Source organism: Miscanthus floridulus, chromosome 9, assembly GCF_019320115.1.
Source record: "Miscanthus floridulus cultivar M001 chromosome 9, ASM1932011v1, whole genome shotgun sequence".
Classification (NCBI taxonomy): domain Eukaryota; kingdom Viridiplantae; phylum Streptophyta; class Magnoliopsida; order Poales; family Poaceae; genus Miscanthus; species Miscanthus floridulus.
Genome location: NC_089588.1, coordinates 28,542,283 through 28,614,371, shown reverse-complemented (window position 1 = coordinate 28,614,371; position 72,089 = coordinate 28,542,283). Strand labels below are relative to the sequence as shown.

Below are 72,089 nucleotides of genomic sequence, written 5' to 3'. Positions count from 1 at the left end.
GGTAGGGGGCTGATAGCTTCGGCTTTTTCTGCAAAGCGAATCCCCCAATCGATGCGTTTCTGGGTGGCTTCCCCTTGAATAGGGCTCGCCCACTGAAGATCCGCTAGAAAAAGTCCACATGTGGCTCCATCCCGAGGAAGGCCTCACAGATGATGACGAAGTCAGCAATGTGCAGCACCCCAGTTGGGTTGAGGTGCTGCAACTCTAGACCCCACTTGTTGAGGAGCCCACGTAGGAACCAGTGCGTGGGATACCCAAGCTCACGCTCATGGAAAGCGAGGAAGGTTACAACCTCGTCAGCACAGGGTTGATGAACAACCTCCCTCAGCGCAGGAGCCCTCCAATGCGCCACCTCCTTCGATGGGAGCAGCCCCTTCTCGGTGAAGGCAGCCAGCACCTCTTCATCCACGTTGGAAGGCCTCCAGTTCGACATCGCACCTCGGATTTATGGACGAATCTGTGAGTTTTTTCTCTCCCTTGCTTTACCCTCCTCTCTCCAAGAAACCGTCACGACACACGAATAGGCTTGGCGAAAAGGAGGAAGGAGAAGAGGCAGCAGTTCAATAAAGGAAAAAATGGGAGGAAAACCCTCTCCCTTCCACCTATTTAATGAGGGAAGGTGTGCGGCGGGACGTGGCCCCCGACTGATGGGACGCGCCCTGCCCGACAAAACATCGCCTGGTTAATGGGACGTGTCCTAGGTAGGACCCACCACTACCACAACCTAGGCACTTGAAATAAGGCACAACCGCACACAAATGACTCTCTGCCTTTCCAGGCAGGGTTTGGAAGGGCCCACCAATGGAATCTCCATCGAGGAGGGGCCAATGGGTCACCTGAGTCAATCAGATAGCTCGGGCAGTTGCTGAGAGATAGGTAAGGAGCAGTGGGATGCCCTATGTGGGCTATGCCGACTCCATCACGAACGATGGGCCTGAATTCTGTTCGGACATATCCGATAAGAGCTCCCCAAACCTGTCACTCAAGCCATCGAGGTAACTTTACCAAAACCCCCTTTTGTTTTCTAGTGCATGATCATTCATTCATCCATTCTCATGCATACATTCATCCCATACATCCAAGCATCACATATGCAATTGTTTTATCACAACGCTTCGCGTTACGTCACGAAGTGGTAGTCGCCTCATTCGATATGAGCGACGACCGATCGGGGTTCTAAGGCTGGCCCACGAAGGGCTTGAGGCCACCTCACGTCAAATAGAGCCAGGGGAAAAAATGCAGATGAGCCCCAGCAGTTCTCACCCGATTCGCTCCAAAGCAGATAGGGTCATCTCGACCTTCTTGTTCGATCCTGACCTTGAGCCATCCCACAAAATGTCCATCGAGGGGAGGCTAGCGAGCCACCTAAGTCGATCTCTAGAATGGGTCGGGCATCTGCTAGGAGGTGGGTTAAGGAACAGTGAAATGCCACATGAGGGCTATGCTGACCCCATTACGAATGATAGACCCGGATTCCACTTGAACGTACCCGTTATTAAGCTCACCGAGCACGTCACTCGAGCCATCGAGGCAAGCGACATTAGCTCAACCCCTCCGATTGTGGAACCCGCAGATAGGGTAATGCGCAAAACTAGACCGACCCCTTGGCCATGCCTGATGCTTGGGTTGGCGCTCTGCCTCGCCCGACCCCTCGACCGCGCCCGACGCTAGGGTTGGTGCCCCGACACCTTGGGTAGGCGCTCTGCCTCGCCTGACCCCTCGGCCACGCCAGACGCTTGGGTTGGCGCTATGACACCTTGGGTAGGCGCTTTGCCTTGCCCGACACCTCGAGTAGGCGCCCCGCCTCTCCTAACCCCTTGGCTGTACCCGATGCTTGGGTCAGTGCCCCGACACATCGGGTAGGCGCTCTGCCTTGCCTGACCCCTCAGCCACGCCCAATGCCTCAGGTAGGCACTCTGCCTCGCTTGATCCCTTGGCCACGCACTGACACCTCGGGTAGGCACTCTACCTCGCCCGACCCCTCGGCCGCACCCGATGCTTGGGTTGGCATCCCAACACCTCAGGTAGGCACTCCGCCTCGCCCGACCCCTCAGCCGCACCCGACGCTTGGGTTGGCGCCCTAACACTTGGGTTGGCGCTCCGCCTTGATCGACCCCTTGGCCGCTCCCGACGCTTGGGTTGGCGCTCTACCTCGGCCGCGCCTGACGCTTGGGTTGGCGCTCCATCTCGTTCGACAGCAACCCATGATCTTACACCCTCTGGGCGTGCTCATGAAACGAGTATAAATAGCCCCTTTATGACTTCACAGAAGTCCCAAAAGGGCTCGGGGGCTCCTGTCAGGTTCATAAACCTAGGGTCCCCAATGGACCCATTTCTCTACAAAAAAAACTTAGCCCAGTAGACGGTATTGCGACAACACGTGCCTCCTAGGCCGGCCTAGATACATAATGATAGGCTAGGACAATGATTCAGTCCCCGACCGAAAGGCCTAACCAAGGTGGGGACACAGTCTGACTCCAACCTCCTTTTTCGACCAGGAATACGCCAAACCTCTGCTCATGATTCTTCCCTAACTGACACGGTCGGGGCCAACTGAGAACGACCGACCAGGGACGGCCACATGGTGAGCGCCTAGGGATTAGGCAAAGCAAATAAGGTAGGGCGCTTAAGTCAACCGCAATACCGAGGACCACACCCTACCATGCCCTACGCACCTTTAGGACGGTGCTACCAGGCCATGCCAGACGGGCACTATGCAACCTTCTAGGTGTGTCAGAGTATAAACAGTATTGTAGGCGCCGACATTTGCTGTACCAGGCGAACACGGTAGAGCCAGCCACATGCATTTGACATAAACAGTATTGTGGGCGTCGATGACCGTCTCGTATCCAACAGCGTGAGCAACAAGACTAGGTAGCACACGTATCTATTCTCTCTTTCTCTGACTTGTAAGGCCATCCCCTTCAATTATAAAAGGGGATGTGCTCTCTCCTCTCTGGGGGACGTTCTCTCGGCTCTCGAAAGAAAAGAGGCTAGACGTTCTCTTTGGCTCTAGGCAACCTGAGCACTCGAATAGCTCAACGATTCTAGAACCCCACAGCTACGCAGAACATACGCTCCAATACTTAGCGCATGTTAGAGCACCCGTCATTCTCGCCCATTCGGTTCAGAGTCCGACCAGGCCTCTAACACCCCCTTCTTATTCCTACTCTTTTGTAACCCCACAGCAAACTTTGAGCACCTGGGCTCAAGAATAAAGTCACCAACCAACTAAAACTGAATGTAGGGCACGCTGCCTGAACCAGTATAAATCCTATGTCATTGAGTGCTAGGCCACATCTGATCACAACGTACGGCAAAACTACAAATATTTGCTTGTTGGACACTTTTCCCACTGACAACTAGAGACGAAGAAGTTCTTGTCCTCAAATTTTGATATGAAAGATCTCGATGAAGCTTCATTTGTTTTGGGAATAGAGATTCACCAAGATAGAAAAAAGGGGGGTTTACGATTATCACAAAAGGCATAGTAGAAAAGGTTATAAAGAAATACAGTATGCATGCGTGTAAGACTTCACTTGCTCCTATAGTCAAGGGCGATAGGTTTGGAGAATTCCAATGTCCCATGAACCAATATGAGATCGATCGAATGAAAGCGGTTCCAAATGCTTTGGCTGTAGGAAGCTTGTAGTATGCTCAAGTATGTACACGCCCTGAGTTAGCTTTTGTTACTGGGATACTTGGCAGATATCAGAGTAATCTAGGAATAGAACACTGGAGAATGGTAAAGAAAGCTTTGCGTTATTTGCAAGGCACAAAAAGTCTCATGCTAACGTACAAAAGATCTGATTCCCTACATATAGAAGGGTATTCAGATTCAGATTTTGCAGGAGATATAGATGATAGAAAATCCACATCAGGTTATGTATTTACTTTCGCAGGGGAAGCTATATCGTGGAAAAGCTCCAAGCAAACCGTCACTGCATCGTCCACGATGTATGCCGAGTTTGTAGAATGTTATGAGGCCACGTGGCAGGTGAACTGGCTAAAGAAATTTATGCCCAGGTTGAAAGTGGTCGATGACATTCATAGACCACTCAAGTTGTACTACGATAATGAGCCAGCAGTATATTATGCTCACAACAATAAGTCAAGTGGTGCTGTCAAATACATTGACATAAAGTTTTATGTTGTGAAAGACAAAGTCCGGGATCATTCAATTAGTCTTGAGCATATAAGTACAAAGAAAATGCTTGCAGATCCACTTACAAAAGGCTTACCGCCCAATGTGTTCAGAGAACACTTAGCCGGCATGGGTTTACAAGGAAGCCTATGTTCCCTGAATAATAAGGGCCTAGTTAAGAATCTGTTTCAAAACAGAGAGGTGTATTGTAGTTGTTAATTCAATGGTACTAACTGTTGTGATGAGGCACACTCTATGCACTAATCTGTGATGGAATGGAAAAAAAATAAAGTATTTTAAGTTCAAGTTGAAAAGTGAGATCAAGGAGGAGAATGTTAGGTTGATCTCCTCCTGACTCGGCCCAACGACCGAGTTGGGGCCTTGATCCGCGCTCTGATCGGGGGCGCCCAACCGAGCCATGGTTGGTGGCCTCCCATCGCACAATGCCATATAAAAGGAGGTGGGGGGCCGGGGCACTCAATACAAGGTTCACTGCGCTGTTAGCAACCCCACCCACAGCCCTAACCGATCCAGGGAGGCACTGCCAGCGACGAGAAGCCCTACCGCCTCGTCGCCGCCGGGACGCCACCGCCCTGCACTGCGCTCAACCGTCTTCACCGACACCATCACCATGGCAAGCTCCTCCGCCAAGCCCACCGATGGTAAGCCACTTCAATCATCTCTCTCTAGTTAGTGGTCTAGGTTATCTCCTACTGATCCTAAGAATCTAACACACAGCACACTCATTTAGATACATGGGCAAGATGACCAAGGTCTTAAGTGAGATTGAACATGTGATGTTTGGTTTGTTAGGCAGGAAGATAAGATTGCTTTTATTTTCAAACAAAAAAACCAGCATATTCGCCACCAGTTACAATTCACTGGATATCGTACGACGCGATGTGGGTGACAAGATCTTAGATGATGTGCACCAAGGTTTAGCGACCACGATCCTGACCATTTAACAAACGTTGGGCGGGCCAGGGTGATCCGAAACCGTGTAACTTAACTGAAAAGGTTGCATATTGGAGTTCCACTAAAGTTAGTATAATCGATAGGGTGTTGGATTTTTGTTGCCTCGGGCTAATTAAGACTACGAAATGGCCGGCTGATATCACTTTCAACTTTTCCTGGACTGTTGCAGCTGGTCCTTTCTTCTGGAAAAAAATTAGGTGACCCGCAATATCAGCTGCCTTTTCGCATCCATTGCCGCCCGGCTAGTAGATCACTGATAGAGATACTAGCTTGCAAACAGATGCTGCATCCACTGACCACTCTGAGGAAGTCAGTGATTTGGGGGTGGGATGTTGGGGTCACCTCACTTGGGCCTGCTTCTAGAATCTGAGCCCCAGCAACAACAGAGAGCGCTTTCTCCCAAATTAATACCATAAAAATACTCGCTGAGCCATTGGAAAATGATGCTTGAAAAGGATGGTTGATGTCGGAGATGAGATGGGAGCAATTGGCAACTGAGGGTTGCACGCAGAAGCACAGGCCCGGGGATTCGGCTGTGGCTGCTGGTGGTGATGTCATGTGGCCCACCAACTACCAACAACCAATTACCCCCGCCCGCCCCAAGTTTCCCCTTGCCTTAACCTTAGCGCTTAGGGTCTGTTTGGTAGAATTCTGGCTCATCTAAAAATGATTCTGGCTCTGGCTTCTAGGAAGAAGCAGCTCCTCTGGAGAGTTGAAACCGTTTTTGAAAACGTTTAGCAAAACGGCTCCTTCGCACTAGACGACGTAAACCCACAGCAAGGAGTCGCGCGAAGCTCGTTTTTTAAGCTTCTCCTGCATAGGCAAAGGCTCTGTTCGCGTGCCCTTAAACTCGGCTTGATCCGCTTCTTTTTTTATTCGAAACAGTGTTTTCCTCTCATAAATTCCTCCAGATTCATCCAGATTCCTCTAAATTCCTCCGGAATTCCTCCAAACGAACGGGGCCAAAAAAAAAAAAAGACTCTGGCTCTTGACCGACTCCTCATGCGGAGCCCTTTCCAAAACAGACATTTGGCACAGCTCCTGCAGGAGCCGAAGCTGAAGCCCCTGCAGGAGCCCTGCCAAAGAGGCTTACTCCTACCCTCTCCCTGTCCATCCATTGCTACAGTCGTCCCAACCAAGTTGGCCTCATGCTGGTGGTATTCGCGCACCGGCCAGTAAGATTCGGAATTCTTTTTCTTCTTTCTTTTGCAAGTGAGTTGAATACTATGATCATTTTGAGTGGTCGACAAGGCAGATCGATGCAAATTCAGAAGGAACGACCATAGACGCGTCTGCGATCATCGGATCATCTGATCTGGAATGATTCAAGTGCCATGCTGCATGCTCATAGGCGTAGGACATTGTGGTTTAAATTCGCGCCTATCCGGGAGGAACATAGTGAATCATCATCCGCTAAGAATATGGGTGGATGAATGGACGGATCATGGAGGGAGGTCCACACTTGGTTGAGCCACTGTGACTGTGGGTCAGAACAAAGGGGGAAAAGAGGGAATAATGCTCCATACATGGGTGCAATTGTTTTGTCATTCGTGTCCTTTTTTTGGTGATTGTTGAGGGGGCTAAGAATATATTTGCGCCACGGCCACCGTGCACTGATCAGGTGGTCAAATGGGAAGGAACTTCTGCAGTCACAGAGATTCCTTGCCACTTTTTCTCTTCTTTTCTTTTCTCTTTTCTCATTTGCATTTTGATCCTCCGTGGTCACTGCTCGTTTAGAAAGTTTTGCAGCATAGGGTCCTGCCGGCCAACCTGTAAAATATTTCATCTTGTCAGTAGATCACAGGTCATTGTACACTTACAGTGAGTCAGCAATCTTATGCATGAATGAGGAGGCATTGGGTGGAAGGTTCATGTCACTAGCATGATTATTTCCTGCCAGGAAACTTTCTTTTCCAAGAATTGGACAACTTTTAACCCCAAGCCAAGATAATTATTGGATCGCTCAAAGTCCTCCCCGGTTCAAATTGTGGAAATCTTTTAGCAGCTGTCAGTTCAAAAGATATATAAATTTTCAGACATGTCTTGAGAATTCTGTAGATATCTTACTGACTGCCATATGTTGCTACTGGACTCGCTCTCTGTTGGTTACATCAAGGGCATGCGATCTGACTAGACAAGATGAGCCGGTTCCTTTTCCCCACAGGAGTGTTTTTTGTGTGTGATGAAGTCAGGGCTGTTTAGATGCAAAATTTTTTAGGTTTTGGGTACTGTAGCACTTTCGTTTGTATTTGGCAATTAGTGTCTAATTATGGACTAATTAGGTTTGAAAGTTTCGTCTCGCGATTTCTCGCCCAACTGTGCAATTTGTTTTTTTTTCGTCTACATTTAGTACTCCATGTATGTGTCGTAAGATTCGATGTGACGGGTACTGCACAAATTTTTTTGGGAACTAAACAAGCCCTCAATGTTTAGCTTTGGCATTGCTCAAATGAACAGGCTTTTCTTGTAGCAACAACAACTACTCGACTGGGTGTCCCAATTTTAAATTGCTCCCATTTAGACATATATATTACTATATTAGGGAGATCCAGTATCATGTACGTATGTGCATGTGCCTTCAATCAAGTGATATAACCTGTGTATACACAAAAACCATTGAGATCTCAGGAGGGAATAGTTTTCGCAAGGACAAACCACGGGAGAGTCCTTCAATACACAGGTGTCACGTGCATTCCTACGCGGCGCAGATGTGATGAGATCTGTCATCTGTGTACTTATGATACTGACTGCTGCATAATTTATTCTGCTCTGGGTGAAGACTAATAACTTCGGCTACACCTGGAGGAAAATGAGGTATGTATCTCACAGTCAATGGACACGTTGATTTGCAGACTTTATACATATATGTGACTATCTCATTCATCCGATCTCTCCAGTGATTTGATTTGTTACTAATATTAATAACCCAATTGGGATGCATCAACTTGAATGCTACGTTTTCACATAAAAAACAGAGCACTGCATAGTATACTACCAGATTAGTAGTTTCCTAGCGAAGAATTCTCCGACCTGCTCGTATTTTTAGCCTGTTAGCTTGCTCGTATACGATCGTATAAGCTGGAATAGTATTTTTTTCTCACACCAAACCAGCCAACAGTAAATAATCCACGATCGTTTACGACGAAACGAACAGGCTGTTTGTCACCAAGGGATCCAGATATTGCGAATCTTGAAAAATATGCGTAGAGTGACATTTGGCAGCTGAGGAAGAATTAACACCATTTTTTTTAACTGATGTGCCTTGCTTATATTACAAGATAAGTAGAGAATCATGCTGCGTCATATAAGGAAAAACAAGTGGCATAGAATTTTACCTTTGCTGCGGCACTTGTAACAATCCACTAGCAGGTCTCGCCTTTGGTTCGACCCGAGACATGAGAGGCCACAGAATTGAGAATATAATCTTTGGCTTCAGTTATTAGCATGATTGAGTAGAACAGTGGCATCCAATTTCTTTTAATTACTTTGTTCAAGAAAGTATTACACCACAAAGAAAAGGAGATGAAATGCTTAATACATGCCTTCTCCAAAGAGGAGCTGGCCAGGCCTGCAGCATCCATTGGCAATGCTAACTGTAGTGGCTACAGGAGTCATGCATGCACCGCTCATTTCTGGAAGATCCTCCTGACTTCCTGAGGAAAGAGGTTTCGTTAGAACAACACCCAGAGAATAGAGAGTTTACCCCAGAAGACCACCGCTAGCTGCTGCTGTGCTTAAACTGAGGAAGATCGCCATTGCCGCCCCCCACTCTGCTGCTCCAAAAGCCTGAAAGCTTGCTTGGATCTTGTCCTGATACTACCTGCCATCCTGACCCATGATTAAACAAGCAATGAGACCACCAACCACCACCACTATCCACCGTCCCCATGCTCGATTGCTCCCATGCTCTGCTCCGACCAGTTAGGTCATTAACAAAGAAACTAAGCAAACAAAAGCGGCCCCTCCCCCCAACCCCCACCCACAACCAAAATCCATGCCGCTCCTCCGTGGCACTGTACGGGAGTGTTTGGCTGTCATTATAAATCGGTTTATAAATTATAGTATAATTAACGCAAACGGCTTTACGAGGAGCCTATCTCCCTTGCATTCACATCCCTTCCGCCCCTTGTACCTACCTACCTACCTAACCATCCAGAGGGAGGAAGGGCATCTCATCTCACTCCTCACATGCTCCCAACTGGCCTGGCCAGTGGCCATGGCCAGCGCGCGCGCGCTCTCTCTCTACAAGACAAGCTTTTTTGAAGCCAAAAACCGGCACCGAGCTTTTCTGATTCTGAGCACCATCCGTCCAAGTGGTCATGTGGCTGCAGACATTCAGGAACCTGGCTTTGTCCATAACCACCACCAGCGCACAAAGCGCCATTCACTACTTCCAGCATCTGCATCTTCTCAGGAAGGCAGCCATGCATGACTACTGATGCGTTTTGCACTACTCTTTCTTGTCCCAGATGGCATGGATATGGCTGGACTCAGGCACATCTACTCCAGGTGATGAAAGATCATGAAACTACACACCTGGAGTATTTGAGGTTATTTTAAATGAAAGATGGGAACCTACTGCATGACCAGTTAAAAGGGGTTGGTACTTTGGTAGGTAGAGGAGCATAACTGCAAGTCCATGAGCTGAGATGCATGCCACCAACTACTCTATGCATGTCGCCAAGATGATTTGTTGAGGAGGCAAGGCGTGGCAAGATCACTTTGTCCGAGGCCGGCCAGAACCAGAAACGACAAGACAAGAGCACATAAGTCATAATAATCCATGATGCATGTTACAAAAGAGCTGCTAAAGCCTAAACATGTGTCCTGCCCTGTTCCTCCCTCAGTAATAACCCTCCCACTTATGTCACTGTCTCACTGATCACTCTGTCTTCACACTATTGGCTCTGTAGCAGGGCGCCGCCGCCGCCTGTAAAAAACTCCGAGCCCATTGCTGGGAGGAGCCGCCGCCGCCGCTGCCGCAGACGCACTCGACGCCCGGCCGGTACCCGAGGCTGTTGAGGCACAGGCACACCGCCGCCGCATTGGTGCCGCCCGCCGCCGCCCCCGCCCCCGCCACTTCGTCCTGCTTCATCAGTGGCTTGATGATGCTGGTTTCCTCCGGCGGCTGGTACGCCGCGAGGCTGATGGACAGGTTGAGGTCGATGTCGAGGTGGCGCCTTGGCGGCGGCGGCGGTGTCGGCGTCGGCGTCGGCGTGGCGGACGGCGGCTCGTCGTCGCTGCTACGGCTGCAGGAGGCCTCCGGCGAGTTGGAGATGACGCCCTGCTGCGGAACCTGGTGGTGGTGCGGATGGCCCGGGCCAACGCCGCCGCCGCCGCCGGCCGCCCGCTTCTGTGCCTCCAGCTGGTAATGCTGCTGCCCCGCGGGCGCGCTGGCGACGGCGGCGAGCGGGCGGTGGGTCTGCGGGTCCATGCCGCGGGCCAGGAGCTTCCGCTTGATGTGCGTGTTCCAGTAGTTCTTGATCTCGTTGTCCGTCCTGCCCGGCAGCCTCCCGGCGATGAGCGACCACCTGCATCCGCATACACGATCGATCAGGCACAGTTGTTTGAAATGCTCAGTTTTTTTAATCTTTGTTTATTGATTGGCATGGAAATACGCGTCCTGCAGGCAGCCACGCAACTTACTTGTTGCCGAAGAGCTCGTGGAACTTGATGATGAGCTCGTCCTCCTCCTCCGTGAAGTTGCCGCGCTTGAGGTCCGGGCGCAGGTAGTTGATCCACCGCAGCCGGCAGCTCTTCCCGCACCGCAGCAGCCCTGCACAGCACAGCACAGCCGTCCGTCCGCCGCCGTAAGTGCTCCGAGTTTCCCTTCCCTCACATATACATCTAAACAAACAAATCATCATATCTTGATCCGCGTCCTACGCACCTGCGGCTTTTGGGAGCGATCTCCAGCAGCCCTCGCCGTGGGCCTTGATGTAGGCGGTGAGGCGCTGGTCCTCCTCCTTGGTCCACGCGCCCTTGTTGGTGTGCGCCTGCTCGCAGCACGGGGACCTCCCCATGCCGCCCGCCCCGGCAGAGATCGACGCGCGACAGCCACGCACAGATTCGCTCCGCCGCCGCCGCCGCCGAGTGGGAGTCGGAGGAGCAAGGGATGTGCTGGTGCTGCCGCTGCCGGTGGTGGACTGGTGGCGGCGATGGCGTTGTGTGTGCGCGTGCTGCAGCGAGCGAGCGGCCGGCGCGAGGCTTTCGTGAACGAACAACAGAAGGCAGGGGAGGAGCCGGGGCCGGGGGTGGTGGTGGGTTTTATACGAGGGGTGAGGCCCCCATTGACCCGGATCCCCGTGAGCCTCCATGCATTTGACCGAGTAGGTGTGGTGTGAAGTGTGATGGGGATGGGGGTGGGAGGTGGGCCCCGGGCGAGTGGTTGGTTGGCTGGCTGCAAAGCAGGGAGGAGCGCTGCCTGGATCTGGTAGGTAAGTAGGTGCGCTTCACTTGAGTGCCCTTTGTCCTATTCCCTTTCTAGTTTCCCTTTATTTATTTTTATTTTTATTTTTTTGCCCATTTGATGATCGCTTTCTTTTCTCTCCTCCTCCCATGCTGCTTTTCGTTTTTTTTTTTCAGTTTGTTTTGGGGAGGGGAGCTTGCTAGCTGTCCTCCGCGACTGTGCCCACTACCCAGGCTGCTAGTAGACGCAGACTGCCTTCTCTCCTGGGCTCGTTTAGGGCGTGTTTAGTTTCGAAAATTTTTGGTTTTTGGCTACTGTAGCACTTTTGTTTGTATTTGGTAAAAATTGTTTAATTATGGACTATTTAGGCTTAAAAGATTCGTCTCACGATTTCTCGACTAACTGTGTAATTAGTTTTTTTTTCGTCTACATTTAGTACTCCATGCATGTGCCGCAAGATTCGATGTGACGGTTACTATGCAAAAATTTTTGGTTTTTGGGTGGAACTAAATGGGGCCTTAGGCCCTGTCTAGATTCCACCCAAAAATAAAAAATTTTCAAGATTCTTTGTCAAATCAAATCTTGCGGCACATGTATAGAGTATTAAATGTAGATAAAAAGAATAACTAATTGCACAGTTTGCCTGTAATTGGCGAGACGAATCTTTTAAGCCTAAATAGTCCATAATTGAATAATTTTTGCCAAATACAAACGAAAGTGCTACAGTAGCCAAAAGTTAAAAATTTTCGGAACTAAACACGGCCTAAGTTGTCAAATTTTGGATGTGCAAAGCTGGCAAAATGACTGTAGCGTTACTGTAGCATTTCGTTTGTATTTGGTAATAATTGTCCAACCGTTGACTAATTAGGCTCAAAATGTTCGTCTCGTAAAGTACAACCAAACTATGCAATTAGTTTTTAATTTCGTCTACTTTTAGTATTCCATATATGTACCGTAAATTTGATGTGACGGGGAATCTTCTTTTTGCATAGTGTTAAAATTGAGAGTTTGGGAGGAACTAAACAAGGGCTTGGTTTATTTGGGTTGGGTCATAAGTAGGGATGAAAACGGTATGGATATTTTTCGACCGTATTCGAAACCGAATCCATTTAGAGGGGTTGAGATCTGTCTGTATCCAAGTCCGGATATCAACATCTGATACCGTATCCGTATCAAAATACTCAAATCGCATATTTATGATGTCGATATCCAATCATATCTTATCCGACATAGTTGACACTATTTGTATTCAAATCCAAATCCAAATAGAAATATAAAAATAAATATAATATCAGTGATATCTGTCCGTATCCGATCCGTTTTCATCCCGGTCATAGGTGCGTTTGGCTTCCCGCAGCCGGCCAAACCAGGCTCGCCCGATGCAAGCAGCGCTAGTTTGGTTGCCTGTTTCATCGAGACCAGCCAGGCTACGGACATGCAAAACATCCCTCGCGGTCAGGCTTGGAGGAAACGTGACAATCGCCGGGGCTAGCTCGCCTGGTGGGAGCGAGCGATGGAGCAGCGTATGGCGCGTGAGATGGAGAGACGTGGATGCGGTCATATACAGCTAACCAAACGGCAGCTCCGTGTAGCCAGGCTGAAATTTACTCAGTGAACCAAATAACAACTCACCTAGTGGGAGCGAGCGACGGTCAGGCTTCAGGGAAACTTGACAATCGGGCGTTTCTGCCGGCCCTAGCTCACCTGGTGGGAGCGAGCGATGGAGCAGTCCATGTCGCGTGAGATAGAGAGACGTGGATGCGGTCAGATGGGGGGTGGGGGGGTGGGGGGGGGGGGGGGGGGGAGCTTGCTACCTGTACTCTGTGACTCTACCTAGCTAGTAGATGCGGAGCCCTGGAGCGTCTCTGAAGCCCCATGAATTTTTAGACAAAGTTCTATTATGTAGATGGAATTGAGATTTAAGATCAAACAGCAGTAAGAGGTATATTGCTGTCGCAATTTTGTTCGGGCCCTCTAATTTTTTTTTGAATCCACCGCTACCCTCGTCGACTGGACGGTCCGTGAACTGAAAAGTGCCTACCTGCTCCTAGGAAAAAGATGGCTGCTGGGTACTGTAAAACCATATGGGTCATGTTCGTTTATCTTATAATCCGTTTTTTAGTTGGAATAGTATTTTCTCTCACAACAAATCAGCCGAAACAGTGTTTCAACTTATTTTTTCAGCGAAGCGAACGGGGCCATGGCGTCCAAATTGACGACGTACATATGTAACTACTGCAGGTGTATGTATGGTATCTGTTCATTTTCTACCACATTGGTGATCGGATGTCCATAATTAGCAGATCGACGCAGAAAACACCGGTCGCTAACCACCTGTGTCTCACCAGTTTTTTTTTTTCCTTTTTGAATCGGTCTCTCCCACTAGTTACCAGTAGTAGTAGGAGCAGATGAAGTTTGGGTCAAATTTTTAAGAAGGTGATTGATCCATGATGCTAGGCAGAGAAGCCGGTGGGACGAGAGACAATCAGCCTGTTCGCTTGGTCGTATTTAGCTTATAAACCATAGCTTATTAGTCAACGAACGATATTTTTCTCTTACACCAAACCGGCCAACATTACTTTTAGTCATGGCTTATAAACCAAATAAGCCCAAACGAACAGGGCGATTAAGCTAGTAGGTGCCTAGGTGACGGCGACTGGGCTCTCTCGGCCTCTTGCCGCCATTGGCTGGCAGACGCTGAACGAACAAGAGACAGCAAGACATGGCAAGTAGAGTAGCTCGGCATCGATTGGCTCGGAGTGTACTGGCTACGTTCGTTTTCCCTGTCCGAGGGCCTGCAGCCTGTTCGTTTCGACTGGATTAGCTTATAAGCCATGACTGAAAGTACTGCTGACTGATTTAGTGTGAGAGAAAAATATTGTTCATTAACTGATAAGCTAAAGCTTATAAGCCAGATATAGGCTGCCGAACATGCTGCTGGGCTGGAAACGGACGCTGACGGCGTACGAGACGAGAGTGGCCGGGCGGGGCATGCAGCAGGGACCGGTGCTGCGGCGAGATCGCCCGGCAGGTCAGGTGACCTTGAATGCCGGCCGTGCCACGGCGTCACCTACCATGCATGCATCAGAGGTTGAAGTTAGTGCGTGTTTGCTGCGGGGTTGGATCGATTGTTTCTTTTTGGGAGCAAAAACCTAACGCTCTCACGTCAAATACGTTCACTCGTTTGAATAGCAAACAGTGCAGTCGATGTACGAAACCTTAACAAATAAAAATAAAGATTGTCCCCTCTTTCCACCAACCATAAATTTGAAATAGGTGCTGCAGATAGTTTGAAATCAACGATTTCACTTTAGGACTTGTTCGCGTGCCAAACTCCCAAATAATGCAAGCTGCTTTCGGGAGGAAATCCAGGTAGTATACTCCCTTCGTCTCAAATAAGTGTTTCTAATATCCATATCGGTCAAACTTTTAAAGTTTGACTAGATTTATGAAAAAAATATTAGCAATATTTGTATATCTGAATAAATTTATTATGAAAATAGATTCAATGATCTATCTAATAATGATACTAATATTGTACTATAAATATTAATATTTTCTTGTATATATTTGGTTAAAGATAAAAGTGTTTGACTCCTCAAAAACCAAGAACGACACTTATTTTGTGACGAAGAAAGTACCTGAATAAATCAACTACGAGAATTGTCTTGTAGCACTTGTGTGTACATATGCTTCTAAAACACTCGAATCCGTAGTAGATAGACAACCTAAAAAAAATACGATTACTTAGAACTAATATTAATAGTAATATCCCTACCAATTACCAACAACTGCCTCTTATAGTCTTATTCCATGACAAAAACTAAAGATGATACTAGCTACTAGTAGCTACTAAATCCATGAAAAGAACAGTGCTTGCAATATGTCGCGCTTGGAGTATCATCAACATCCATGAAAAGCCAATGACAAGAGACAAAGAAAAGAACAGCACACGGACAATGACAGTGTGATTGATTATCTAAAAAGAGACGAAGATTGTTGTAAAAGAGAGAGAGAGAGAGACGAAGATAACGACACTACACTCTCTGTAGCTAGTCCCTAGCAAGAAACCACCGTAGTTAAAACAAGTGACTGACTAATGACAAGCTCCGCACCAAACACGGAGAGAAAACATGGCCGGTGGCGTCTGTTGCTTCCGGCGACCCGTTCGACCGCTGGGGTTCGATTTGATCTTCCAGCAGCCTGCTGCGCGGGAAGAAGCGTCAATGAATGCGTGTGCGTCCGTACTGCTTTTTTCTTGATCACTCGCTGCGACAATGACGACGACCGGCCGTACGTACGCTCTTCGTCTCATCGTCGTCTTCTTCTTCGATCGTCAGCTCAGTTTTCAGAGCTTCTGTTTGACAAAAGCGGCCATGGACGGATCGGGGTAGCAGACGGAGACGGCGACGTGCCGTACAACCTGTCCCAATGGGATCGAATGCTTAGCATGCGTGGTCACCGTACCTTGAGGGAGGGATCGGAGGAAGCATCGTCATCCGTCCAAGCGCCGGCGACGCACCGGCGACTATAGCTCTGTTCGACCGAACTTATTACTATTGTTAAAATAAGATTAATTCTGACTTATAAACTCAAACAAGCATATCCTATAGTGTCGTTGTCGCCGTCGCCATCGCCGTCACATCAACCATCAGGACACACATGCATGCATTGTATTGTGTGGTAGAACCTGGAAGAAGCATATGTATGCATGTTTGAGTATGTTTAGTTAATTTGCTGCCGTTGCCGTCACATCTACAAATAATCTCCTTAATTGAAAGAGTATATATACAAGGAAAAGTCCATTTAGATTATAAAATGATGTACTAGTACGTACGTTTCTAAAACTTTTGTAATAAGCTTTAGCTATCAATATCTAGTTTTTCACCCTAGCTACTAGCTAGCTAGCTTGACAAAGCAAAGATCGATTTTACTAGATCTGTTACGGAAAGGTATAATCATATGCATGATATACAACACTTATTTTGTGCCCGATCCAGGGTAATATAATTAATTTTCCATTGATTTTGTTTGTCAAAGTTTCATATTGGAGATGGTATCGGTATCCTCATGCATGAACCAGGCAACCAACGTGCTTTCGTCATCAGAAGAAGAGTACATAATGGATGCAAACTACTTGTGGATGACGAATCCACTTATTATACCATTATTTTCAGCTAACATATCTCAATGCACGTGTGCTCTTGGCTTACAACACAGACTAAAATCATGGGAATAGTTGTAGAATATACACTATAAAACATGGGAATAATATACATTATATATATATATATATATATATATATATATATATATATAGGGAGAGGCTATTCAATAGCCGTCTACAAAATAAGTTATTCTGTAGCCACCTCCATTTACTATAATTTTATATACTAATTTACCATAATGTCAATACATATTTACGATACTTGGGTTACTATAACACATGGGGATATTTACCATAACATTATATTAAACCACTTAGTAAGGAGTTACTATAATCTCATAAAATAACATAGTAATTATCATAACTCAAAGTGGCTATAGAATAAGTTATTCTGTAGCCAGCTATAGGATAGTAGTTCTATATATATATATATATATATATATATATATATATATATATATATATATATATATATATATATATATATATATATATATATATATATATATATATATACGTGCTCATATATATAGTCATATGCACTCTAACATGGCCGGCCATTTCACATACACTTGAAATCAAGCAGTTTGTTGATATAATAATATATACTATATATATAGCTAGTGCCGTTTGAATGAAACGGGATATATATCTGAATGCACGTGCTGTTAGCGCAGAGATGAGGGAGGAAGAGGTAGTAGGCTAGCAGCAGCAAGTAGTACTTAGCTTGTCGTCAGTATGTACTTTTAGACATGTTTGTTTGAACTTATCAGATAATTTATCAACTAAAATAGGGACAGATCCAATAGGGAAGGAGGTTTGAGTCCCCTATCTATATAGGAGTAGTGAAACCTCATATGAGCTCCTATAAATTTTTAGACAAAGTTCTATAGTGTAGGTGAGGCTAAGACTTAAGATCCAGCAGCAGTCGGTTCAGCCCCTCTAAAACTATTCCTGAATCCGCCGCTGAGCTAGAATCTATAGTATTTTTCTCTCACAACAAAACAACTTCAGCCAGCTTATTAGCCAACTTTAATACCAGCCTAACAGACTGCTACGACGCCGTCATTGTTTTTTTAACAATACGACGTCATCGTTGTAGCCATGGTCAAGACGAAGAAATTTGGCACGTACGACGGTACGTAGTACGTAGGAGTACAGCTACAGTAGCCGGCCTTGTCGTCGCTGGCCGCAGGGAGAAGAAAAGCACGGCCTTGTCGTCGCTGGCCGCTGGGAGAAGAAAAGCACGCAGCAACTGTTGGATATAATATGGGCTTGGCTCATATAATATTTAATAATTAAGTAAAATTCTACGGTACGTAACATCAAGTGTTGTATGGTTTAATACCATATGAGATTTTGACTGAACGCTGATTCAACTTATATGGTTGAAAATTATTTATCTAAATTGAGAAGCTGAGAAAAGGGTAAAGGCGTGCCACACGCGCGCGCGCCGCCGTCGCCGCCGTGGCAGGCGGACGGGCGGATGTGACCAGTCTTTTACCACTTAAATCCACATTATCACGGGAGTTTCGCTTCTTGATGGTGGAGGCGAATTGACTGCGTATGTTACCATCTCTTCCGCTTCCCGTCTCCTGGGATTCTCCGCTGCATCTTTGGCTTCTCCGTCGCACCCATATATCTGACTCCTCCATCAGTCCAAATCAAGTCCTTCAGAGTCCTTCTGGCAACCACTCCCGAGAAAACCACAGATCAACAGCTTCCTGGCTTCTCCGTCCCGTAACTCTGCGCGCACGGAGTAGCGGGAGAGCAGGTGTAACACCCCGGTGTTATGCCAGCATTTAGGCACTGCAAATCATGCATATCATGCATCATAAAGCATCCTAATCATACATGCCTAATCATGTAAATAACAACTGAAACACTGCTTCGAAACATATGAAACATGTTCGTGAAACGTCAAGGTTGCATACACCTGTTTAAGAGTTATTTTGCCCTGATTATGTTTGCTAGGCTAGTAAAACATGTTTGGCTATCATGGTAAATCATCTAGAACTGTTTAGCAATTTTTGGAGCAAGATTTGTATTTGAATTATTGCCAAATTTTGCTTTTAAAAATAATTCTCCAAAATTAGGGTTTTGAGTTAAAATTGACTTTAATTTTAGAATTCAAAATCTATCAAGAATTTGACTTTCGTCATAAAAGCAAAGTTGTAGAGAATTACATTCTAATCAATTTTCATTTTTGGTACATTTTTAAAAGATGTCATTTTCTTGCTCAAAATGATATTTGAAAGCTGGCATTTAAAAATTTCTTGAAAATATAAATTGAAAAAGGCTTCCCTCACTTCGCGGGCCGCCGCCTCGTTTTCGGCCCACGGCCGAAGCCGGCCCGGCCTGCAGCAGCAAGCCTCCCGCGCCAGCGCCGCGCGCCTCGCCTTGGCCCAGCCCAGCCCAGCACCGCGCCTAGCCTGCCTCCGTGCTCGCCCGCTCGCTGACGCGCCGCGCCGTGTCCCGACCACGGCAGAACACGCCCACCGCGTGGCGGCCATGCGCCGTCGACGTCGCCGCGCGTCGCAGCCGGCCTGCGCCCGCTCCCACGCGCCTGCCTACTTCTGCTGAAGCCGCTGCGCTCGCCTTCGCTCTCCTGCGCTGCCTTTCTTCTCCGCCCGCGACGAGCTCGCTCACTCTCCCCCTCGCCGCGCCACCGCACCCGCCGGTCAAATTCGCCGCCTCTCCTCCACCTCGGCCAGCAATCGTGCGCCAGCAGCTCCGCCTCGCTCTCCGGCATGTGGTGCTCACGCTTGTGCCAACTATTGAGCCTAGGTAGCGCCTTCTCGCGCCTCGCCACCGTCGGCCATGGCGCTGCTGTGCTCGGCCGCCGTGGAAGGCACCCTTCCTTCTCTTCTCCACCCTGCCTAGCTACCTGCCCGCATTCGCCAGCTTCTCGCGAACCGCATGCACTTGCTCGCTTGCTCTGGCACGACCGGTAATGGCCGCCGGCCCCGTTGGCTGAGCCGTGCTGCCGCGACGTCACGGCGCCGGCGTGGCCTTCGCCTCGGCCGAGCTGGGCCGAGAGGCCATGGGCCGAAGCCCCTGCCAGGCCGCCTCCCCTTCCCTTCTCTCGGGCCGCGCAGGCCAAGTGTGGCAGTGGGCCGGCTGATTCCCGCGGGCCGGCCCAGTAGCAATAGGAGGATTCGTTTTCAATTTTTCTTTATTATTTGAAAATAGAAATGGTTTGGAAAATGTTTGGATACTCAAATTTGCTCCAAATCTATTGAAATAAATTTTGCTAGGTTCCTTATCACTAGATCTACTTGGGAAAATTATTGCATGTCATTTTTGGGATACTTTTCTGTAGAACTTTATTTAATCATGTATATTGCTGATAACTTGAAAAATGTGTTGAAAAATCTATAGCTTCAGAAAAATATGATTTCTAAGATTTTTAACCTTCTTATGTAATGTACTTCCTAGGAAAAATATGTGTCATGCTTGTGCTGTAGAAAAATTTTGAGGTGTAGTTCAAGTACCTTTAATGGCAGATTTTTGTTATTTTTGCTAGAGAGCAAACTTTGTATAAAACATGCATGTGATAATTTTTGTACAGTGATTGTATGCTATGAAGACCATAGGAAAAATGCTAACTCTGTTGTTTGACACTTTTCGCAGTACAAAGTATTTTTCATGTTTATAATCATGCCATAGCTTGTTATTTTTGTGTAGGCTAATCCACTCATTCAAATACCATAAAAATCTGATAGTAGACTATTTAGGGTAGTACTGTGCTGTAGTAATTTTCTAAGATTTTTCTAAGCAATAAAAATAGATGTTGCTATTCAAACCTATTATTAATTAAGGTTTAATCAAGTGTTGCTTTATGTGTGATTAAGAAATTAGTGAAGCTTTGGTGTATCTTTGAAGCATTTAATAAGATGTGTTGATTTAGCATAGTAGTAGTAGAAGAGAATGCAGTAGATGACATGTGCTTGTAGTATATGTTCTTGGATAATGTTGACTACCTTGCATTCAAATATACATTCATTGTATTCATCTCATTCGATGCACCGATTGCATACGCGCTTATGCACATTGCATCATACAGGATCACAAATCAAGAACCCAGTCATCATACCCAAGGAGCCCGAGGAGCAGCTCGAGGTGCAGCCACAGGAAGTGCCCGAAGCCGATGAGGAGGACGTTGAGGAACTTCCAGAGTGCCCCGATCACCGCCCGAGCTCCTTCGAGAGAGGCAAGCCTCGGAGCATTTTCTCCCGGTTTGTAATTATTAATTCAATACTTTACTTTAATTGATGCATTACGTTCAGGAGTTGTTTGCAACCATTGCTGCATTATACCTTGTTTACCTTTGTTATACTATATCCTTGTTACCCTGGTATCCGCAGTCGAGTCAATGCTTAGCTGGCTTAGACCGGTAGAAGTCGGGTGATTTCCTATCACCTACGAGCTATAGGTGGTTACCTGGATCTGCTTGGATGACTATGAAGTCATGGTATAACTAAGTGTTAAATGAAGTTGAGACCGGACGGAGACTTACAGAGTTTTGGACTGTAGTGCTTTCCATCTGTGTCGATTAAGGACCGACCGTTGTTGGGCCTCGAGTCATGTTGAACGCATGTCTTACACTTAGCTGGCCGGATAAAATACCTTCCGACCGCAAAGCTGGGAGATTATTCGGGCCGAGTAGATTGCCCGCAGCGCACTGTGCCGGAGCAGGTGTGGTAGGACACGGGGGCGAGATGATAAGACCAAAGTGCAGTCGGTCGGCCCCCGGGTACATGTGGTTCCTGGCAAACTCGAGATTCCTGGATAGTTGACTCGGTGATCAATATCTCACTTTAGCGGGTGAGTGAGGTTTGTGTAAGGAATAAATCACCAGCTGGTTAGGAATCGATTCAAATTGCCATCGCTCCTAGACAGTGAGCACTTGACTTGAGTTACTTCATCGTAGTAATATTGATGGAACACTTGGACAGTTATAATGAATATGACATTATGGAAGTTGTTTAATGATCATTGGTTATCATTATCTACTTAATCACATGTTTGCTCTAGTATAGGTGCAAATCTAGTCGACAGGTTAATAACAATTAACTTGACAATAATGCTTTAAAAAGGGTCTTGAAATGCTAAAAATGCTTCTTTTTGCAAATGAGTCGGCTACCCTACTATAAAGCCCTTCATAATCTTTGGTGTCACTTATTTTCGGTTATGTCGGGTAAGTCTAGCTGAGTACCTTCTCGTACTCAGGGTTTTATTCTCACTTGTTGTAGATGGGCAGATGTATTACGGCTACTGTATTAACTGCCTTTATCCTATGATGGGTGATGCTTAGGACCATGGGCATGGTCATTCCTTACGTCTCGTCTGATGCTTTTGTTGGAGATGATCATTCACTGGCACTGTATTTGAACTCTGTGTGAGTGTGTGTGTGTGTGGTTTGAACAAATGGCTTCCGCTACTTTTATTCGAACTTGTTTTGTAATAACTATGTTTAAACTCTGATGTATCTGAGATGCAAACTTTTATGTAATATGTGATGGTGACCACTAAACTTATTACGATCTTGGCTGGAATGGAAGTTGGTTTGAAATCCTTCGTGATTTCATGGACTATCGGATTATACAGGCTCTGGCGAATGATTTTCTTACTTAATTTCATATAATTGGTCGGTTCTGTTACAGCAGGTGCCTCCAGAACCCTCGTCCATGAGAGAACCTTACATGGGGTGCGTGGTGATTAGGTTTTTGGGGAGCGATCCGTGACTGTTCGTCCACGTACATCTTCTTCCCGGTGATTGCCTGTGGAACATCAAGGCATCTTCTTCCTGGTGATCCATTCGTGGGACTACACTGCGAACATCTTCCTACATCGACTGTAGTCCACGACTTCGAGCAACGCACTATGTCGACTAGTGCGAATGGAGCCTTCGATGCCCTCGGCATGGGACCCTTCGCTGGGTACAGTCTAATCTCTGTGATTTCTGTACTTTGTGTTTTTACTGTATTCATCAGTATGTCATCTCTACATGCTATAGTGTTCATAAGAAATATACACATGCACATATATGTCGTCACAAACTTGCTGATGTTATTTTTCTGGATTAAACTGATAATGAAATTGCCTAAATTCCTAACAATCCAAAAACCTAATGTTAGGCAATTTTCTATTAGTGGTTTTGCTACTGCTTTGAAGCCAAATAATTTTGATGGCAAGAATTTCAGGATATGACGTGCCAAGATGGTATTGTGGTTGACTGCGATGAACTGCTATCACGCCACACAGGGGAAGCCTAAACAATTTACTCCTGAGGAGGAGCGAAAGTTCTTGGCTGCCGATAACCTGTTTTGAGGCGCCGTGATTAGTGCACTTCATCCAAACACTAGTAGAGAAACGACTTTTGATCCAGTTTGAAATTTGGCTTTAGTCCCGGTATATTTCGCGCCCGGGACTAGAGAGACCTTTAGTCCCGGTTTGTAGGTCCAACCGGGACTAAAGGTCATGCCCAACGGCTACTGCGGCAGACTTTTGCTGCAGGGGACCTTTAGTCCCGGTTGGAGCTACCAACCGGGACTAAATGTTAACTTTTACTCTCGGTTGGTCTGCTGGGCCGGGACTAAAGCTTGTGTGCTTGGAGTGACGTACAAGTAGCAATAAGAAACGAAGAGTGACGTACTTGTGTGCTTGGCCGGGAGTACTTGTGTGCTTGCCCGGGAGTAAAGCTTCAGAGAGTACTTGTGTGCTTGCCCGGGAGTAAAGCTTCAGAGAGTACTTGTGTGCTTGGCCGTGACGTACTTGTGTACTTGTGTACTTGTGTGGATTTGAATGATTAAAAAGGCACCTTTAGTCCCCAACCGGGACTAAAGCTTGTGTAACCGGCAGTCTTTTGAGCTGACACCGATGCAACTGAACACGACCAAATCAATTAGTCTCGGCTGGTATTACGAGCCGGGACTAAAGGTATACATTTAGTCCCGGCTGGTATTATCAGCCGGGACTAAAGGTCTTTTAGTCCCGGGCGCTTACAGGAGCTTCGATGGGCCGGCCCAGTACGCAATATGCTGGAATTGCTGGCCAGTCCCACCTATTAGCACCACCTCGCTTGCTCAGAAGAGTGAACGCTAACTTAAAAGCTCAGCTCTCGAACCATGCAGCACGAACTTGAACAGGATTGTACCGCTGATCCTTGACTAAATGTCCTTCGTACTATCGTTTATACAAAATGTTGAACATTATAAACGTACGTATATTCTAGCAGCGTAGAATGCGTATTCAAAAACCAAAATGAATCATCAATTAAAAATAGGAAAAAAGGAAAATAGAAATAGAAACAAAAAAAACCTAGTAGCAGCGTGAAAATAGAAAAAAGGAAAATAGAAATAGAAACAAAAAAAAGGAAAAAAAACTTTAGTCCCGGTTGGTATTATCAACCGGGACTAAAGGGCCGGTCTACGTGGTCAGGCCGGGAGGCCTCTTTAGCCCCGGTTGGTATTACCAACCGGGACTAAAGGTGGACTTTAGTCCCGGGCGCGAAACCGGGACTAAAGGAGAGGCCCTTTAGTCCCGGATTCGTGCTCCCGGTTCCAAAACCGGGACTGAAGGGGGTTGCGAACCGGGAGTATAGCTAGGTTCTGCAGTGGTGAAAGTATGAGAAAAACTACATATCTTGCACATCAGGCAAAGAGTTATGGGATGCTCTTAAGGCAAAGTTTAGGGTTTCTGATGCTGGCATTGAGCTGTACCTTATGGAGCAGCTGTATGACTACAAAATGGTTGAAACCATTCTATGGTCGAACAGGCTCATAAGATACAGGCGCTAGCGAAGGAACTAGAACATTTCCCATGTCTGTTGCCTGACAAGTTTGTGGCCGGCGGTATAATCGCTAAGCTGTCACCTTCTTGGAGGGATTTTGCTACTTCTCTAAAATACAAGAGACAAGAGTTTAGCGTGGCTGAGCTTATTGGATCTCTTGATGTTGAGGAGAGGGTGAGAGCAAAAGACAACCGTGGAAAAGGAGTTGAGTCTTCCGCTGCCAATATAGTGCAGAAGAAAAACTCATTTGCATCTCGTAATAAAAAGAAGAAGAACATGCAAGAGAACAACAATGCAAAGCCTAAGCAAACTGTACAGTTTAAGAAGAAAAACAACAAAAAAGGTGGAGGTTGCTTTATTTGCGGGAGTGATGAGCATTGAGCAAGTACGTGCCTAGACCGCAAATATAAGCAAGAAAAGAAATCAGCAAACATGGTAATTAGCGAGACTGGAGGAGGAACATCTGGGTATGGTAATTCTTTACCTTTTGTTCTTTCAGTTTGTCTTTCGCCTGAGTGGTGGATGGACAGCGGTGCTAATATTCATGTGTGTGCTGATGTTTCTTTGTTTATTTCCTATCAGGCCGGCAGGAGTGGAGCCTTGCTGATGGAAAACGGTTTGCATGCGCGTGTTCTTGGTGCTGGTACGGTCGTTCTGAAGTTTACTTCAGGAAAGACAGTGCTATTAAAGAACGTGCAGCATGTCCCCTCCATCAAAAGAACCTTGTTAGCGCTTCTCAGATGTGTCGCGATGGCTTTAAAATTGTGCTTGAGTCCAATAAGTGTGTTGTATTGAGACATGGAACATTTGTTGGAAAAGGTTATGATTGCGGAGGCTTGTTCCGCTTATCTTTGCTTGATGATGTGTATAATAAAGTGGTGAACAATGTTAATGTTTCGAATGAGTCGAATATATGGCATTCACGACTTTATCACATTAATTTTGACTATCTCACGTGGCTTGCAAATCTGAATTTAATCCTGAAATTTAACTTAGTCAAAGATTCTAAGTACCAGGTGTGTGTGCAATCGAAGCAACCGTGCAAGCCTCACAAGGCTGCTGAGGCGAGAAACTTGGCACCATTAGAACTCGTTTATTCTGATTTATGCGAAATGAATAGCAAATTGACTAAAGGCGGTAGATGATACTTCATGACATTTATAGACGATTGCACTAGATTTTGCTACGTGTATTTGCTGAAAACAAAAGATGAAGCGTTGCATTATTTTAAGTTCTATAAAGCTGAGGTAGAAAATCAACGTGAGAAGAAAATCAAGCGTTTGCGGTCCGATCATGGGAGAGAATATTTCTCAAATCAATTTTTTGAATTTTGCGCGGTGCATGGAATTATTCATGAGAGGACGCTACCATACTCACCACAGTCCAATAGGATTGCAGAGAGAAAGAACCACACTCTAACTGATTTGGTTAATGCCATGTTGGAGACTGTGGGACTATCTAAGGAATGGTGGGGTGAGGCTATATTGACAGCGTGTCATGTCCTGAATAGAGTGCCCACAAAGAACAAAGAAATCACACCATTCGAGGAATGAGAGAAGAAGAGATTAAATCTCTCTTACCTGCGAACTTGGGGTTGTTTAGCAAAGGTGAATGTGTCAATAAATAAAAAGCAAAAGCTTGGACCAAAGACTATTGATGGTGTCTTTCTTGGTTATGCTATTCACAGCGTGGGTTATAGATTTTTAATCATAAACTCTAGTGTTCCTGAGATGGCTGTTGATACAATCATGGAATCTAGAGATGCTACATTTTTTGAGAATGAGTTTCCCATAAAAAATGCACCTAGCACAACTGGTCATGAATTTATAATTTCCCATAAGCATAAAAATTTTATTCCGATAGAACAAATTGAGGAACCCTATGTGCAAAATCTTGAGGAGGATGACACTATAGTCACCAGGAAAAGTAAGAGACAGAGGACTGCAAAGTCTTTTGGTGATGACTATATTGTGTACCTTGTGGATGACACGACCATTGAAGAGGCATATTCCTCTCCTGATGCTGACTTATGGAAGGAAGCAGTACGGAGTGAGATGGATTCTGTTATGTCTAATGGAACTTGGGAAATAGTTGATCATCCCTATGGGTGCAAGCCTATAGGTTGCGAATGGATGTTCAAGAAAATGCTTGGGCCTGATGATACTATTGAGAGGTACAAGGCAAGGCTTGTGGCCAAGAGTTATACTCAAAAGGAAGGTGAGAATTTCTTTGATACTTATTCACCGGTTGCCCGATTGACCACAATTCGAGTTTTGCTTTCCTTGGGAGTCTCTTATGGTCTTATCGTTCATCAAATGGACGTTAAGACAACTTTCCTAAATGGAGAGTTGAAGGAGGAGATCTATATAGATCAGCCTGATGGGTTTGTAGCAAATGGTCAAGAAGGCAAGGTGTGTAAATTATTAAAGTCATTATACAGCCTAAAACAAGCTCCTAAGCAATTGCATGAGAAGTTCGACAGAACTTTAACATCTGCTGGCTTTGTTGTGAATGAAGCTGACAAATGTATATACTATCGGTATGGTGGGGGTGAAGGAGTCATTTTGTGCTTATATGTTGATGACATACTGATCTTTGGATCTAGCCTCAAAGTGATCGAGGAGGTGAAGGAATTTCTATCTAAAAATTTTGAGATGAAAGATTTGGGAGAGGCTGATGTTATTCTTAATATCAAGCTTCAAAGAGAAGGTGATGGTGGGGTAACTCTGTTACAAACCCACTATGTGGAAAAAAGGTGCTGCGTCGCTTTGGGTTCAGTGACTGTGCACCTGCTCCTACACCTTATGACCCCTAGCGTGCTATTGAGGAAAAATCAGAGAATAGCAAGGGATTAGTTGAGATAATCCTAGATCATTGGTTCGCTCATGTATCTTGCTAGTGCAACAAGGCCTGACATCTCATTTGTTGTGTGCAAGCTGAGCCGGTTTGTATCAAACCCAGGAGATGATCACTGGTGTGCTCTTGAGAGAGTGATGCGCTACCTAAAAGCAGGGATGAAAACGGGTCGGATACGGACGGATATCACCGATATTACATTTGTTTTTATATTTCTGTCTGGATTCGGATTCGAATATGGATAGTGTCAACTATGTTGGATAGGATACGATTGGATATCGACATCATAAATATGCGATTTGAGTATTTGGATACGGATACGGTATCGGATGTTGGATATCTAGACTCGGATATGGACAGATTTCAACCCCTCTAAACGGATTCAATTTCGAATACGGTCGGAAAATATCCGTACCATTTTCATCCCTACCTAAAAGGGACCATGAGCTATGGTATTTGTTATACTGGACATCCGAAAGTGCTGGAAGGCTATTGTGATACCAACTGGATTTCTGATGCTGATGAGCTTTATGCCACAAGTGGATATGTGTTTTCGCTTGGAGGTGGTGCTGTTTCCTAGAAGTCTTGCAAGCAGACTATCTTAACGAAGTCTACAATGGAAGCAGAACTCACAGCTTTAGACACTGCTGGATCCAAGGCTGAGTGGCTTCGTGATCTCCTTATGAATTTACCAGTTATTGGGAAACCCATACCGGCTATTTCTATGAACTGCGATAACTAGATTGTGATTACAAAGGTTAACAGTTCTAAGGATAACATGAAGTCCACAAGGCATGTTCAGAGACGACTAAAATCTATCAGAAAATTGAGAAACTCTAGAGTAATAGCGTTGGACTATGTTCACATGTCTAACAATCTGGCAGATCAGTTCACTAAGGGTCTGTCACGCAACGTGATAGAAAGTGCTTCGAGAGAGATGGTTTTGAGACCCACTTGAAACTTACTATAGTGGTAACCTGTTCTATGAGATCGGAGATCCCATGAAGTAGGATGGTGAAACAAGCTAGTAGTAAATTATGAGGAAAGATCCTTAGTAAGACTCATTTCTGATGCATATCTTTCCTTTCTGTAAGGCAGGCTGGCTTTTGCCTTCATGTGTTCCAAGTGGCTTAGTAAAGCAAAGATGTTGTCCTACAGAACATCTTTTGAGGAATACACCTATATGAGTCAGACTGCTAGTCACAGTCTATGAGATTTGGGTGATCTCTAAATACTCATGAAAGACACTGAAGTATGACTTATATGCTTCAAACCGAGGGGATGCTTTTTGTTGCCCAGTATCAGCTAAGGACTTTAGTGACATTCACCTCACACAAAACTATCAATTCAAGGCTTAGTCCATTGTGCAGTTGTGATTGAGTGAAACTATTGTTCTAGATGGATGTTCAACTTAACAATCTCTATCAAAACACTGGTATATAAAAGAAATGTGGTTCTAAAACTACTTTGTTACAAACCCTAGAGTTTGGTGGGGATTGTTGGATATAATATGGGCTTGGCCCATATAATATTTAATAATCAAACAAAACTCTATGGTACATAACATCAAGTGTTGTACGGTTTAATACAATACGGGATTTTGACTGAACGCTGACTCAGCTTATATGGTTGGAAATTATTCATCTAAATTGAGAAGCTGAGAAAATGATAAAGACGTGCCACACGTGCGCGCGCGCCGCCGCCGCCACCGGCCGGGTCAGGCCGTGGGTGTGGGCGTGGGCGCAGGGCGAGGCCGTGGCGTGGCATGGCGAGGCGAGGCGAGGCAGGCGGCGAGCGGGCGGGCGTGGCCAGTCTTTTGCCACTTAAATCCACATTATCACGGGAGTTTTGCTCCTTGATGGTGGAGGCGAATTGACTACGTCAGTTACCGTCTCCTGAGATTCTCCGCTGCCTCTCTGGCTTCCCCGTCGCACCCATATATCCGACTCCTCTGTCAGTCCAGATCAAGTCCTTCTGGCAACCACTCCCAAGAAAACCACAGATCAGCAGCTTCTTAGCTTCCCCGTTCTGTAACTCTACGCGCATGGAGTAGCGGGAGAGCAGGTGCCTCCGGAACCCTTGTCCACGAGAGAACCTTGCGCGGGGTGCTCGGCGATTAGGTTTTTGGAGAGCGATCCGCGACTGCTCGTCCACGTACATCTTCTTCCCGGTGATTGCCTGCGGAACGTCAAGGCGTCTTCTTCCTGGTGATCCGTTCGTAGGACTACACTGCGAACATCTTCCTGCATCGACTATGGTCCGCGACTTCGAGCAACGCACTATGTCGACTAGTGCGAATGGAGCCTCCGATGTCCTCGGTATGGGAGCCTCCGCTAGGTACAGTGTAATCTCTATAATTTTTGTACTTTGTGTTTTTACTGTATTCATCAGTATGTCATCTCTACATGCTGTAGTGTTTATAAGAAATATACACATGCATATATATGTTGTCACAAACTTGCTGATGTTATTTTTCTGGATTAAACTGATAATAAAATTGCCTAAATTCCTAACAGCAGCTAGCCACGCGCGATGCGATGCGGTCCATGGAGGAGATCGAGCTTAAAACTGTTGTTGGCCGGTCAGCCAGTGTTTATGTTGAAAACAGTGTTCATGCTGGAATATTATGAGAAAGAAACATTGTTCTGGCTAGAAAAAATAAGTCGAAGGAGCCAGAATTCAATCCTCCCTCCGCATTGACAACCCTTGACCGATGGACCTAGCTGGTCGACATGGATTGGAGGTATATATGTATGTAGGCATGAAAACGGTACGGATATTTTCCGACTGTATTCGAAACCGAATCCATTTAGAGGGGTTGAGATTTGTCTGTATCCGAGTCCGGATATCCAACATCCGATACCGTATCCGTATCTGAATACTCAAATCGCATATTTATGATGTCGATATCCAATCGTATCCTATCCGACATAGTTGTCACCATCCGTATTCGAATCCGAATTCGGACAGAAATATAAAAACAAATGTAATATCGATAATATATGTCCGTATCTGATCCGTTTTCAACCCTTTATGTATGTACCTAGCAAGCAAAGCCAATGGCCGGCCACTGCACGACCGTAGCAGCTAGTACGCGGTACGCCTGCAGTGCTTGCATATGCGATGCGAGAGGCAGGAGCAGGAGCAGCCGAGCAGTGGACAGTGGAGGATGCTGACTGAAAGTATTATTGACTGATTTATTGTAGGAGAAAAATATTATTTATTGGTTAAAAAAGTATGACTTATAAGCCAAACGAATATGATTTTTATTGAAACACTGCCTACCCCTACCCTCTCGTTGGTGGGTGGTAGACTATGGTCTTGTTTAAATTCAAGGTATAAAATTGTAGGATGTCATGTGAAAATGTTGCATGGGGTGTTCGGATACTAATAAAAAAAACAAATTATAGAATCTGTCAGTAAATCGCGAAACAAATTTATCAGCCCTAATTAATCCGCTATTAGTATATTTGTTACTGTAGCACCACATTGTCAAATCATGGACTAATTAGGCTTAAAAGATTTGTCTCGTAAATTAATCGTAAACTGTACAATTAGTTATTTTTTAGTCTATATTTAATACTCCACGTATGTGTCAAACATTCGATGAGATATGATGTAAACTTTTAGAGGAAAACTAAACAAGATCACCTTCAGTGTGCTTCACCGCGAGATTCGCTTGTTTTGGTGGTTGACGTCACCTAGATGCAGAAGATGATTATCTCACACCGCACCACACCACACCACCTTTGCCGCCAGCACGACCATCTTCCTCCCTGTGCGTGCTGCGTGCTGCGTGCTGCCTCCCCTTCGCACCCTTCTCATCCCTTTCCTGGCCTACCGGGAAAGAATGCCGCTAGCTGCCCCTGCGGCTCGCTGCATGTGCCTGGACCAGGTCCACGGCTCTCCTGCATGCGGCCCTGCCACCCAGCAAAAGACCGGCCTTGTACGACACGACGACCCAACCGTACTGTACGTCACTGGCATGGCATATATCGTGTCACTTGGTTGACTTGGACTGACCACGTGACCATCGAACGAGGCATCGAGCCGTTTGGTGGCGTGGTCGTGGTCCACGAGGACCGGGTCCGCGCACCCACGCCGCCGGGTGGGTATACCGATGCCGTGGCGCCATTACTCCGGTCTCCGGCCGGCCCGGTCCTGACCCCGGAGCTCCCCGATCGACCCACACCAGTCACTACCATCAATGCGCCTGCTCTGCCGCGCAGCCTGTGCCGATGTGGAGAGGGAGGGGAGCTGCCTGTTGCCGGCCGGTCCGTCGAGCTGGGACGGGTGAGTGCAGACGTGCAGGCGCAGTGGAGCAGCCAGAAGCCGCCCGCAGGCCGCAGCGCAGCCCTCACAGCGGTGCGGAGGGCCGGCCGGCCGGCCGGACGGCGACCACCGCCGTGCCTCATGCTCTCATGCACCAGTCGCCAGTGGTCGGACACACGGGCCGGGACGGCATGTCCTTGCCAAGGACGACAACAAAAAGTATGCATGATTACCTGCTGACTGCGCGTACACACTAGCTATACATGTACTCCTAGCAAATACTCCATCAATTCTAATTTATAAGACGTTTTGCTATTTCTAGATATATTATTTTTACTATGCATCTAAACTAGTGTATATCTAAATAGATAGCAAAAACTATGTATCCTAAAAGCTAAAACGTCTTGTAATTTTGAACGCAGGGAGTACGTACGTACATATAGATTCAACACACCGTTGCTAAAAAAAACTAGTATATATTTACTCTCTACGTCTCTGAATAAAACAGTTTCTATAGTTGTCTTAAATAAGTTTTTTTTTGTGTTTGACTGAATTTTATAGTAAAAAGGTACAAATGCTTATGACATCAAACATGCTTATTATAAAAAATATATATAATTTATAGTTATCTAATGATACTGATTCGATTTTATAAATTTTGACATTCTTTCTATAAATTCGGTAAAACTTAATTAGAAAAGTTTTATTTAAAACAACTCTAAGAATTCAATATAAATTCTACACATGCATATATATGCACGTACAATCTCTAGACATGGAAGAAGTCTGTCAAGTGTCTGAATAATCTAGTCCAACAGCATGGACACACACCAACAGTATCCTTTCTACACTGAATGCATGTGTTTATGACCGAAGACCGTTTCATCCGTACACAGGACAGCAGTGTAGATTATAAGTTAGCAGATACTCCGTTCGTTCCAAATTATAAGATGTTTTGGATTTTCTAGATTCATAAATTTTACTATGCATTTAGATAGATACATAGCAAAAGTTATAAATCTAAAAGTGTCAAAACGTCTTATAATTTGGGACTGAAGAAGTACACATATATATATATATACACACACACACACGTCATAGCAATCCCAGCTGAAATGGACGACAGCTCAGAAGTACCTTTCATGTGCCTGGAATACAAATGGCCTGGATTCCAGGCTAAAATTGATGGGTCACCTAACAGTAAATAGTCTACCAAATTGAACTTGAGATGCTTTTCGATGCTTCCGTAGAGTATGTTGTTTTGTCCTCTCTGGAGCACTACTCCAACCCAAGGCATAGGGCAGTCCTTTTTGTTTGTTGTTGGATTCTAGAAGGCCTTTCTACCTAGCTACCTATCAAACCTAACTCAACTTGTTTGGCAATTGTTGGTTAGTATACTAGCCCTATTAGTATACTGAGCACTGCTAAAGGTTGGAGAGCTGATAAGCCATTAGCCTGTGGCCCTCACATTTGGCAACCTATGCATGGTCCTAGGCCTAGTATAAGCTATGAAATGTCATACTCGTGACTATTACTAGTACTGTCGTCATCTAATGTGGGTTTTCCATGATTGTTTCCTAAATAATATATATAAGGATGTAAATGTAACTAGAATATATTAATTGTACATCAACGAACACATGCTAGTAATTTTAAGCAAGGATGTCTTTGGGGCCAACTAATATATAACCGGAATTTCTTACCTTTGTTATCTCTTTTTTTCGCACATTGTACACAATAATCATATAGATGATTTGTTACCAATTATACTACTCTATGTCCTAAATTGCTAGTTTTTTCCCTGCAAGTTTGCCATGCGCTTAGTTGCAATATTAGTTTGCTAGATAGATAGTATGCATAGCTTGAGTTAGTGTTTTTTTTATTACCCTTGCGGCCGTGTTAAGTTAGCTCTAAACTTTAGCCACCTTCATTAAGTTTTAGAGCTCAAAACTGAGCTAAAGTGCTCTAAAGTTTAGATGGAATCCAAACAGGCCCTAAGTCGATGACTTAACGAGGTGGATAAGTTACACCACAAGTAATCTGACAAGCTGATCAACGCTCATTTCGCAATGCAATATCTTTATGTACTAAGAACTGAGAAGAATGAAAAAAAACAATGCACCAAATGTGAAGCTGGAGAGAGAGAGAGAGAGAGAGAGAGAGAGAGAGAGAGAGAGAGAGAGAGAGAGAGAGAGTACCTTAAGGGGTAAGGCTTGAGGCAAATAAATCCAAACAGTAGATCACGAGCAGGAAATAACAGTGGGTAAAAAGTTTTCCAGCTGACACCGAGGCACCGAGCACACATCACACAATTCACATGCCCATTGATCTGTTCAACGAGAAAAGCCAAACCGGACTAAAAATAAGGCCGGCAGTGTCTGTTCCTTGCAGGCATCGCAATTTGCTATGCTTTACGTGTTCTTGGTGTAGGCTGAGAAGGGACTTTCCTCATGACACGCTACATATACAAAAAGATATATGTTCTTTCCATGTGTATTTTTATCATCTTGCTCTCAGGATCTCTCTGTTCACACTTCACACATGCTGAATGACTGAAATACTACCACTAAAACCAAAACATCCTATAGATTACCTCTGTTGCATGTCACGTCAAATCTTAGTCCTAGGCATGCATGACTGATAAAACATCGTATTGACGCCCTGTCATTAGATATCGGCTAATTATCTACTGGAAGCCATATATTTGTTTAAACCATGAAAGCCCTGAACGAATTGCAGAAAACGGTGATGATCTTATATGGAACTGATAAAAACTTGCAGACCAAACTGTGCTTATATGTAACTGATAACATAAAACCGCGTGAAAAGATTAGCAATGCCAAAGCAGGTATAAAAGACCACGGAAAAAATTTGCCCAAGCTTTATCTCTCTCTCCATCTCTTGATGAGCACATCGATAGCGAGTTTTTTTCTCGATATTACGCCATTAAAACGCGCTTAGATTTAATGCATTGTCCTCCGAATCCCTGTGTTCACATTATCGCACAAGAGTACGACAACGCGGACGTTAATTTGAGATGGACAGAAATTGACAAGGGCTATGTTTAGTTCCTCCCAATTCTAGAATTTAACACTATGCAAAAAGAAGATTCCCCATCACATCAAACTTGCGATACATGCATAGAGTACTAAATGTTGACGAAATTAAAAACTAATTGCACAGTTTGGTTGTACTTTACGAGACGAACGTTTTAAGCCTAATTAGCTACAGTACCGCCTGAAATTTGGCGGCTCCGATTCAGTGCGTGAACTAAACACGGCCAAGACCACACAAAATATTGCCTGTTTTCAGAAAGCAACCAGGCACCATGTAGCAACCACTCGTCCTATCAACCAAACTCCACGTTGCCATCAGGCTGCACCAATGACCCGTCCATGCAAAACCAGTCGGTTTAGCATTGACGTCATCTTTGCCACTGGGTTCATAACACATCAAAACTTTGAAATGTTTGTATACAAGCAGACCCTTAAACATCAATCACTATTTACAGGACAGAGATTATATACATGGTGTATGATACTGAGATAAATACACTTGACACCAATATGTACATACAAAATCTGCCTCCAGCTGATCTTCCAGCTCCACGCGCCAATAAATATCACAGCAGCAACATGCCAGATCCTGCGGCATTGTCATGTAATGCAGGTTCAAACCTTTTGCAGAAAAGCTCATTGCTTGCGCAGTTCTGTGTGCTCTGAGATGACCAGGTACTGCAGCTAGATGACATTCTGAATGGATGCTGACTTACCACAGTATCAGAAACCTAGATCTAGATGGAATGACGGAGGTGCAAAACTCATGTCTGATGCATTCTTAATTTCCACTGGTTTCTGTGTCGACTGTGTAGTCTTCTGTCTCAACTGTTCAGTTGCTTGAGCTTCAATTGCATCAAGATCAAGGTTCTCAAAGAAATCATCATCAAAATATAGGTCATCAGCGACTCTGGTGGCAATGTGTGAAGATGGTTCTGGTTCAAGGTTTATAACAGGGATTGCCGGAGGTTGCTGGAAGCCTAGCCTTCTCTTTCTGCAATCCAGTTTAGTCGATGATTCCCAAATTGGCGATCGCTGTTTCACACTGATCCTGTACAAAACTGTACGATGGGCTTGGATTTACGGTCTGATGCGTTTGGATCTCTTTTGGAGTCTCGGTAGAATTATGCCCGGCCTGTGAAGAACAGCTTGCATTTCCGGTCCGAGAAGCAGAATTGTCAGAGACATCAAGGTATCTTGAGGGTAGAACTACTGGGGTCTGAGTAAGCAATGATTGCCTGCACAAACATTAAACAGAAATTGGCTTTAGGAAATAGCTAACATATGAACTAAACTCATGCAAATAATGGCAAACTATGTGTTGGTCTGAGTATCTTAATCACAATAATCAAACCATGCAAGTCCATTTGTTTTCAGTTGTAAAACTACGTGCTAATTTTGAACTGTAACCACCAATTTTAAAACTTTAGTACTTGTGCTTGTTGATGCCATATTGAATGCCAGGAACACAATAACCACAAACATACAATTTTGATGGACATATCATTCCAAAACTGCAGCAAAAATGAGTTGCGTGATGATCTGATAATACCTGTAGAAACCCATCATGTCACCATTGTGTCGACCACCTTGTTCAGTTTGTGTAAATTCAGTTGGAGTTGCCTGATCATCAATGAAGCTATCTTCGTATTTATCTTCACTCTGATTATCATCCTCATCCTCTGAAACATCTGCATCTTCAGACACCCTAATGCAATAATGCAGGAGTAAAGTTGGTAAGATAACATGACGCATAGGTAAGCTATGACAATAGCAAAAAAACAACCAGCAAAAGTTTGCTTGCTGATATGTAGTTTTCATTCCAAAGGTGACAGGAATCTTACTCGACTTCCTCGTCAATATAGGCATCTAGACGCCTCTTGGTCTTCCTTTTCACCCCTAGAGTACGAGGTTCAAAACATCCATCAAGATATAAAGATATGTTCCAACAAACACAAAAAAGTTGAAAATTTATTTTAACATTATTGAACATTGACTATAAGCGTTGCAAGAACCAGCTCACCCATAGCATGTTTTATTTGGTTTGGCCCATCTTTATTAGCAATATTGCATTCTCCAAACCTATCATGACAGCCATCCAAAGACATGGAAGAGACTCTTTTGATCTTGTCACCATATTTGCATAGTCTTCTGTACTTAGGTGCTTGCTGGACTGATCCCGATGCATCCCCCCCTGATCTAAGCTGATAATCACCTGAGAAACTATCATACAGCAGATTCCCAGAAGGACTATGTCTGGTAGGAGTAGTCATTTTCACATTTGAAGGATGCATTGGCTCTTCTGTTTTGGCTCGAGTCTGATCTAGCACATACAACCTTGATGATCCACCAAGCTCGTTTGTCCCAGAAAGCAATTTACCATTTTTCTCAAAGTTCAATGGTCCTTTGTGACATCCAGCTACATTGGCGTGAGCCCTCTCATCACGTGACTTTGGAGAACCACACTTTGTTACAGCTCCAAAGTCTGCAGCTTCGTCCATTTCTTAATGTAGGTGGCTAACTTCAACCACTGGAGACTCAGGAACAATTCCTTCTTCCATATATACTGTTAGCCTTGGACTAAGCTCCATATCTTCCTGATATGAATAGGTGGACTCTGGCAGTTTAACATTGCAGGGTATGTCCATTTTCTCCCTTGGGCTTGTCAGCGTTTTAGGTGGTACAGTTGTAAACACATGATTATCATCAACATTGTCACAGTGTCCAGAGTACTCAGGGGAATGCATGGCTACAGTTGATACATTATCCACCATAGTTTTTAAGGCGTCGCCTAGGCGACGACTAGTCGTCCGGGCGGATTTTCAAGCGCGGCGTCGCTGTCGCCGCACCGTCCCGGCGTATGGCGTCGCCTTGCGGTCGAAGGCGTCGCCTAGTCGTCCTTCTCGCTGAGGCGGACGCCGCGGACGTAAAAGGCGCAGGGAAAGAGCGGCGCCGCGCGCTCGAGCGGGCGGGAAAAGAACGGCGCGACGCCCTCGCGCGGGAAAAGCAGCAGCGCCGCGCCTACACCTCCCGCCAAAGCTCCCAATCCCCATCACGTCTGAGAGAGCGAGAGAGGAGAGGGAAAGGAAGGAGAGAGGAAGAGAGGAGAGGGCGGCGATGCACCTCAAATCCGGCGGCGGCGGCGGCGCAGGCGACTGCCCCGCGCAAGTCCGTCCTAGCCGCGCGAGGCCGCCCGTCCGCGCGACTCTGCTCCGCTGCTGAGGCCGCCCGTCCCGTCCGCGCGGCTCTGCTCCGCTGCTGCGACTCTGCTTCGTTGCTGAGGCCGCCCGTCCCGTCCGCGCGGCTCTGCTCCGCTGCTGACTGCTCCGCTGCTGAGGCCGCCCGTCCGCGCAACTCTTCTCTGCTGCTGAGGCCGCCCGTCCCAGCCGCGCAAGTCCGACTCCGGCGCCGTCCGCTTCTACTCTGCTCTGCTCCGCGACTCTGCTCTGCTTAATATGTAAGTTCAGCTTGTGTTTTATATACCTCATCTGCTTAATATGTAGCAAGGAGGCAACTCCGCCTGGTGTCAGGCCTTCTGTTTCTGTGAGAACTGAGAACCCTACTGTTTCTGTGAGAACCGAGAACCCTCTTTGCATTTGAGTTGGAACATGGCACACCATTTTCTTGGTATAGCTCCTCATCCTTGGCCCTCCTTTTGCACAGAGTAGAAAAGCGATTCTTCACTGCATTGTCAGTTCTGTTGTAGCCAAACCCAAAAATACATAAGCCATAAACCTTAGTTCACAAATCTCATTTTTATCCTTTTTTCAAATTGCAATAAACAGCAATCCAATAAGAAAAACACACCTTCCAGAGACAAACTTTTGCAATTTCAGTCCACTTGTTTCCAAGAACTTTTTGAGCCTGCATAACAGTGACAAGCTGATAAGAATATACAGTTGGACAGTTTAGAAGCTTACAACAAGAACAAACAATTTTGAAGATACAAGTGCAGACTGCAGACAAACTAAAGGATTAGAAGTTTAGAACTGATACCACACAACTGCAATGCATGTCTGAACTTTGCTGCATAGTTGGAATGGATAGCTCACAGGCTCATAGATGAAACCATATGTAGAGTTTGCTAGTATTATTATTTTTTGATCTGTTGTCTGCTAGTATTTTTTTTTTTTGAGACTTGCCATTGCCAACTTGCTAAATTTTTTTTCTAATGCTCGAATGGCAAGCATTAGTCCACCTTCTGTCAACAATGAGAACTATGATCCTAAGGTAGACAAAGCAAGAAAGGCCAACTCAAATGATCCAGGCTGGAAGTATGGATATTGGGCAAACCTTCAGAAGCCAGATAAGGTGACATGTACTCTTTGTGACACTGAGGTTTCTGGAGGGATAAAAAGGTTGAAGCAGCATCTGGCAGGTGGATACGGAGATGCAAAAATGTGTCCTAAGACCACCACTGCCATTAGGAAGGAGATGAGAGATTACTTGGAATCCAATAAGAGGAGGAGGCCATTGTTCAACGAAGAGGATGATGAGCCACCCGAGGAACCAGCAGATGTGGTGGTGGTAGATGCAGTAGCAGCCCCAGCAGCTAGAGCTGAATCTGTTCAAGCTGAAGACAGTGCACCTGCAGAATCCCAAGCTTCCAAGGTGCAGCCAAGTTCAGGGACTGCAGCTAAACAAAGGCGTGCAAATTATTTATTCAAGGCTACTGCAGCAAGCAATACAAAGGCAAAGCCGAAGGTTAACAAGTCAATTGTTGAGATGCTTCGGAAAACACCTGAAGAACTTGTTGATGAAAGGCGTAAAGGATGTTCTCAGCCAACAATTCCAGCCAAGATAAGAACCAAAGAGGAGAAGCACTATGTGGATCAGCAGTGGGCCTTATGGTTCTATGAGTGTGGTGTGCCATTTAATGCAGCAGCAGCAAGACAGTTTGAGATTGCAGTTGAGGCAACTGCACAATTTGGTTCAGGTTACAAGCCTCTTACTCCCTATATGTTAGGTGAACCATTGCTTAAGGATGCTGTGAAATTGACCAGTTCTATGAGGGAGGAACATGAGCAGGCCTAGAAGATGTATGGCTGCACACTTATGTCAGACGGCTGGACTGATAAGAGAGGCCGTCATTTGATCAACTTCCTTGTGAACAGCCCTGCAGGGACTTATTTCTTGGAGTCTGTTGATGCATCAAGTGAGGTACATGATGCATTTATGCTTGCTGATTTATTGGAGGCAAAGATTGAGGAGAGTGGGGAAGACAAGGTGGTTCAAGTTATCACTGATAATGGGGCTAATTACAAGGCAGCTGGTAGAATTCTAATGGAAAGGATTTCTACGCTGTATTGGAGCCCATGTGCTGCACACTGCTTGGATCTTATGCTGGAAGAGATAGGGAACTTGAAGGAATTTAAGAAGCCCATTGCAAGAGCCAAACGTGTCACAACTTTCATCTATAGGCATGGGAGAATTCTTAGTTTGATGAGAGAAAAGACAGGGGCTGATCTTGTGAGACCTGCAGCCACTCGATTTGCCACCTCTTTCCTCACTTTAAAAAGTTTGCACAAGCACAGAGATGCTTTGAAGGCTTTATTTGTTAGTGAAGAATGGTTGGGGAACAAATTGGCAAAAACTGCAGCCGGTCAAGAAGTGCACAACACTGTGCTCTCTATGGAATTTTGGAATTCAGTTGAAGATTGCCTTAGAGCTTCAGCACCTCTGCTTATTGTTCTTAGGGTGGTTGATGGTGATGAGAGGCCTGCAATGCCAGAGGTTGCAGCACTAATGAATCATGCAAAAGAGAAGATCAAGCTCAGCTTTGCTACTGAAAACAAGAAAACCTTGCTCAAGAATATCATTAAGATCATTGAGAAGCGTTGGGTCACACAAATGGACCATCCTTTGTATGGGGCTGCATTGTATTTGAACCCAGGAAGACTGCATTCTCTCATACAAGCTAATGATGATGCAACTGTTGGGCAGTTAAGAGGCTGTTTTCTTGATGTGCTTGGAAGAATGGTGGAGGATGAAGAAATTAGAAGCAAGATTGATGCTCAATCCTTGGACTATGAAGGCCTTAGAGGAGATGCATTCTCAAACAAAATGGCCAAGCAAAACCTACAGAATTTGAACCCTCGTACGTGCTGTTTTTCTTATAATTTCAGCAAGTTTTAGTATGTGCAATTTAATTCCAGCAAGTAGCCAAGTATATTTCATCTCAAAATGCTAATATATGTTTGTATTTGGCAATATAGTTGATTGGTGGCGTTCATATGGTGGTCGTGCTATTGAGCTTCAAAGGTTTGCTAGGCGCATTGTTAGTCTTTGTGCTTCATCCTCTGGTTGTGAGAGAAACTGGAGTACATTTGAGTTTGTGAGTATTGCCAACTTCACTAGTCACTGTTTTCTTCTAATTGATTTGTGCTCAGCTAGCTAATTAATGACACATTTATTTGTTGTTTTCCCATTCTTCTTTTGTAGATGCATACAAAGAAAAGAAATAGGTTGTTGCATAAGCGATTAAATGACATTGTGTTTGTTTCCTACAACCGGAAGATGAAGACCAGGTTTCAGTTAAGGCATGAGAAAAAAGGGAAAAATTTTGATCCTTTGGTCATTGAGGAGTTTGATTGGGACAATGAGTGGGCTGACTCCTCCTATGTTCATCCTCAAGGTGCCCGTGGGTGTGACAATGGTGACAATGTTAATGGCCTTACATGGGAACTTGTGGATGAAGCTGTTGGTGCATCAAGCTCGCTGCGAGGCCGCAATCTTCCAAGGAATGCCAGCAGCAAGCGTGCAAGAAATGGACAGTCAAGGTTGGCTGAACTTGAAGAAGACTTAGGTTGGGCCAATGAAGAAGAGGAAGAGGAAGATCCACATGACGATGCTGATGTGAGTGATTGTGAGCAGGATCCCAATGGCTCCAACGGTGGCGGCGAAAACATGGAGGGTCCAAACATCCTTGATGAGTTTGATGACGGATATTGAATGTTGAGAGTTGGCTGCTAGCAGCATATGGCTAGCAGATTTCAGATCTGCACTAGTTATATTTGTGAACTGCTTGTAATGTGGCTAACTATGCCACTAAGACTCTTATCTATATTTCTAGAATGTTTGTAATGTGGCTAACTATGCCACTAAGACTCTTATCTGAGTTTATGGGCTGATCAGCTGATGTAATGATGACATATTGATATTTGCTTGTGTCTTTTGTTGCTAAATTTCCTTGCTGTTGCTAAATTCCTTATTGTATATACAGCTTGCTGTTTGGGAGAAGAAAAGAGAGGTCAGATCATCAAAAGGTATTTCACTATCCATATTTAATCTGATTACAAAGTATTTCTGTTACATAATTATATTAATGAGTCACACATGTTGAAACTTGTTAGGGGTTGTATGGCACATGGAAGAAGGCAACTGGAAACAGGAGGATCACTGCTACATGAGCTCCAGAATTGGCAGCAAAAAGGTATGTATAAGTGTATGTTTGTGCTGTCCTATGGAAGGTTAGAGTATGTGTATGGCGTCGCCTCGCCCAGCGCCTAACTCGCCTAGGCGTCTGGAAGGGGGTCGAGCGCCGCACCTCGCCTTACCGCCTTAAAAACTATGTTATCCACAAACATATGTTTGTCTGTATTGGCAACAGGGTGAACAAATTCAACTGTTGTCCCACTGACGCCTGCTGCTGATCTGTAAGGTTTGGCTTTGTTCTGGCCTTTGTTATTCCAAACTGCATTCTTTATGTCCTTACTGAATGCAAATTTTTGAGGCAGGACAGGTACAAAAGTAATCAAAACGCTGCCTCTTCTATCCACAGTTAATTAATCACCACTGAAGAAAGTGTGAATAGGATACTTCTTAACTGGAGAACCTGGCACAGAAACATTTTCATTCCACACTACTCTTGGTGAGGCTTCTGAACCGTCACATTCCTGAGGCTTTTCCTCATTTCCATTAATAGCATAGAGACCTAAACATGATTAAGAATGTCATTCATCAATTAAACAGAAGTAGATTTGAAACTCCAGGCTTGTAGTTGTGAAATTGCTGAACAGAAATCATATCCATTGAACAAATGAGTTGCCATAAGCTGAGAGATGATTTTACATAAATCCAGTGAAAATACTATTACTATTAGAAGCTTATAGTGCTAAGATATCAGCAACATAGGGCGTACCCAGTGCAGAGAGCTCCCGCTCTGTGCGGGGTCTGGGGAAGGGTGTTAGTGGCAAGCCTTACCCTCGCCTGTGCAATGCGAGGAGACCGCGACTCGAACCCGGGACCTTCCGATCACAGGCGGTAAGACTCTACCGCTTGCACCAGGCCCGCCCTTCAAGATATCAGCAACATAAACTAAACAAATATACAAGGGAAGAATATGACTGGTATTGGTACCTTCATGTTCCAGACCCTCCTCCACAGCAGCAACATTAGCAGGTTCTTGCAAAGGGATTTCACACTGAATAAGAGTTCAGAAACAATAGTACCAAGTATGATTTTTTTTCCATTTTTAAACTATACGGAATAAACAACAAAAAAGTTCACACAGATCTTCAATGAATCTACCTTTGTCCTGAAAAGAGATGGATCTTGAAGTTGCTGCATAGCATCAGTTAGCATATCTGTTGTCCGAAATGAATGTGGAACTTTGTGAACGACACTTGGATAAAGCTGAAATCTAGGAAATGCAACAAGGGACGGCCTCCAAACTTCTTTGCACGCACCAAAGTACCTAGCAATCATTTGACCGTCTGCCTCTGACATCTTCCATGGACTCGGCGATGCTTCTTTTGCAGCAACCCTCGTTTTCCTTAAGTGAGGAATATACTTGTCTATTGTCAACTTAACATACTTAACTTCTGGTTTATAGACATGTGGAACCTGTTAATGTGAATAGTTAAATTAGTATTTCAGAAGAAACAATTTTACAAAAAAAAAAAAGATTATACAAAATTACCATCCTAGGACTAGCATGGTATTCAAATCTCTCACTGTTATGCAATAGCTTCCTCATGGTTCGACAATCTCCTTGTTTCTTTCTGTACCCCTGCAACTCTTGACCTTCATAAGCCAAAACCAGTATGAGCAGTTAAGGTAGCAAATGCCTAAGAAGGAAACTTGGTTAGCAATGTAACTTTTGAGCTTGAGAACTTGCTGTGCTCATCACCACAAAAGGATATCAACTCGCCCTTCATTCTTTCTCCCGGTTCTTCCCATCCGTTGAATCATCCTTAATGGTGAGACATTGGCATCGAAACAGATCACGAGATCAACCTCAACAATATCTAGTCCTTCCTCGCCGATTGATGTTGCCACCAAAACATTATATACCCCAGATCGAAATTTCTGTAAATGATCTAGATGAGTACTGTCAAGAACTGACAGGAGTTATTGTCTGATACCTGCAAAATAGCTTGTTGAGTTTTTTGGCTTTGCCCCTTCATTTGGTTATTACCTGTCAAAGACCAAAGCTTGAATTAGTAATGTGAAACAACTATCTGGATTCATGATTCATCTACTGCATTTTTAAATGCCCCACATCTTGTATAGATTTCTGCTGTAGAAGTACCTAGACAAAGGGGATAAGGGGGTATTCACTAGGTTCAACCATTGTGTTTCAATCGTCGCCTAGGCATACCCCAGATGCCGCAGGATGCCACAAGTTTTAGTTACACCATATCGCCTAGGCTACCAGGTGTACCCCCAGCACCACAGGACACCACAACACCTCAAAAATCATGGGTTCAACTGAACACAATCCCACACTCATGCCACATGTTTTTTCCTAGTATATCCTAAATAATCTTTGTAATGTAGTACTAACTTTAATGTTCAATCACAAATACATGTCATTTTGGACATACATGGAATCAAGATCTTCAAAATTTAACTATTGATAGCCTTTAAAGTATTTTTACGGAACATTATAATTTCATGTGTAGATTCATTCTGAAAGGTACTTCCATGATATTATGATTCTATAGGCTTTTACATATGTATAGAAAGAGAAAGACCATTGTCAAAGTTACATTTTGGAGAATGTGTCGACAGAACAACATGGTTTTATAACCAGAGGAAGTAAAACAATAGCTAATCAGAACTACAAAAATACATCTGCATGACCTACTTCTGCAGAATCAGAATTTATATGAAACGAGATCCTCCATACCTGCTGAGCTTTGACCAATGAATTTAACAGGTCTGATAAGTTTATCATCAATATCCTGTAGTGAGCAATATATTTCACTGCATTGCAAAGCAATCATCAAAATATTCAACCTTTATGATAAACTGACGAACAGAGGACAATTAAAGTGTTTTCAAAGCAAACATACAACAATAACTTTGTATGTTATATAAGGAATGTGAACAAAATTTAACAAAACAACTGTGCATACTTAATTTATAGATTACAGGAATTTGTCAAGGCAAAAGAGTGATTCAAGGACAGCTATGGCCAAACTTGTCAAAATACAAAACATTTTTTTCCCAATCATCAAATAGTTCAGAGTTCAGCAGATAAGTGCCAGAACAGGAATAGAAATGTATGAAAGAGCTATTTAGTAGTAGGAACAAAAACCAAGTTGCAAGGTTTGATTCTTACTTGACACTTTCTCAGTAATGGGAAAATATAATAATCCTCGAGTTCGTCAAATTGGAATCAGTACCTATGCCATTTACCGTAACATGTAAACATAATGTGTTCAAGGACAAAAAACGTGTAAACATAATAAGCTATCATATGTGGATCAGTCTAGTTGATGTTAAGCAGCACTTGGAACTCCATGGCGGCATGAATTAAAACATAAGTCCTTCATAGGGGACATGCATAAATCAATGGGGTACAGTGCAGCGGTCACACAAAACAGACGAAATAATTCCACATTTACCAGAATACTACTATTACTAGCATCATGTGTTCTGATAAATTGCAAACCGAACAGTCAAATCCAACAGACATAACACTACTTTGCTACATAACAGTATACCATCATTACAACCTCTATTTCGAAAGGCGGTCCTAGGCACCGGCTCACTTAGCACCTAAGTGACTTGTCTAGGCACTTTCCCATCTAGACTGGTTTAGGCCTTTAGGGCATTGATCTATGTATGGAAGTGGGACAAATCGGAGATGGGGAAGATGAAATATGGTCATGGAACTCATGGATGCATGATGATGTCAAATTTCCTCTTTTTCACATGGCATTATTCTAGCTGACTGGAAAAAGGTACAAATGTCTACACCTAAGCAGAGCAAGACCAAAGGGGTTCAATTAGCTGACTGGAAAAAAGTAGAAACGTCTACACCAAGTGCTAATGTAATATAAGTTGTGTTTGTGTGCAGGTAGTCTTATACTCCTCTTTAATGCAATCATGTGCAGCTTTCTTGCGTATCTGAGAGGGGAAAAAGCCTGACCGCCTGCCTAAGTCCTTTTGAAACAATGCTTACAACATACAAATAAACAAAAGCACCATTGCCACACGCATAATAACAACAACAACAAAGTCTTTAAGTACCAAACAAGTTGGGGTAGGCTAGAGTTGAAACACAGCAGAAGCAATCAAGGTTCAGGCACATGAACCCATAAAGTTAGAAAACCGCAGAGACCACCTCTTCTTTACCTGTCTTCACCGGCACACAGAGGAAAACTGATCATGTTGAAGCTAATCTCCATCATGATCCATCTCATACTAGAGCTCTGCGCCCTCTATTATCTTTATCATACAAATATAGAGGGAATCAAAACATTGCACAAACTCCCGCTGGTCTTAAAATGAAAAGGGGCATGCCAACTTACACATGGCCGTCCATCCTCATCCATCTCTTTCTCTGACTCTTGGGCGAGTATCATTTCTCTGTTTACATAGCAAGTATCTTCCAAACACTTAAACTGAAATGGGACAGGGATCAATCCCAATGCTTAAACTCAAATGTTACAAAGTTCATATTACAATTGATTTTACTTACATCGAATTGACATATTACAATTGGAAGGAAGCTTCCAAGAGTGCTCCTAAGACTAGGACTGCCACGGGTTCGTTTATTTGCTCCTAGTAAGTATCTTAGTTTCTCTTCTCGTTTTGTGTATAGAGCTAATTATCTAACCGTAGAATCATGCACATATTCTTTTTTTGGACTTCATCAAGAAGGCTGAAAATCTTGATCGTAACCCCCTTGAGATCCCAAGAATATGTCAATACAGCCATGCCAAGATTAAGTAAAATGAACTTTGTAACATTTGAGTTTAAGCATTGGGATTGATCCCTGTCCCATTTCAGTTTAAGTGTTTGGAAGATACTTGCTATGTAAACAGAGAAATGTTACTCGCCCAAGAGTCAGAGAAAGAGATGGATCTGATGGATGAGGATGGACGGCCCTATGTAAGTTGGCATGCCCCTTTTCATTTTAAGACCAGCGGGAGTTTGTGCAATGTTTTGATTACCTTTATATTTGTATGATAAAGATAATAGAGGGCGCAGAGCTCTAGTATGAGATGGATCATGATGGAGATCAGCTTCAACATGATCAGCTTGCTCTGCGGTTTTCTAACTCTATGGATAGTTTTATTAACCTCTCTTGAACTCTTCAGTGATGTACTTCGTCTCTACAAAGAGAATGTTGTAGAAAGAACTAGAGACACAATAAAACTGAATATATTGGGTCATGAAGTGCTAGAATCAGTTTATGTACAATGCTTCAAACCACGCGGATATATTCACTCATCCATAATGTACTTAAAATGTGAATTGTGGAATCGAGAGTGGAAGGACAAAGTTATTTTATCTTAAAAGGCAGTTGCAAGACTCTAGCCTACCCCAACTTGTTTGCGACTTAAAGGCTTTGTTGTTGTTGTTGTTGTTGTGCAGTTGTAAGTACTTTTATTGTTTTGTTTTTTCTTTATCCATGATTTACATCTTTTCAATTTTCTTCTAGTATGAATTGTTAGACCCGAAGCTTGAAACAAGTACGTTAGCTATGGAGCTTGGACCGCAGAATCCAAAGCAAGCTAATTTGGTATGTTACTGATGTTCTTCTATTTTCTTTTTGTTACATAGTTCTTTTATATTGCTGAGTTTTACAATGGGATATTTCCCCCCACAGATATTTATCCCCATCATTCATTTGAAACATTGGTTCTTGATCGTGGTCTCACGCATCAAGAGCACCATTTATATTCTTGATTCATTGTCTAACGAGTCCCGAGTGTCAGTGATTTCTAGTATTATATCGACACTGAAGAAGCAGTTGCAACAATCAACTGCTGGATCTGATTACAGCGCCGAAGTACTACGGGTTCGGTCACAAGAAAACACGTATTCTTCAGCTTTACCAAAATATTCTTTGCTGCTTCTGCTACTGCTGCTACTGCTTCCTCACTTTTGTGGTTGATTTTTTTCAGCTATGATTGTGGTTTCCATGTGTTACTGTATATCAAAGGATTTGATGATACAGAGAAGATATGTGGAATTAACAAGGTAATTCAACAATTATAACAGTTATATTCGTACTTGCAAATCCCATAGAATTAATTATGAATTAAAATTGCAGGATATGGTGAAAAAATGTCGCATAGAAACTTCCATAGACCTTCTCTGCCACTGTCTTAACAAAAGAGATACGGTCATAACTGAATATAATAATGGTGATGTTGAGTGCTTGGAAAATAGTTTCTCATATAACAACGTTGTTTTCAACACTGCTCTTCACGAGGAAAGAGAAGAGGATGCGTTGTTCGGAATGAGTGACAACCCTTTGTCTGTATCTGCATTCATGGAGGGAATCGTAGGCAATAAGGAAGCTCAGGATATAAAGACTCCGGATGATGATCACAAGCAGGAAGACACCCAAACTCGAGGCATGGAGAGGGCTGCAGGAAGCTCATCAGTGAATATTCTGGATGACTATAAGAAGGCTGCCTATGGAGAAAATGCCGAGGCTAGAGGCAACAAGTTGAAGGATGCTGGTAAAGAAGAGCGGACTAGCCAAAAGGCTGATATATATTGTAATAGGAGGAAGAGGCAAAAACCAGTTTCCTCAGAAATAGTACTATCAGCTTGCGCGAGGCAACGACCACTTCCTAACTTGTCTACTAAAGCACACGTGTGGCTTAAGGATGAAATACTTGAAGAGGTTTATAAGCTTGTCATTGAATGGTATGTTTCTGGAAACCTTATGATTATATTCTTGTAAAACTTGCTATACTGATATGTGTTATGTTTTCAATTCGAAAAGTAAGGAACATGTTATATTGAGATTTGGAGAGATCTCAATGACTGGTTCTCAATTAGAACAGTCCCTCCAAGGAGGTGAGGGTGTCAGGGATCTTATGATATTATTAATTCAATGCCTGAAGAAAGATTTGACTGGTAGCACCAGAACCTTTGTCCCACCACTAGACAAGGTAAAAGGACATTGCTTTGCCAGCAAATTTAAGAACTATAGCAAAATATCTTGTACTTATTGTTTTCCCCCAAGTGCAGGACGACCAAGATTTGGAGAAAAAGATTGAGCATGCACTCCCCATTCGGCCAAATCGCCAAACCAGGTCCACCAAGTTATCTCCAAGAATTGTAAGTTGTGCATCAATACATGTTTGTTTGGTTTTGGAACTGTTAATTCCCCAAAACCAAACCAAGATGTGTGTTTTTACAGCTATACTGCCCTGTCTTCTTCTGCGGTGAATGGATTGTCGTATGTTTCGTGCTTACAGATGTGAATCAGATCCATGTTTTTTGCCACATTGATTCCTTCCACAGTATTAGAAGTTTCGTGCTTACAGATGTGAACCAGATCCATGTTTTTTGCCACATTGATTCCTTCCGCAGTATTAGAAGTTTCTGTTTGTCTTTGGGAGACAAACTAAACGAAGCCTTAAAAAAATGCGGATACAAAGAAGTACAATTTCCTGAAACCTCATTGGCACATACTCCTTCCTCTATAAAGTCCAATGCCAGTGTCTTTGCATCCATGTTTTTTTTGAAAAAATCAAAAGTTCTGAAGAAAAAAATTTCAAGAAGTTCACCTGGGATGATGAGGTCTGTTGAAAGAACTTCCCTTTTAACCTGCTATGGAGTTCTGAAAATACTGTATAACATTATTTCTCTCTGTTTTTTTTCAATTTGCAGTGGATGGATGCATTCATTAGAGCTTACAAGTTAGGGCTTTTGCCGTACTTTATGAAGCACGAGGAAAACGCTGCAGCCGTGCCTGGTGAAATTGTTCAATTGATCAAAAAGGGATAACCTGGAGGAATCAATCTTAGGCTCATCTTTGACTAGATGAATTAGCTATCTTGCTATGTGAACTGTGGTCTTCTATGCTAACAACGTGTGCAACTTTTGACAGGTGTGCTGAAGTCAATAGGATGTTTCTGAGGAGTTGATCTCAATAAAAGTGCTGGGCAGGGCTTCAACCAGGCCAAGTTATTTGGGCTGGCTCGGGCCAGCCCGATTGTTTTCAGGCCTGTTTTGCTCTAATCATGCCCATGCATGTTGCTGGGGTGCTCCTTTTGCTCTACGTGCACCTAATAGCTGTTTTCCAAGCACATCCTTTCAAGTCTCCTTTTATTGCCTCTACCTAAGTCAACTTCGGTCTTCCTCTACCTCTCTTCACATTACTATCCTGGCTTAGGATTCCACTACGCACCGGTGCCTCTGGAGGTCTCCGTTGGACATGTCCAAACCATCTCAACCGGTGTTGGACAAGCTTTTCTTCAATTGGTGCTACCCCTAATTTATCACGTATATCATCGTTCCAAACTCGATCCCTTCTTGTATGACCGCAAATCCAACGCAACATACGCATTTCCGCGACACTTATCTGTTGAACATGTCGTCTTTTCGTAGACCAATATTCTACACCATACAACATAGCAGGTCTAATCGTCGTCCTATAAAACTTGCCTTTTAGCTTCTGTGGTACCCTTTTGTCATATAGGACGCCAGATGCTGGCGCCACTTCATCCATCCTGCTTTGATTCTATGGCTAACATCTTCATCAATATCCCTGTCTCTCTGTAGCATTGATCCTAAATATCGAAAGGTATCCTTCCTAGGCACTACTTGACCTTCCAAACTAATATCTTCCTCCCCCCGAGTAGTAGTGTCGAAGTCACATTTCATATACTCAGTTTTAGTTCTACTAAGTCTAAAACCTTTGGACTCCAAAGTCTCCTGCCATAACTACAGTTTCTGATTCACTCCTGTCCGACTTTCATCAACTAGCACTACATCGTCCACGAAAAACATACACCAAGGGATGTCCTCTTGTATGTCCCTTGTGGCCTCATCCATCACTAAGGTAAACAGATAAGGGCTCAAAGCTGACCCTTGATGTAGTCCTATCCTAATCGGAAAGTCATTCGTGTCTCCATCACTTGTTCGAACACTAGTCACAACATTGTTGTACATGTCCTTAATGAGCCCGACGTACTTCGTTGGGACTATATGTTTGTCCAAAGCCCACCACATAACATTTCTAGGTATTTTACCATAAGCCTTCTCCAAGTCAATAAAAACCATGTGCAGGTCCTTCTTCTCCCTATACCGCTCCATGACCCGTGTTATTGCTCTCAAGCGATGCTCGATAACTCTCTCCCATAGCTTCATAGTATGGCTCATCAACTTAATTCCCCGGTAATTCATACAACTTTGAATATCCCCTTTATTTTTGTAGATCGGTACCAATATACTTTTCCTCCACTCGTCAGGCATCTTGTTCGATCGAAAAATATGGTTGAACAGCTTGGTCAGCCATACTATAGCTATGTCCCCGAGGCATCTCCACACCTCAATTGGGATACCATCCAGTCCTATCGCCTTACCTCATTTCATCCTTTTCAATGCCTCTCTGACCTTAGATTCTTGGATTCTCCGCACAAAGCGCCTATTGGTGTCATCAAAAGAGTCATCCAACTGAAAGGTTGTGTCTGTATTCTCACCATTGAACAATTTGTCAAAATACTCTTGCCATCGATGTCGGATCTCATCCTCCTTCACCAAGAGATGCTCCCTTTCATCCTTAATACACTTAACTTGGTTGAAGTCCCTTGTTTTTCTCTCACGAACCCTAGCCATCCTATAAATGTCCTCTCCTTCCTTCGTACCAAAATGTTGGTAAAGATCCTCGTACGTTGCCACACTTACAGCTCGCTTTGTAGTCTTCTTTGCCACCTTGTACTTCTCTATGTTGTCCACATTCCTGTCATGGTACAAGCGTCTATAGCATTCTTTCTTCTCCTTAATAGTCCTTTAGAGTTTCTCGTTCCACTACCAAGTATTTTTAGCCTCGCCTCCACTTCCTTTGGTTACTCTACACACCTCTAAGGCCACCTTCCGAATGTTGGTTGCCATCTTCTCCCGCATGTTGTTTATGTCCTCTTCTTCCTTTCAAGAGTCCTCTTTGATAACTCTTTCTCTAAATACCTCTTACGTCTCCCCTTTCAGTTTCCACCACTTTGTTCTTTCAATCTTAGCTTGTTTATCCTTACGGGCACGCACCTGAAAACGAAAGTCTACCACCAAAAGTTTATGTTGAGAAACAACACTCCCCTGGTATCACCTTGCAACCCAAGCATACTCGTTTGTCCTTTCTTCTTGCGAGGACAAAGTCAATCTGGCTAGAGTGTTGTCCGCTACTGAAGGTCACTAGATGACATTCTCTCTTTCTAAAGAAAGTGTTGACTATCATCAGGTCAAAAGCTACCGCAAAATCCAGAACTTCCTCCCCCTCCTGATTCCTACTACCGTACCCAAAACCTCCATGAACTGCCTCGAAACCTACGCTTGTAGTACCTACATGCTCATTAAGATCTCCTCATATAAAATGCTTCTCACTACTAGGTACAACTCTAATCAGACCATCTAAGTCTTCCCAGAACTGTCTCTTAGCACTCTCGTCGAGGCCTACTTTGGGGGCATACGCTCTAATTACGTTCAAGACCATATCACCAATGATAAACTTGACTAAGATAATTCTATCTCCTTGCCTTCTCACTCCCACAACACTATTCTTGAGGCCCTTATCAATCAAAACTCCTACTCCATTTCTATTCGCGATTGTCCCTATGTACCAAAGCTTGAAACCTGTATTGTCCACCTCCTTCGCCTTCTAACCCTTCCATTTAGTCTCTTGAACGCATAATATATTTACACGCCTCCTAGTCGCGGTATCAACTAATTTTCTTAACTTACCTGTAAGCGACCCTACATTCCAACTACCTAAACGGATCCTAGTTGGTTCGACTAGCTTCCTTACCCTTCGCACCCATCAACTCAGATGTGAAAACGCTTGCTCATTTTTCACTACACCCGGGCGCCGATGTAGCACGCCACTAAGGATGCGACGACCCGATCCTTGCTCACTTGACACCGTGCCCAGATCGCGACACGACGCGTCACGGGGGTGACGACCCGGCCCTTGCTCATTTAACATCATACCTGGGTTCCAATATGGCGCGTCGCTAAGAGGGTTACGCCCCAACGGTTTTCTTTCGGGTTTCATCTCCATTAGAATGGCTAGGTTTAACGTTGGCTCGCCACGCCTATCACAACCCTCCTCCTTTACCAGGGCTTGGGACCTGCTATGTTGAGACAACATAGGCGGAGTTCCACACACGCATAATACTCAATAGAAAAAAGCTTTAAGCACAAGGTTTAAGATTTTGTGGTGATTAGTTGTCCTCAAAAATATGTTTCCTATTCGTTATAAATCTACTGATACACCATTGAGTTCATAGAATAAAACATGCACTCCCTCTGTTCCAAAATGTAAGTTTTGTGCTAAGTCAAACTTCTCTAGCTTTAACAAGTTAATAGAAAAATGCACAAACATCTACAACATCAAACTAGATTCATTAGATACACCATCAAACATATGAGTGTACTTATTCAATATTGTATATGTTAATACATTTTTCCTATAAATTTGGTCAGAGTTAAACAAGTTTGATTTCATTAGATACACCATGAAACATATGAGTGTATTTATTCGATATTGTAGATGTTAATACATTTTTTCTATAAACTTGGTCAGAGTTAGACAAGTTTAACTTAGAAGTTAGGACAAAGTTAAAACAACTTAAATTTGAAATGGATGGAGTACAACATTAAGAAAGAAGGTTACTTACTGAAGTGCTCAAGCATCAGCCTTTTCAATTCCTCTACTTTTGGAGTCGTACTCGTACCTTGAGATGAGGAAAGCTTCATCTTTTGTTTTAGTCGCCAAAAGAGGTTGTTCTTGCGCATCAAATTCAAAAACCTTCAATAAACAAGAACAGCGCTAAAGATGAACATAGATAAAAGCTTGCTTGCAAACTAACGCACAAAAGCAAGAACAAGTATCAACTCCGTAATCATCACAATCATAATTCTATCAGTATGCTCATATGACGAGGGCACAAGTTCAATACTAATCATCTTTGGGTATTAATTTATTAAGTTCTGGAATGGTCAAGTTTCCTGAATGGTAACTACAACTGCCAAAGTACCAATATCGCGCATCCATGCTGAAAATTTAGCTGGATGTTCATAAAACTTGTAATCCAGTTAGTTAAAAAAGAATTCTATGAAGTTGAAGAGGATAGGCAGAAATTATTTAACCACTAAGATGTACGTCATAAAAAAAAATCACTAAGATGTTTATCATAAATTTATATCAATAAGACACATTATGTACAATTTTAGAAATGCATGGACCCAGCAAGGAAATAGTGCCCTCTGTTTCTCTTCCCAAATTCCTTGCCTTAACTGTGTAATTTTCTTGAAGTAGACCTTTTTCTCAAAATTTTATTTAAATTTCCTTAGACTTCTAAATCCAAGAAAACATCAAACATTACCTAAATAAGTAAAAAGAGCAAACAACATATGGCAACTGGTTGCCGTGCAGCTATAGGTATCACAAGTAAACGTTGCTATTTGGTTAAATTTATAACCTTGAAGACAGCTCAAATGTGATTAAGTTGCACTGAACCATTCTACATGAAGATCACACTATGGCTGTCAACAATACGGACTAGTAACTACTGCTGCATCAAGAAAACAGATCTGTCAAGAATTTCCATACAGCTTTACCAAAGAAAATAGTCCTCTCAGTCCTCACATGCCTCATACTCCCTCCGTTCCAAATTATAAGTCACTTTGACTTTTTTGGTACATCCATTTTGCTATGCATCTAGATATAACGTATTCTAGATACATAACAAATTCTATGTACCAAAAAAGGCAAAGCAACTTATAATTTGGAACCAAGGGAGTATTTATGAGCCTAGTATGCATCACTGCAAATAAAAATTAAAAAGTACATTTATGTAGCAAAAGTGTGAAGACAGTACCCTCCCTTCAACTTCTTGTCAAGATACCCATGTGCAAATTGGGTTCCATGGCTCAAAAGCAACCTCCTTGTGACAAAGTGGGCCAAGAATTACAAAAGACCTTTCAATTTCCCCTCTCTCAATTTCATGGATATTTGGTGGGGGTGCTTCCTTGAATTTATCCTTAAATTTCAGCAGTTCATATTGGGTCCACTGGTGAAATCATGTGAGCAACTAACGATCATCAGGGCACAAGTGGATAAATATTCTTATAATCAAACGCATATAAACATAATGATTGTGATTTTAAAGGTATGATAAACATACATTTGCATAATCCCGATGGTCAATCACACCAGCATCATGCAATCGATTAAGATGTGGGCGCACAATATCCAAAAGCATATCAGCGACTTGAGTAGCATCACTGCCAGAAGGGACCTACACTGGAACATGCGATTTTTACATCACAGAGGAACAGTGTATTGTCAACAAAAGTTCACACGTACCTGCACAACTTCAACTTTGCGTGTGTTAACATACTGGTTCACTCTAGAATCCTCTGCATAACAATAAATTAGCTCCGAAATGCTTAAATTGTCTATAACACTTTGGATCTTTGAATGCTTGGCTGAACCACAAGTAGGACAAGATTGCAAACTTAGATGGTGCCTTCATGATTGGGCAAGTAAGTCTATTTTAATGTAGAAACTTACATCCTGGTGTAGCAGTTAGAGCTAAAATCCTTAAAGGCACACGAGATGCTAGCAACTGCGAATGTGACAGAAAAATAAAGACTGATCAAGCCAAGTTGCACAGCATTCAAAAAACTAGTTGACTGATGTTCCCTCTAGCAATGATTACAGATCGGACGACTAATCACGATTAATCGTGATTAGTCGTCCTTATCGTAAAAAGGTGCTCGATAAGGGTCCTCGATTAGTTTGGACCGATTAGAAACCTTATCGTCCGATAAGTTGCGACTAATCACGATTAGTCGTCCGATCAGACACACATGACGACTAGTTGGGCCAGTATATTCAGCTAAAGAATTCGGCCCAGCTAAAGAATTCGGCCCACCTAATAGCTGGCCCATTAGGGTAAGATAAGAGTGAGTGTCTGACTGACGACTAACGAGTGAAGGAGCTGGCTGCAGCCGCCGCACACGGCACATTTCTCTCTCGCTCTGGCTCTGCTCTCTCTCTCGCAGCTCCGTCCGCAGCGGCGCAGCTCCGTCCGCGGCCTGCAGCTCCCTCGCCGGCGCAGCTCCGTCCGCGGCCTGCAGCTCCCTCGCCGGCGCTGCTCCGTCCGCGGCCTGCAGCTCCGTCCGCCGCGGCGCAGCTCCGTCCGCCGGCGCAGCTCGTCCGCGGCCTGCAGCTCTGTCCGCAGCGGCGCAGCTCCGTCCGCCGGCGCAGCTCCGTCCGCAGCGGCGCAGCTCCGTCGGTCAAGCGCTAGGGTGCGGACGATCTACGAGAGCAAGCTCCTGGAGCACGATCCCGAGCGCCACCTCGCTTGTCTCCTCCCCTGTCTCGCGCGGACGGCGTTCACGAACAAGGACTGCGGCAAGGGCGAGCACGAGGCACAGTGGGCGGTAGAGCAGAGGGCACTCCACGGCCTGAACCAGCTCGCCACCTCCTCCTCCTCCGACCTTCTAGTCTGCAGCTCCGTCCGCGCCTCTCGCCGGCGTCCGCAGCATCAAGATGAGCCACCACTCTGCCTCCTCTGCCATGTTTACATATATTTACATCATAATATATATAGTATATACATGGTCGATCAGGCCATCTAGGCACAAGGACGACTAAATGTCCGACTAGCCGATTAGACCGATTAGGACCGACTAATCGTCCCTTATCGACGACTAATCATCCCTTATCGACTTATCGGTGGTCATACGACTAGCCTCGATAATACGATCTGAAAACATTGCCCTCTAGTCAGCAATAAGTGACGTTATGGGGTTGTCTTAAGTCAAGTAGTCAACGATCCCGAACTTCAGTTACAGATTACTTTTTTATGTGTAAAGTTTAGATATTCGATTATTCAAATGATCTGAGTAACTTGTCACAAAATGTATTCATATAATTATACTTTTGATATGTTTAATAGCATTTTGTAACAAAAGGTACTAGTCAAAGTTGTGTTTGGAAACCATGTCAATTCAATGTCCAAAACACCACTTATTTTTTGTGACTAAACAGAGTATTATAATGAATCAAAAGAGCTCACAATGGAGCAAAATGATGACAACAAAATAGGATTTCACGTGCAGATAAAACAAATGAGTGTAGTACATGACCGTGAAACATACCTCTCGAATAACCATGCAGTAAGCATAATTTCCTGATGCTTTATGAGCCTCATCTATCGCTAAGCAAACTATTTGCTGTACCATGCATATACCTGTTAAAACCAAAGTTCATAATGAAAAATTGGAGAATAATAAAAGTAAATTTTAAGCATATAACAAAAGTAAGAACATAAAACAAAAAATCAACTATATAGAGTAGTTCTTAAATGCTGATTTGGAAGTAAGTTTGTGTTCAGTTATCATTCTAAAAATAGTAAATGAACCTCCAACTGATAGCAAGATGGATTAGCAATAAACAACCCAAGAATATCACTACCTCCAGACAATGGAAACAGCTTGTTTTCTTCTTGTTTTTGTTGTCTGAGCCTCTGAGGGTCAAGTTTAATTGACTGGAACTAGTAATAAAGATTGCCAGAAACAGTCAGAAATAATCACCAGATTGTATATCATTCTGAAGAACTTGTGGAGTGACAAAGAACACTCGCTTTGACTTCCAGTGAACTGATCGAGTGGAAGGGCAAAGACCTCCTTTCATATCTATTATCCACTCTTGAAAATACACAATTATGTCAGTTTCCAGCATGCAGCACAGAAAAATGTGCAGCACAAAGCAAAAATGAGATTTATAGATACCAGACTAGTATTGCTCAAGTTTGTTTTTGACCATGGAACTCTAAAACTGGAAATTTTTTACCGCCGAACCATCAAGACCAGAGAAATTTGGCCACCTAACTTGTTTCAAAGGTGGTTTTGTATTTTCTGAAAACAATAAAGTTGGTTCATTTAAAAAAAAAATCAAAACTAATTCAATTGATATCAGCAAAATATGAAACCAGTACCAAAATATTTCTAAAAATATAATCCATTTGTTGGTAGTCTATTTGAAGTTATTTGTTTTTATTTTTCCCATTACCAATGTTTTATTGCTCGTAGTCATGTCTATTACTTATTAAATCATCATTTTGCATTATATTATACCCGAGATTGACCTTAAGAATCCATAATAGATTATGAGTAAATAAAAGATATGGAAGATGGCACCAACCTTGCAGGTGCCATGCTCCACTAGATATATCATATTTAGCCATTGCAACTAGTATATCATCGCTAGCCTCCAAAAATAATTTGGTTACTTTAAACAACATATTTGGTTTGAGTACGGATTCTCTTGTCCGATATCTAGGTTTAATATAGCACAAAATGATGATTTAAATAAATAACAGGCATGACTACAACAATGAAACACTAGGAATGGCAAAAAATAAAATCCAAATAACTCCAAATCCAGCACCAATAGACACATTATATTTTTAGAAAAATGTCGGTACCGGTTTCATATTTTTATGATTTAAAATAACTTTTAGTTATCATTTTTAAAAAAATAAACTAGCTTTATTATTTTCAGAAAATACAAACCCACCTTTGAAACCAGCTAGATGGCCAAATTTGTCCAGTATTGTTAGTTCGGTGGTCAAGGATTACTAGTTTGAGAGTTGCATGGCCAAAAACAAACTCGGACAATAATTGGATGGCCAAAAATAGACTTCTCCCTAAATAAAATAAGAAAATCACCAACAACAGATTTATTTGCAGTACCTGTGGTATTCCCACTGTATTGTAACATGCCTCAATTTGCTGAGTAACAAGGGGACGTGAAGGGCAAGTAAATATGATTTTCCCTAAATTTCCATTGTAAATAAGAACAAAGTTTCAGCATCAATTCCACGAGTTCATAAAATACATAAAATACAGCATCGGAGAGGTAAACGGTTAAAATGATGTGCAAAACATTACCTTCAGAAAACCATCGAAAGTAGTTGTACATCACTACCGCAACAATAAAAGTTTTGCCAAGTCCAGTTGGCAAAGCTATTAACGTATTGGTAAACAGAGCCTTTGCAACCATATACTTTTGGTACTCTCGGACTTGTACATTAGCTGCAACGCATAAAAATAAGGGGCTCTTGCGTTTGTACCCTTGTTTTGTATCGAAATTGTGATTTGCCCCTATTTTTTTGACTTTGTGAATTTACCCCTACTGTGCCATTCACGAAGCACCGGTTTGCCCCTACTCCGTCATCCACCCCTAACGGTGTTAAACTTTGTACAAAAGACATGAATGCCCATGCGATTTTGCACCTTGTTTTTATGTCTAATTGTGATTTTGCCCCTGTCTGGCCGAGGCTCAGTTGCGTGCGGCGCGGGGTCAACCGTCCGGCCATGGCGCGGCCATCGAGGACGCGAACGCGCGGCACCCGCATGCCCCCGCACCAAGCCCCGCGCGTTCGGCTGCCGTCTTGTGTGCCTTGCGCCGAGCCGCGCGGCACCGGCACGCCCACGCACCAAGCCTCGCGCAACGCGCTCGCGGGCGGGCACCGCGGCCCTGCGAGCTTTGTGCCCCACGGCCAGGCGCTGCCGCTGCCCCGCGCCTTGACCCAAGCATCGCGGCTGGGCGCCGCTGCTGTCCTGCGCGCGCCGCGCTCAAGAGCGGGTGCCGCAGCCCTACAAGCACTGCGCCCCGCGACCAGGCGCTGCCGCCGCCCTGCGCGTGCTGGGGCCCTGCGAGCGCCGCGCCCCGCGGCCAGGCGTCGCGGTCGGGCACCGCTGCTGCCCTGCACGCGCCGCGGTCGTGGGCGAGCGCCGCGCAGCCAGGCGCCACCGTCCCCCGCACAACGCGACCCTGCGAGCGCCGCGGTCGTGGACGAGCAGGAGGTTGAAGATAAGATGAGGGGCAACATGGCCTTTTTGCCTCTGTTTGCAGGGATTTTGATTTTTTTTAATTCATTTATTCCATATCCATCTAACAGACATCCAAACCAGGGGCAAACGGATGGTTCGTTTTAAAATAACATGGGCAAAATCACAAAGTTGAAAAAACAAGGGCAAAATCACAATTGGACTACTGGACAGGGGCAAGAACACCATTTTCCCTAAAAATAATAGCCAAAATAAATTACAAAAGCTAGATATGCTGCTTGGATTACATATAACAAGATAACTATCTAGTATCTAGTGAAGTGTACCCTTAAATATTTAAAGAGCAAACATGGTTCTACAAGAACTAAACAATAACCATTAACCAGAAGAAAATGGAAACTCTGACAGGAATTTTTCATTGTCTATTTTCCAAATTGCTTAATTGCATCCAGTTATTTGCATCTGAGGAATCAAACTTTGTGCATCCATGTTGAAATTTGGGGGTTTCCCTATGGTGTTTAGGTAGCTACCTGCTACAAAATCAAGGATTTCCTCAAATAGATAAAAGAAACTGGAAAAATTAGAAGTGATGCGCGTCAACAATTCACAATCAAGATATCATTTAGTAGAATGCATATATCAATCCCATGCTATACCACTATACTAAAATAGTGCTATTTAACAGTTGTTAGCAGATGCAATGGGCAGAGCAATAGAATCAACCATGTGAGCAACAAACATGTAATCCAGTTGTACTCAGGAATACGACAACCACAATGCACTCAATACTTAATCTACAACAAAATGCAGAAACCCTGACGGTGGTTTGGGGAACTCATGTGAAGGCCTAGTAAAACCTGCATTCTAAAGACATGGATAATTAAGCGAAGAGATTCCAAATAACCAACCTAAGTTGTTGCACCAATAACATCCCCAAAAAAATGGCATTTGCTTGATACAACAAAAAACATATTGCCAAGGGTGGACAGGCTCCTAGTCTATTCTATCCACTTCAACTAAAAGAGGTGCATGCTTCTATGGGTGTAGTGTTGTTCCAGCAAACTAAACTACTTATCCTCATGTTTTAGTTTTTTGCTTGATTTCCTGTTGCAATCGCGTACCTAGTATGGCTGCTCACGTGCTTGACAAAACAAAGTTTAGAGTCGGGTTCCACATCCCTGAGTATCTGGTACACTTCAGTACCAACAAGAACTTCTGGGAATGTATATCATGAAGCAAGATGGCTGCCAATATTGACTAATAAAGTCCCAGCCATTCACTAAAGATAAAGATATCTATTTTCCAAGTTGGCTCCACCCATAAGCTGAATCCCAGCATGAAAACCAGAACAAAGAACAGCTATTGGCAAAATGCAGCAGAAACTCAAACCCCCCCCACTTGGATAGATCCATGTCTTCACAGCCTCGTGGTCTAGGGCGACGGCGCAGGGATCATACTCAACCTCCACATTGGGCCGACGGGAGCATCCCTTGCCGGCACGCTTGCCCCGACCCGAGCATCCCTTGCCAGCACGAGCTGCAGGGTGCCCCCGGCCACCAGCAGGTGGCAGTGCCACCTCCGCTGCAGCCCTCTCCTTCTCCCGCTGCCTCCTGGTGAAGGATTCGATGAATCGGTCCTCCACGGCCTTGGACTCGTCCGCGCCGCCGCCACCTGGGTCCACCCCCACGCCCCACGGCGCCGCCTGCGCGGGCGCTGGAGTGGGCCTCTCTTTCTCCAGCCGCCTCTTAGTGAATGAGTCGACGAAGCGGTCGAGCGTCCACTGCCGCGCCGCCCGCCGCCGGTGGCCTGTGAAGCGGCGCCGTCGCCGATGGCTCGGGGGCGCGCGGTGGCAGCGGATGATGCACCGGCGCCGGGGCGGGGGCGGGGGCGGAGGACGACGCGAGGGCGCAGGCTCGGTCGATCTCCCCGCCTCTCCCAGTCGAAGCCCTGCGGTTAGGGTTACGTGAGCGGGGCGCGAGGAGGAGAGGCGGGGAGATTTGGGGGGAGGGAGAAGAGCTTACGTCGTCATCGTAGAAGTCGTCGACGGCGAGCCGCGGTGGCGCAGACATCCACCGCCGGGGCATTGGAGAAGCTCGGCGAAGGTCGGGGAATGGAGTTTTGGGGAGGGCGCGGGCAATTCGGGCGGGGAGATTGAAAGGTTTGGAGAGGGGCAGCAGAGGGCGTAACGGAGAAGACGATGAGCCAGCTGGCAGCATGGGCCATTAGCCCACGGGTTTGGCGATCAGCCTGACAAAGTTTTGGAGTCCCGGCCCAATTTCTAGCGGGCTATCGGGCTCTGCTATGAATTGCACGTACTCTGTAGTATATCTATTTATTTTTATATTTATATAATAAAGAATATAATAAAGAAACTTTCGAAAACTGAAAAGTTTTTTCCATATAAACACGCGAGACATATATGATTGTATTAAGACGAAGAAGAAATGGGTATAAAACCCTTACAACACTCAACACGAGCCAAGATGTAAGAAGTACAAAAAAAGCTAAACTGCAAAAAAAAAAAAAAATCCTTTGATGATTGGTGGTCTGATGCAAATTCCAGGGTTGAAGTTGGCAGGGCCTCAATTCTTTGGTCATCTTGGTTGCTTGGTGTATTTAGAACCTCCGCAGCCGGTGTGTTTTCTATGGAGTCTCACCGAGTCTTTCCTTCATCATGGTCTAAATTAGGGATGAGCTAAGATTTCCAGGTTTAGTTGGGTCACGTGGTATTTCCTACCTCGATTCCCTAGCAGCTGAGGAATGCTAGGTCAGGGTTGTGGGGGTTGGTCTCAGATTAGTTTTTTGAAAACTGAAAGATTTAGGTAGGTGCACTACCTGTCGGCCAGAAACCGTCAGGAAACATATTCCTGTCAGCCACAAGGAAGATCACTATTTCCTGACGGTCTGAGGATAGCCCTGGACTAAACTGTTGGCCAATTCCTAACGGTTACGCCTTCAGGATACCAACTAAGGAAAAAAAAATACAGGAGCAGACCTTATCCTTAATCACAACCTCAGCTGCATTATTTATACATAAAGTTCAGATCCATCCATCAAGTTATTGGCATTAGAATGAAAAAATGAATATTGCACAAAAGTCTGAATGAGAACTTCAAATCAATGACACCTCAATATGACTTCTAGTTAACTACACTAAAGGTTATCTACAGCTATGAATTTGCTGCGGTAAAATAAAATAAAATTTATTAGATCAGCTATTTGCTTCGACATGTCATATACATATATTGGTTATGAATCTGCAAGGTGCCCAGAATATAACAAAGAAGCATCCACCTTTGATATTTCTACAATGTGCCATGCCACCTATATTAGTTCTGAATTGAAAAAAAAAATTGAAGGCATCAGCATGTACCAACACAATGTAGACAATTTCAGTCACTTCTCAGATGTGAAGAAATAGAGTATGTGCATTTTTCACAGAAAATCTGATAATAAATTTGCAATGAGCTTCAGTACTAAATCACCAAGTATGTGCAGGCTCCTATCTCATAATCAAAATATACCAGATAACAATGACTGACTGTAGAAAAACTAATGCAGTAATTAATAGAAGAAAAGAGATGACAACTATGAGAAAATTTGTATTTGATAAGAACAAATTGTACAGAAATTTGGTCATAGCACCCAACCCTACCTTTTGTATCAAATTATCACCAAGGTTCCTGGCGACAATACTCCCTTTTATTACTTTCACCATACTACTCTGAACAAGAAAAAAAAAACTAATGAAGTTGGAGCATTGTTATTTTGAGAAAGAACAGAATAAAAATAATGGACTTGCTTAAATTGCTAAAACTCATCAAGGTTAAGTTATACTAAGCACATTGGGTGCGCTACGCTGTGCCGGCTTTTGCTGCTTGTAGACACAGTAATAGACTGCGGGGTTTTTTTAAGATAAAATATAGACTGCTGGTTACAGATTGAATTCTAAAGCCACAACAATTAATCTTGAACTATTTGATCATTTGCCTTACGTTACCAATGAGTATAGTCGAAACCTTGAAAACGTAACAACAACAACGACAAAGCCTTTAAGTCCCAAACAAGTTGGGGTAGACTAGAGTTGAAACCCAGCAGAAGTAATCAAGGTTCAGGCACGTGAATAGCTGTTTTCCAATCACTCCTATCTAAAGCTAAGTCTTTGGGTATATTCCATCCTTTCAAGTCTCCTTTTATTGTCTCTACCCAAGTCAACATCAGTCTTTCTCTGCCTCTCTTCACATTACTATCCTGACTTAGGATTCCACTACGCACCGGTGTCTCTGGAGGTCTCCGTTGGACATGTCCAAACCATCTCAACCGGTGTTGGACAAGCTTTTCTTCAATTGGTGCTACCCCTAATCTATCACGTATATCATCGTTCCGAACTCGATCCCTTCTTGTATGACCGCAAATCCAATGCAACATACGCATTTCTGCGACACTTATCTGTTGAACATGTCGCCTTTTCGTAGGCCAATATTCTGCACCATACAACATAGCAGGTCTAATCGCCATCCTATAAAACTTATCTTTTAGCTTCTGTGGTGCCCTTTTGTCACATAGGACACCAGATGCTTGGTGCCACTTCATCCACCCTGCTTGGATTCTATGGCTAACATCTTCATTAATATCCCCGTCTCTCTGTAGCATTGATCATAAATATCGAAAGATATCCTTCCTAAGCACTAGTTGACCTTCCAAACTAATATCTTTCTCCTTCCGAGTAGTAGTGCCGAAGTCACATCTCATATACTTAGTTTTAGTTCTACTTAGTCTAAAACATTTGGACTCCGAAGTCTTCTGCCATAACTCCAGTTTTTTATTCACTCATGTCCGACTTTCATCAACTAGCACTACATCGTCCGTGAAAAGCATACACCAAGGGATGCCCCCTTGTATGTCCCTTGTGACCTCATCCATCACTAAGGCAAACAGATAAGGGCTCAAAACTGACTCTTGATGTAGTCCTATCCTAATTGGGAAGTCATCCGTGTCTCCATCACTTGTTCGAACACTAGTCACAACATTGTTGTACATGTACTTAATGAACCCGACATACTTTGTTGGGACTTTATGTTTGTCCAAAGCCCACAACATAATATTACTTGGTATTTTATCATAAACCTTCTCCAAGTCAATAAAAACCATGTGTAGGTCCTTCTTTTTCTCCCTATACCGCTTCATAACTTGTCTTATTAAGAAAATGGCTTCCATAGTTGACCTTCCTGGCATGAAACCAAATTGGTTCATAGAGACCCGTGTTATTGCTCTTAAGCGATGCTCGATAACTCTCTCCCATAGCTTCATAGTATGGCTCATCAACTTAATTCCCCGGTAATTAGTACAACTTTGAATATCCCCTATATTCTTGTAGATCGGTACCAATATACTTCTCCTCCACTCGTCAGTCATCTTGTTCGATAAAAAAACATGGTTGAACAGCTTGGTTAGCCATACTGTAGCTATGTCCCTGAGGCATCTCCATATCTCGATTGGGATACCATCCGATACCATTGCCTTACCTCCTTTCATCCTTTTCAATGTCTCTCTGACCTTAGATTCTTGGATTCTCCACACAAAGCTCCTATTGGTGCCATCAAAAGAGTCATCCAACTGAAAGGTTGTGTCCGTATTCTCACAATTGAATAATTTGTCAAAATACTCTTGCCATCGATGTTGGATCCTTGTAAGAAAAATGAACCCTAGGCCCATTTATTTTGGATTTTAGTGTTTGATGACCAACACAATTAAGTTGGACTAATGAATTTGCAAGTGATTGTTTTGTTGTTCAATAGGGTGCAAGACGTGACTTGGACGAAGGCGACGTGATGATCCGATGATCAACACCATAAGCAAAACCCTAGGAGCACAAGAGAAGACCCAAGATATCAAGCAAAGTCCAAGCACGAAGATAGGAACCAAGCCATACGCAATATCATGAAGAAACGAGTTCACAAAGTTGACCGGACGCTGAACCGAACGCTGGAGTATAGCGACCAGACGCTCCGATCAAGAGGCTCAACAACAGAAGGCGTCAGCAGCAGCGATCGAACGCTGGTGGCAAATTGACTGGACGCAGACTGCAGCGTCCGATCGAGTACAAAAAGGTTCTAGAGCGGTGAAATTGCGACCGGACGCATCCAGTGGCATCTGACCGAATGCTGGCAGCGTCCGGTCAGTTGTTCGCTGCTCTAACGGTCGGGATGACCGGACGCGTCTGGTCAGGACGATAGCGGCGTCCGATTAATAGCAGTAAAGCGGGATTTCGTCCCTAACGGCTACTTTCTCAGTAGGGCTTATAAATAGACCCCGCAACTGGCCATTTGAAGAAAGTGGAGCTGAGAAAACATACCAAGGGTGTTGACACACTATTTTAGTGATCTCTACTTGCATAGTACTTAGTGATTCATTAGGTGATTAGCATAGGTGCTTTGCGAAGTGCTTAGGTTGATTAGACCACTGCTTATGCGCTTGCTCTAGGTTTAGGCTTAGTGTTTAGTGAGGTTTACATACCTCTTACCACTCGGTGCTTGCGCGCACCATTGTTGTACATCGGTGGGGCTTGTAGTCTTGCGAGATCACACCAACCGTGTTTGTGGTGTGGCCGCCACCGTATACCGGAGGGAACAAGGCCCGCGGCGTTTCGGCCGGAAGCTTGATAGTGAAGACGGCGTGGAGCATCCGGGAGAGGCTTGCCGAAAGGCACGTCGGAGACCCACTTGGGCGTGGGGAAGGTCGAGGCTATCCATGGAGTTACTTGACCGAGAGCTTGGCCCTTGCGAGGGATTCCTAGCGAGGGGCTCCAACGAGGACTAGAAGAAAGCTTGCGCGCTTCTCGATACCTCGGTAAAAGTACCGGAGTCGTTGACAGGAGTTTGCATATCTCTACCTTGCTCTTTAGCTTCCGCATTTATATTGATTACATTACTCCTTTTGCGGTAGAGATAGCAACAAACTAGCAAAACCGTAGTTGCACATTTAGATAGTTTATCTTTTACATAGGTTTTGCTAAGGGTAGAAAAAGAGGCCATAGTTTAGAAGTAGAATTTTAAGTTGCCTAATTCAAACCCCCCCTCTTAGGCGTCATGGTCCCCTACACTCCTTCACCAAGAGATGCTCATTTTCATCCTTAATACACTTAACTTGGTTGAAGTCCCTTGTGTTTCTCTATCGAACCCTAGCCATCCTATAAATTTCCTTCTCTCCTTCCTTCGTACTCAAATGTTGATAAAGATCCTCGTACGTTCTACCATTTGCCACACTTACAACTCGCTTTGCAGTCTTCTTTGCCATTTTGTACTTCTCTATGTTGTCCACACTCCTGTCATGGTACAAGCGTCTATAGCATTCTTTTTTCTTCTTAATAACCCTTTAGACTTCCTCGTTCCACCACCAAATATCTTTAGCATCGCCTCCACTTCCTTTGGTTACTCCACACACCTCTGAGGTCACCTTCCGAATATTGGTTGCCATCTTCTCCCACATGTTGCCACCTTGAAAACATAAATACACAAAAAATAATGCGCAACAATAGAAATTGTGTTGTTATGTCAAAACAAAGACATGGCGTGGATGAAATTTTCAGACCAGGTAGATATGTTTTCAAAGAGTACTACAAAGAAAATAGATTCCAGTTCAAGGAGTAACCGATCCAAAAGACAAAATAAGGTGTGGAGGACAATTAGCAACCTGGAAGTTTAAATTTAAAACCTAATAAAACACCAAAAAGAACCCATGAAGGAGTGACTGAGCAAACATAGTTACATGACAGAGAAAGGAAACCGATCTTTGGTGTGAAAAACATCAAACTATTTCACTCGCCATTTGTAACACATCAAGCAGCATTGTTTTTTTTCTCTGAACATTGTGCATTCACATTTTACTCTAAAGTCATTGTGCATTCACATTTTACTCTGAACATCGAGCAAGATCTCAACCAAGATGAATCCTGATTTTTTATGTGATCAACCAATCTATCCTCTATATCTCAATCTGAACAAACCTAACTTAATCTAAAAGTTGCAGAATCATGATTATGGAAACTAAAAGAGGAGGAAATAATCTCGGTCCCTTCAGATAATTACCTTGTGGAGATAATACAAGCAACAGGATCTGAAAATCCATCCTGCTCCACTCTGGTCGACCGTCCCAGTCACAAGCTAGCACTAGATCTGCTTCTGAAAAATCCAAGCTGCTCTGCTCCCAATCAGCAGCTAGCCCTAGATCAGAGAAGACATTAAGGATACGCTAGCACCAAATTTCAGTTATATTTTAGTTCATACAGATCATGGGAATTGTATTTTAGTTGTCTGCCATTGCAAAAACACTAATAAATCAAGCATGCATCTCGTCCATGGCAAAAATCAATTACAACCAAATGCAAGAGCAGAGACAATTTTAATTTCGTTGAAATCGATGTGTACAGAGCTTCAACTTGCATATGGCAGTGCTCCAACTATTCAACAATAAAGTTCAATGCATGTACCGATTCATCCCTAGCAGATCTATGTATTTGAGAAAAAAAAATGCCTAGCAGATCTGAGAAATAGCAGCAGGGCCTCACCTTCGGACAGTGGCGGACCCAGGATCTGAGACCAAGGTAGTCCTAGTAAAAAAAATCATGTGTAATACTATAAAATCCAAATAAAAAGTTCGGCAAACATAGCTATAAATTAACCAAATTACGATAATACATTTAAAAGGTTCGAAACTTACATAAATACTCTCTCAATACTGGTAAAGAAAGTCGTTTATGATATGATTTAGCATATCAAGGTATTTTTTCCCTGTTTTCCCTTATTAAATAGGGTTGCGGGTATCGCCTATCCAACAAACTTTCGTAGCTGGACTGGTAAGCGCGCTGCAGCCTGAGGCAGGAGGTCCCCGGTTCGATCCCTCGCCGGTTTCTGAAGAGTAGTAATAGAATTTTGGGCAAAATTTGTGGGTAGTCCTGGGCCTACCTGGACTACCCACTGGGTCCGCCACTGCCTTCGGATGGGAGCACTGGCGTTCTGGAGGAGCTCGACATCTGTGGACCTGGAGGCGACACGGTGGCTTGGACGAACAAGCTCAGCCCCGGCCCGTGTTGCAGCACGGTCGTAGACCTGCAGAACTCGCCTCTGGGTGGGGGCTATGGTGAGATGAGACGCGCCCGAGCTATAGCGGTGCTGGGCCGGGCCGGGAAGCGAACCACTACCTCTCCCTCCGCTTGTGCCTCGCCTACGAATACGCGGCGGCGACGTCCTCTCATCTGGATCTGGGCGCCGGTTGGTGGAGATGATGACAATCGGTGGAGCTGCCACAGGTGGAGGTGCGCCCCTGCGTAGGGCTAGGGAGGCGACACTGTTGGAGCCCACGTCGTGGATGGGGAGGAAGCGTGGGTGGCGGCGTGGATGGGGAGGAGCCCGTGGCTGCGCGAAGGGGCGGCGGCGCGTAGGGAGCCGAAGCGGAACAATAAGATATGGTTAGGACTTCTGTGGATGGGGATATTTGTGTGCTGGGCGGCCCTAGTTCGTGACCGTTTTCGTTTTCCTGACGGTAACTACACAATCGACAGGAGAAATAAGTGTATTTCCTATCGGTTTTTTACTCAGCCGACAGGAACTACACCTAATCCTGTCGGTTTTCAGAAAACCGTCCGGAATAAATAGAACCATCAGGAATGGTCCTGAGTCTGGTAGTGGTGGCCTTTCATTCGTTCTATCTACTAAGGTTGCTTTGGTACTCTCCTATATTTTAAATTGTAAGTCATTCTAATTTTCTTAGATTATTGCTATGTACCTAAACATAATACGTATCTAGTTGCTGCTATGTATCAAGACATAATACATATCTAGACCGTGCTAATGTGAACATTTATGTGCACCAACCAGCAAGGGGTGCGATATCTAGAATTATCTTAAAGCCATCATTTTTAGCCCAAAATTGAAAAGAGAAAATTTCTTATTTGGCCCTAGTTTAAAGTTGTTTTTCTTCCTTGGCCCTGAAACAAAATTTATTACCCATTTGGCCTCACTTAAAGTTTCATTTTCTAATCTGACCTTACTGTCATCTCCTGCCTCTAACACCGTTAAGTGGCACATGAAATGACCAAACTGCCCCTGAGACATTATGATAAACCAAAGGTCACCCATGCAGTATAACAATATAATTTTGAGCACTTTGAATCCAATTTCCATAACACAAATTTTTAAACACTTTTTGATAGGAATGCAACATCCAGACCTCCAACATTATAGTAAAAAATGATGTCAACTTGATCATAGCACATAATTTAAACAAGTTCATCATCCTAAAAATTCAAAAGGGGCACGGAGCACATAGTTTAACATAGTGTTCGACACATACATCATTTTCACAGTGCACTAGTTCGACACATCGTTTGACGCATGCATCAAGTTCATATTAAAAGCGACATTGCTGGCACATGAAAGTCATAAACTGAGCCTCCTTTTACTTGTGCTCATTGCAGGGCTAGCAGGATTACATATTTTGCTTCTTGTGCCCATCGTAGGGCTATCAAGTATCAATGGCTTTATGGCAATGTCTTTAGCTATATTCTTCCGCTCTGTCTTTGTCTTAGCCTTGGCCTTCACTATTTTAGATGTTGGTGCTGCACCACTTGTAAGCTCCGTAGATGGTTCAGGTTGATTTGAGCCTTTTTTGGACATGTAAAAATGCATGTAATGGGGCATGAATTTTAGTTAAACTTAGAGAGATATACTGTATAGAACTAACAGATATATATTATAGTATATAAATAGATAGAAAGATGCACGTTGCTACCACAGCATCAATGATACATATGATGCCAATAGTATGTCTGTCTGTCTGTCTACGCTGCTGCTGCAAATGACTTAATGTTTTGCCAGATCCAGCACCAATACGATTTTGAAGCAAAAAAATGTCTCAAATCAATGTTTTGCATATGCACAAAACAGACAACACTGAGAACACAAGCAAGCTGGATCCACTGGATCATGGTAAAATGATGCTACTGTTGTTGATGACAGCTCAGGCGCCAATAGACTCAATAGTCTGAAAGGAAATGGCTCTAATTGCAACACATAAAAACATACGGCACACGGTTTAGAGAAACAAGTTGGATCCGTAGTACTCATGATAGAGATAGAGAAGCACTTTCAGTACAAATCAACATGTTTAAAACTAGGGAAAAGAATCTTGAGCAGCTAATGTAACGTACTTGAGTACAAAAACTCAATTGTCCGCCCTGCATCAGTACATATGGCTAAACCGTTTGGTGAACCAATAGCATCTTTGAGCAATTGCATAAACCAGATCCAGTTATCATTAGTTTCAGAATCAAAACCCCCAAAAGCTACTGGATACAACCAATTATGGCCATCAACACCCGAAGCACTAGCCAATTGTCACTTGTACTTGCCAGTTAAGAATGTACTGTCTATAGCTAGATATGGCCTGCAACCAGAAAGGAACCCCTCTATGCAAGGTTTCAAAGCAAAGAATAGCCTTCTAAATCTGATTTTCTCATTAACTATGTGATGATCAATAATTACCATACTACCTGGACAACATTGCTCAATTGCTGACTTAAACCTAAATAGATTATCAAAGCTGCTATCCCAATTACCATAAAGCTGATTTAGTGCTAGCTCCATACCCTTATACACTCTCTGGTAGTGAATGTGTACCTTGTGGCGCTCTTTTAGTTTCTTCTGCACTGCTTTTGCTCCCAACTTATCGAATATCTCACTATCAATCAGATTATCAGAACTACTATATGAAATGAACAACCCAAATTAACGGGAAGACAAGTGATACATTATGAACTTGTAAATCGGAGATCGAACAAATAAACAACGGACGAAAAAGCGAGTTCGGAAATCATAGGCCGGAATTTCCGAAGCCTTCAACCAGAAATTCTAGCCCGAAGCACAACAGCAGCACGTCGGTCACCTTGAAGCTAAGACCGAATCACTGGATGAGATTGGAGTCCATGTGCTGTATAGGAATGAGAAATCCTCTCGGGAGTTTGACACCTGTGGCTCAACCGGTTTCACAGAAAACAAGCAGAGGGAGAGGAGAGACCGAACAAAGATGGACCAAGCAGCTGGGGCAATGGACCAGCTCCTCCTAGAGTCCAAATCTCA

At 43.9% G+C, this 72,089-nt stretch overlaps 2 protein-coding genes and 2 pseudogenes across 2 annotated transcripts; 2 read left to right on the top strand and 2 right to left on the bottom strand.

The window, feature by feature from the left end:
• Nucleotides 1–9,866: 9,866 nt before the first annotated feature.
• Nucleotides 9,867–11,370, bottom strand: LOC136483594 (myb-related protein Zm38-like). The gene is made up of 3 exons (XM_066480712.1): nt 11,010–11,370; nt 10,766–10,895; nt 9,867–10,650 (listed from the first exon to the last, which is right to left on the bottom strand). Exons 1-3 carry the CDS (start codon nt 11,140–11,142, stop codon nt 10,002–10,004), a joined length of 912 nt encoding a protein of 303 aa, XP_066336809.1. The 5' UTR covers nt 11,143–11,370; the 3' UTR covers nt 9,867–10,001.
• Nucleotides 11,371–35,229: 23,859 nt separating this feature from the next.
• On the bottom strand, nt 35,230–62,039 carry LOC136479549 (DEAD-box ATP-dependent RNA helicase FANCM-like; annotated as a pseudogene).
• LOC136483584 (uncharacterized) lies at nt 39,703–41,825 on the top strand. The gene is made up of 3 exons (XM_066480703.1): nt 39,703–40,771; nt 40,890–41,008; nt 41,116–41,825. Exons 1-3 carry the CDS (start codon nt 39,712–39,714, stop codon nt 41,623–41,625), a joined length of 1,689 nt encoding a protein of 562 aa, XP_066336800.1. The 5' UTR covers nt 39,703–39,711; the 3' UTR covers nt 41,626–41,825.
• Nucleotides 46,987–49,798, top strand: LOC136483844 (uncharacterized; annotated as a pseudogene).
• Nucleotides 62,040–72,089: the final 10,050 nt, after the last annotated feature.

Coding starts and splice junctions, on each gene's coding strand:
- LOC136483594 (XM_066480712.1), bottom strand. CDS start 11,142: ATGGGGAGGTCCCCGTGCTGCGAGCAGGCGCACACCAACAAGGGCGCG. Junction 10,896..11,009: donor ATCGCTCCCAAAAGCCGCAG/GTGCGTAGGACG, acceptor TGTGCTGTGCAG/GGCTGCTGCGGTGCGGGAAG. Junction 10,651..10,765: donor CACGAGCTCTTCGGCAACAA/GTAAGTTGCGTG, acceptor ATGCGGATGCAG/GTGGTCGCTCATCGCCGGGA.
- LOC136483584 (XM_066480703.1), top strand. CDS start 39,712: ATGTATGGCTGCACACTTATGTCAGACGGCTGGACTGATAAGAGAGGC. Junction 40,772..40,889: donor CCTACAGAATTTGAACCCTC/GTACGTGCTGTT, acceptor TTGGCAATATAG/TTGATTGGTGGCGTTCATAT. Junction 41,009..41,115: donor ACTGGAGTACATTTGAGTTT/GTGAGTATTGCC, acceptor CTTCTTTTGTAG/ATGCATACAAAGAAAAGAAA.